The 67,181-nt window shown below is 41.1% G+C and overlaps 2 protein-coding genes across 2 annotated transcripts; both read right to left on the minus strand.

The window, feature by feature from the left end:
* Nucleotides 1-3,352: 3,352 nt before the first annotated feature.
* On the minus strand, nucleotides 3,353-29,461 carry LOC116911390 (putative dimethylaniline monooxygenase [N-oxide-forming] 6). Its single transcript, XM_032915343.1, has 8 exons — nucleotides 29,330-29,461; nucleotides 22,287-22,475; nucleotides 12,731-12,893; nucleotides 10,935-11,077; nucleotides 9,319-9,518; nucleotides 6,888-7,243; nucleotides 4,820-4,892; nucleotides 3,353-3,695 (listed from the first exon to the last, which is right to left on the minus strand). The coding sequence occupies exons 1-8, from the start codon at nucleotides 29,459-29,461 to the stop codon at nucleotides 3,353-3,355; spliced, it is 1,599 nt and encodes a 532-aa protein (XP_032771234.1).
* A 12,524-nt stretch (nucleotides 29,462-41,985) lies between these two features.
* On the minus strand, nucleotides 41,986-60,656 carry LOC116911135 (dimethylaniline monooxygenase [N-oxide-forming] 3). The gene is made up of 9 exons (XM_032914984.1): nucleotides 60,437-60,656; nucleotides 58,872-59,009; nucleotides 51,955-52,143; nucleotides 51,051-51,213; nucleotides 50,099-50,241; nucleotides 49,230-49,429; nucleotides 45,827-46,182; nucleotides 43,392-43,464; nucleotides 41,986-42,707 (listed from the first exon to the last, which is right to left on the minus strand). The coding sequence occupies exons 2-9, from the start codon at nucleotides 59,001-59,003 to the stop codon at nucleotides 42,368-42,370; spliced, it is 1,596 nt and encodes a 531-aa protein (XP_032770875.1). The 5' UTR covers nucleotides 59,004-59,009; nucleotides 60,437-60,656; the 3' UTR covers nucleotides 41,986-42,367.
* Nucleotides 60,657-67,181: the final 6,525 nt, after the last annotated feature.

A 67,181-nucleotide genomic window follows, 5' to 3' on the forward strand; every position in this document is an offset into this window, starting at 1 on the left:
AAAAAGTAAACAGAAATGAAAGTCTCAGTCCCTGTCTGTCCGTCATCTTCCCAGTCTCAATCCAGTCTTCAGACGAAACCACTGGTGGGAGTTGTCTGTCTGTGCATACCCAACATTTATATACTATAGATGCACATACGCACATTACACAAATGAGAAAATGTGCAGTTAGTCTCTTACTTACCTCATGTGCGGAAAATGTATGAGATATGTATTTACTGTATGTATGTGAACATCCTTTAGAGAGTTCTACGTCTGCATGTAGAAATGGGTCTACATTTTTGAAATATTTTGCTTTGGGTTATTTTACATCACGATGTGTATCTGGGACGTTTTCTGTCTTTCGGATTAGATGCATACTGTCATTCGCTCACTCATTTTGTGCATTCATGCATTTTAATACTCAAGTAACTAAAACGCAAGCCTGGAATCAATTCGCTACTTTATTCCTAGTTGTTGAGCAGGCAGCTGTGGCTCCTGTATCTAACCTTGGCGTTTACAGGGCTCTTTCTGTCTCTCAGGGCTAGGTTTTGTCTCTGTGAATGAGTGATCACCACCCTGAGCGAATGCTGGAGATCATCAAGTAGCTGAAGGCTCCTTAATGGGCGTGGATGCGTGGTGTGTCCAAAGACTGATTCAAGATTGGGAGGAAGATAGTGGAGTATAGATCAACTGCAGATTGGATCGGGAGAATTTAAACTACATCTATCATCCAAGACACAGATGTTTACATGCACTTGACTTGAGCATTGCTGGACACTGACTCCCTTCATATCTTTTTTTGAACTCTTGATCAAATTTCTACTGTTTACTGTATATAAATATACCCACACATATGGGACCCATGAGTGCATAAATGCACATGTAACATTCTTTATATATTAAGTAGGAAGCACCTCATAGAGATAAGATTCAACACATTTTATTTGTATTAATAGTGTATGTATAATGTATATACACATGCACTTATACACTGCGTGCATTATATATGTATATATATATTTATGTTTATCAAACATATATATTTATGTTTATCAATAAAACAGACACAAAGCATTTAATCATATTTACGAAGAATGCTACCCACTTCATAAATGGGAGGGGTTACATAAATGTTCCTTGGTTCTCTGTGTCTTAATGAGCTGCTTAGAGGAAGTGGTAATCAAATAGGTTTTGGAAAGAACGCGGGATTAAAGTGCAAGGGGAATAGCTTTACCTTTAATCCTTGGGCTGCCTCAGAGTTTTTATTTCCTCATTGTGAAATAGGTCAGGATCATGGTGACAACCAGGAACATGCCTGAAAGATTAGGGAAGAAATGTTTACAGGTGATTGAGACACTGCAGTGTACAGAGTAACAGAGGGGAGAGAAGCAACTGAATTCTATGATCTCGGTGATGCATATTTATTTTATCTTATTCTATTTAATATTCCATAGATTCATCTGTGCCAGGTTTGTAAACACCATGTGTAACATTAAAGTTGTGGCCTCTTCTGTGCCATCAGACACAGAACAGAGCGTTTTACCTGCTAGACTAACTTGATAAACTTTTCTTTCATTTTTTCTTTTGTTAATGACTTTGGTCCTTACATCAGATTTAATCATTGATAGAGCCTATCCAGAACCTACATTATACACAAATACAAATTTCAAATTGACTAGGCTAAGCTCCAAAGCCTAAGAATTAAATGTCTCTCTAGTCAATGTGTTCCCTGGCCCTTGGCTACTCCAGAGTGATCCTTGTGTTTTACCTGGTTACTAAAAAGGACAAAGGTCATGATTGTGTCTACTATTACCCCGGACCAAGTGAACAAGAGGTGTAAATAGCTTTACATTAAACTGAGCTTATTTAGAATCAACATTACCCATTTGACTAAATAAAATGTTTACTAAAGGACATTTCATTTTGCCATAAATGTAATTATGAAGAATTCCACTCTCTTTCTAAACACACACACACACACACACACACACACACACACACACACACACACACACACACACACACACACACACACACACACACACACACACACACACACATGTAACAACAGCAAACCAAAACATATACCCACTTGCACATGAACATAAGCATACACAAAACCACTTTGGACCTACTCCTTGTTTGAAACCATCTTGAGTCTTTGAATAAAATGTGTCTGCTCTACAACCAAACTGGGATAGACTGTTATGGACTTTTCTTCTTAAATCCAATTTTTCTTCTGTGTTCTCTTTCTCCAATTTGATAGTTTGTGATATTCATTTGCTTTTATTATATGCAAAATTAGTATAGATGCCAACGATATTTATGTACTTGCTATCTTCTCCAAGGGGATATTGGAATTATTCTCAATCTTTATGGAGTCCAGCTTATAATTTTTAGTGGAGTTTTTGCATTTGGCATTGCATCTAAGATGTTTTACTTTAGCTCAAATGGAGTTCCCACTTTTAGTTTAGTTTCGTTTATTAGTAAGGTTAGCATTCTTTTCCTGGAATGCCTTACTTGATGATAAGCTGTTCATTTTCTATACTGTTGAATTTTATTTTGCATTTTGAACAGTGCTTGAGTGTGTACATGTGTATGAGGGATATTGACCTAGATTCAATTTTTTGTGGTTTTGATTTAAGTTTCAGAGTAATGACAGTCCCATAAAATTAACCAGAGTTTAATATGTCTTTTGCCATTTCTGATTTTTTTTTAACATAATTTGTATCCTTGTTTTCTCAAATTTTTGATGGAGTTCATCAGGGAGGCCATCTTGGTTTAGAAGTTCACAGTCAAAATGGTTTCCCATTTTCTCTAGTCCTGGGATTAAATGCAGGGTCTTGTGTCTGCTGCCAGGCAGGCATGCTGCCACTGAGCCACACATGTAAGCTACATGGGCTGTACATGAACTACACATAAGATGTTGTATTGGCACAACTCTATTTCCTTATATTCATTTGTCATCAAATACTTCATTTAATATTGTGCAAAACACCTCGGTTGCTATACTCCAATATATGAGCTAACACTCCCCTTACAAAGTTCATTAAACTCTGTCTAGCCTGAAAGTCTATGTTTAAGCCTTTGCAACTTCCTTTCTATCCCACCCCCCCACCCCTTATCTCAAACATCCCAAACTTGAATTCAACACATGAAAAGTCTATTAAAGAAAAGATTCTCATCAGAAATGGACAGGCTGGGTATTTTCCATTTTATTTATCCTTTGAGTCAAATGATCCAGCATGCATTTCACATCTGTCGGAAGATAAGGTGGGCCCTTGGTGATTATGTGTGCCTACTGGTGTTTGTGTGTTATATTCAAGATTACACTTCTAGGCTGGACTCTGGCATCCGGCAGACTTTGTTATTAGTAAAAGGTGAGCAAAACAGCCAGAAGGAACACTGGGAAGAAAAGCATTTGTAGCAAGTCATAAAGGTGACATGGTCTCTGTGCTTCGCCAACAGCCCTTGTTCTGGTTGGCTTCACCGTCCGCTTCCATTGGGTTAGGATGGCGTTTCTAGCTCCATCCCATTTCCCTGGTCCCATCAGTCGAAACTGATATGGACTACAAGGGCCAAAGTACACCTCCAGGGCCAGCTGGGGGTCAGTCACGAAGAGCCAGGGTATGTTGGGCTTGGCTCCTATGAAGGAACTCAGCTCATCCATGTATGTGATGTAATCTGTCTGTAGAGTGTGGCTCTGGCCAAACCTGAGGACAGAAAAGCCAAATGATTATCACAGTTGGAAACAGAGTATCAACTCTATAACTTTTGTCTCTTGCATGTGGAACCCAGCCTGCCGATGTTAGATTCTTAGGCGGGTTTATCTGAAGTTTAGATTTTGCTTAGTTTCTAGGCTTCCAAGTGTAGTGAGATGAATCATGTCACCTTTTCAAATGGAGTGTGGCCTGGTATGACTTAAGGAACAGATTGTCATTGGCAATTGCACCTTTCTTGTCCCTTTTTAAAATTTGTATTTACTTCTAAAGGAATCGTTAGCACTAGGGGTGTTCATGTCTGAGTTCTGCCCTCTGATGTCGACGAGGTTAAGTGGGGACTGTGGTTTCATTTCTTTTCTACGCTGGTCCCCCGAGCTAATGTGGGACAGTCACTGAATATTATCTTGGAATCAGGAAAGAAGCAATAAACTTTCTACATAATCATATACTTATCAACAGTGATTTGGTAGTTAATTATACTTTCAACTGATTTTGGCAAGTAATTTAAGAAGATTTTTTTAAATGAGATAATTTAACCTGAAAAAACTACATTTAAATCTGGCCACATAAAGGCCATTCTTGAAAGCATGTATTGAACTTGGAGGTGAATACTTATACTCTTTGTTCCAGAACATACTAAGGTAGCTGAACTGAATATAAATTTTAATTCTGGTTTATCAACGGCACATTTAGATGCTGCCGCTTGATTTCCAGACATAGTTTTCTTTCCGAGCAGGTGCTTTTGGGAAAAGACCTGGGGTCATTTCTCAGCCTCATTACTATGGACATTTGAGTCAGACAATTTCATGGTTTCAATACTGTGCTTTGTGATACAGGATGGCTTCAGTGCCCAGGGGTTCTACTTATAGGAAACTTCTGACTTCCAATTTTACTTGTAGACCTCAATGTCACCTCATGGTCCCTGGAGGGCACAATCACTCTCTCTTAAGTTGACAGGGGAAGAAAGTGTTTTCCCACCTAATGTGGATCAGTTGTAATCCGAATTAAAAAAAATAATGAACTGTTACTACTGGCGACATTAAAGACCTTATTGATGTTTGTGACATATAAAGAAAACCTTAGAACTTATTGGATAAGCACGTGTAATTGATTACCACTTGAGTTTCTTGCCCATTTTCTCATCGATGTCATCCATCATTTCATTCGTGGTTGGCAGGACACATGCATCTGGAAAACGTGTGTAGAGAGAAACAACAACAACAAAAAACAACAACAAAAAAAAAAAAAGAAAGAAAGAAAGAAAAGAAAAGAAAAAGGCAACGGAATTAGTCCCGTACAACCACACAGAACGGAGTTCATCACTTATGAAATTGGTGCCTCTAAAGGCCTTTGAGTGGCTACCTTAAGTCAGCTGTGTGAAGGTGTTAGTTGTGAGTTCATTATAAAAAAGAGTGGTATTATTTAGTAAAAAGTTTTTCTTAAGAAAAACACTCTCCTGGGTGTCATATAGGCAAACGACAATTCACAAATACAGAGATCCGAGAGGTGAGAGCACGGGTGGGGATGGAAAGCTGGCCTGTGTGTGAGAACCACAGCAGAGAGGTTTGTAGCCTGAAGTCACCCAACCTTCATGATGCTGATGTAACATCAGGAAGAGCCTGGTCCTCAGCCTGCTTCTGCTGCACCGCATGCCGTGGAACGGGGGGATCGCGTTCACACTTCTTGTATGATATCCCTCAAGGATACCCCAAGTAACAAACTGGAACAACAGTTGATACTAAAGTCCATGGCAAGTTATGTAAAGAAGGAAAAGAGGCACAGGATTCCAGGGTCAGTGTTCTGCTGGGTGTTTAATAAGGAATGGGAGAAGAGCTTTGGCTTGTTTTGCAAACATCGTCACTTGGGACCATCTGTGATTTACTTACCTCTGTAGCAAGGGAAGAAAGCTACTAAGATACTTGCAGTGCATGAGCACCACCTTGGCAGCGTGAGCATCTGACTCTGCACGGTGGCACCCAGTAGCTATTACTGGCTGCGCAATTCACTAGCGGGAGAGGGACCAGGGTTCTTTTTGTCTGCTTTTGGAGCTGAGTCGTGACCTAAGTAAGCGATAAGGCTGATCTCCCCGAGCAGCAGATACTCTACGGATATTTGTCCGATGCGTAAGTGATGCCTTTTGTTTTATGTTAATATTCCAGGTTTATGAACTGTGTGCAACCTTCTCATAAAATTTCAGTCTCCAGGGTGCACTGTCGGGCTTTTAAAAATGAGAGACATCGGAGGCATTTTATAGGTGAGCACCCTTATTCAAGATCTGATGATGGAACATTTTTAAATTCTCCATGGCGTATTTGAAATAGAAGCGTTTCTATCCACAGCCTTTTTAAAGGAAGTTTAAACTCATTCTAGGATTTGAGTATTTTCTTCATTTTCCTATTTTCCCTGTTACAAATTTTTCTCAGCAGTATGTTAGGGAAATTATATTTATGTTGTTTAATTTTTTTTTAGACATTGCAGAAGAAGGTACTTTTCATAGCCATGATGATCAATAGTATTGGGGCAATCAAATCAGTCTATTTAAGTTGCTGTCTCTCTCCATGCAATCTATATGTTCCCCACATAAAGTTCTTGTAGCCCCCTGAGACCATGTGGTCCACAGTAGAGAAAGGGAAGGGAAGAAGTCTTTCAACAGTGGGAGAGGCACAAGAGATTGACACAGAGGTAACACTAGGTCTCCAGCACACCCATCATCGGGCCCCAGTGCCCCGGAAGTATTTGCACCTTATCCCTGCAGTTAACCAGCTATTCCCTTTATCTCACACAAAGCCTTGCAATGCCCTCCCAAATTCATTGTCAGAAGGTCAAGTTCTTTGATTCAGCTTAGGAAGTCCCTCCAGGCTTTTTGTTTCTCTCTTCATTTCTTGCCACTCCCTGACTTTTATATAGAAAAATATTTCTGGTTCTTCATACATTCAGAGTGATTCCTCATATTAGGACTTTATTTATGTTGTGGCTTTAGATGGAATAAATAAATCCCAGGCCAATTCTCCTCGTCACCACACCCTGAAGCGTCTCCTGCTGTAATGTCCTCTGCTCATTCCATTCCCTTCTATGAGGTCAAGTTGCACGTCTGCCTTGTTCCCCATGGATCCCTAGAATAGTCATCAGCTTAGAGTAGGCAATTATTGCCTTAGCAAAGGAAACATAAAATGACCCACATACTTGTAAACACCTTAGCAGCCCAGCGTGCCTGCAGGTCAGCTGTAGGGATGGCAGCACCCAGGGACTGGACAAGGCCAATCACTGCCATGGTTGGTTTCTCTAGTTGAGGAGGGAAGATGCCTTTGTACAAGGTGACCTCATTGTTTCTGCTTTTGATGATGGAGTCTTCCAGGAAGGGGTAGGCATAACCATAGCCTGTGGCGAAGATGACGCAGTCAATGGCCTCAAACACGGTCCCATCCTCGAACACAGCAGAGGTCTCTGTGAACTTGGTCACAATGGGCTTGATGGACACAGTGCCACACAGGATGCGGGCTGGAAGCTCATCATTGAACACAGGTTCTTTCCTGAGGGGGCTGTGCAGAGGTGAAAGGCAAAAATCATAAGCATGATAGTCATTTCCATGAAGTCCCCCAGACAACCCAGTCCATTGCATGTAAAATTGATCAGTTAAGCACCAACATAAGGGTCTGCCCGGGCTCTTCTAGGTGGAAATTCCTTTCCTGTTTCTGAATGTTTCTAAGAATTTATGTCTGAAATTCTCTTGTTGCCCTTTGAAACTTAAAATTAGATTATGTGTATTTTTGCTCTTTGGAGACTCACAAAATAGATGAGAACATAAACCAATTCTAGATAGAATAAACTAGTCAATAACATAGATTCTAAATCTAGATACCACGGGTTTATTCCTAGCTACATCTCTTACCAACTGGTGTTGTTTTACATGTGTTTCTCTATGTGTATAATTGGGACAATGGCAGAATTGTCCTCATGGAGATATTATCACTGGATGACGAGCCACAAAATAATAGGCCACACCTTCGAGAACATTGCTTGCTAACTATTATTATAGCTCGAAGGCCTTGCGTGGCAAAATCAGATTGGTAGTGTTCATGTCTTAGCACCATGCTTGGCTATCTTCCATCAAGTTCTTTGTGTTCACAAGGAAAGGAATCACCTTTGATGCTGTACTTTGCCAAAATTCCAGCAGTAAAAGTTTTCACGAAATGTACTTCGGATTGACTTAGGCTTCCTTCAGAGATTCTGGAATTTTCTCTAAGTATTTCACATACATAAAAACACTGGATTTTTTTTTTGTATTTCTGTTTGCATTGGTGTTTATTTTTGTATTTCTACAGTGTTATTCCCCTCTGTAACTCTGTCCCCTCTTTGCCTTATAAGGTAGCTAACGAGTGGATCACAGCATACCTGTTTTCTCTCCTTGTTCTCTTCTCAACCAAGGGAGGAATGAAAAGGTGTCAGATGCAATTTAAGGGCCCTGGAACCCTTTCCAGGAGGGAGCTTAGTTCTGAGAAGGAGTGGTTTTTCCAAAACAATTTTTTTTTCTAAATGATAAAGCCCCAGTATAATTTGTAGTTACTTTTGTAATATAAAACCATTTTTGATTGGATCAAAATTTGGAACTTTTATTATGTTAAACAAAACTCCAAGTGTATTAAACAACATCACTTTTTCTTGAGAGTCAGAGCAGTTCTTAAATCTGGGTCGGATAAGTGCTTTGGAAGGAGGCTGTAGCTCGTTAAACCTGGCGTTTGTATTCTGATTTACAGTTCCTCTTTACTTTTCCTTAGAAAGTTCCTCTAGACAAATGGAAGTTTTGGCTGGCATAGTCCAGAAAGAAAAGAAAATCTCATTATGAGACATTTCTTACCCACCAAATATAAACTGTACTGATTTTTCTATCTATAATGCTCCCCCAATTAGTGTGTATTAAGCCCCATCTGTAAAAAGAGTAAATAAATGAATTGTGCTAATTTTACAGGTCACATCAGGTCTGGTGAGCTCCATTGATTTACACATTCCCTGCCTCCTGGTGGCCTCTCAAAGCATGCGGGACATGGGAGGGAGTGTTCACTCGTGTTCTGAGTCTCCTACTTGCTGAGACAGATTGACTGACGGTACTTAGGTAGATAGTCCTTAAAAGCACAATAGGTGATCTTAGACTAAAAAGAGCACATATTTTTAAGTTTTTATAATTTACAAAGTAAGTTATAAATGTACCCTTACGTTTCTAAATAGTACTATCCTCAGAAGTGGGTGTTGTTATTGGGATCCTCACTTACCTATAAACATGATATATTTCAGAGAATCCAGTTCAAATTTGTTTAGTCCTTTAAATTCCGGGCAGTAGATTGTAGCTAAATGTATTCTGCTTCTCAGGATGATCCGTTTACCTAACCCATCCCTACTTTGCCTGTGCACAAACATTTCTCTACTAACCTCTAGCTTGCATGTGATCTGCCGTTTAAACTGTCACCTGCAAGATTCTTAATTCAATCCCATTAGATTTAATGAGATAACTAAAGGAAGAACCAGGTAAATAACCCAAACTAGCCCTAGATTGAATGGAAAATATGTATTATTAATCATACCCATTTAAAGGCATCATAGATTGAATTATTAATCATACCCATTTAAAGGCATCAGGCCGTAGTTCTCATGCTTAAACCATGTGTTCATCTTCTTGACGTATAACCAGTCAGAGACGAAAGAAGGAAGGATATTTCGGAGGAAGGATGCGAATCGGGTCACATACACCATATCCCAAGGGTACCCATCATTCCAAACCCGACTCATGACCCAGGAACCACTTCTGGTGCTGATAATGACCTGGTTGAGAGAGCGGCAATACAGACTTCAGCATTCTTCTGTGACAAACAAGGAAAGACGACAGAGTTCTTTAGTGGCATGGCTACATATTCCCTTCAGTATTCACTTAGGAACACTTTCTGAGAAATGAGTCTAGATGAGCATGCTACGTCTGCATCTAAGGGGAGGCAAGAGTCCTCTCTCACCACTCCGAAAGACTGCTGGAGAGCTGTTCAAAGAGTCAAAGCACAGTACCCGGCATAAGAAGCCTCTATAGCCAACTGCAGTTGTTTTAACTTTTACGTGCTCGTAGAGTAAGATGGCCAGTTAGGTAGAGACTAGTCAACACTGTTAGCTCTAGCAGCGCTGGATGATAGAAGAGGTTGGGCTGAATTGGGGAAATGGAGCTAAATTGGTAGCTGGAATGAAATTGAGGCGATGCCACAGATTTAATGCTGTTCTCTGTCCCTTCTGCCCTTTTCTAGTCTTCCTTGCACATGCGCACAGGACATCTGTTCATATGAAGCCACGGAAGCCGTCTCAACCTGCCAGGCCAATTGCTGATATATTTACTATCTTTCTGATAATGTAGAGCTATTCTTAGTTATAGAAAAAAAAAAACAAAAAACAAAAAACAAAAACAAAACCCAACAGCCAAAGCTTTCTTTATGTTTATTTAGGAGTTATCTTACTTAGTATCTGCTTGCTTAAAAATATGCCGAGCCTCGGCAGGCAGCAACTTGAGTCCTGTGGAAATTTTTCCTTGACTTTGCTCAGGTTAAGTCAGGACTCGGTTCTTGGAGGTGTTGCTGCCACACCTAATTCCACTGGAGGACTCAGCACTTCCGCTGTAGATGGTAACTGCGCCCGTTGCCTCATCCCCACCCACTGGTTGTTCATTCAGGTCATGATCTAGTCTAACCCATATCTATAATTTTAGCTTAACATGGATCTGACACACCATAGTGCCCAGCATTGGCTGAGTCCTTGCTTCTGAGTGAGTGAACGAATGAATGGTGGCAAAAAGCCAGATCACGTGATGCTCCCGAACTGTGGTGTTAAGTAAATCTCTTTTACCGGAAAAGTAGGGTCTTTCACACCGTAGGCGGGAAGAAATGCTGTTAAATAAATAAACATGGAGCCTGACTAGGAACTGAAATGATTTGAAAGTTATTAGAATATAAAATTAGAATGAAAAATAAATGTTTATGTGCTCACTTCTACACACATTCAGACATTTGCCTCCATTTTATCAGAGCAAACTTCTTCATAGCAAGGAAGATGCTGTCCTCCCTCTCTGGGCGAATGGCTTACTAAATTCCCATGATTGAAAGGTCCCATAAAGCAGGCAATATACTTGGAAACACAGCCTTGAGTGCTGACCCAATGGCATATTTCTATCCTAGTTTTACCTCGTAAACCCTGTATGTCACATACCTGTGTAGCCAGACGACTGACTTCAACAGCAATGTCGGATGCTGAGTTTCCCAGGCCAATCACAAGAACCTTTTTCCCCTGGAAGGCTCCTGGGCCCTTGTAATCCCGGCTGTGCATGCATTTGCCTTGAAAGTGCTCTAGGCCTAAGTTAAGTTTCAAAAATTTGAAGACTCAGTTTTTCACACATTAAGAAAACTTCCATAATTGAAATTCACTTATCCACTTAGTGAGTTTTGCCAAATAATTATTTCTGGGGAGCTTAAAATTTTTTAAAATGTTATGATTTTTATTTTAATAATAAATAATAATAACAAAATAATAATTTATTAAATACTATCTAAGGGTTATTGCATCTGATAAATGCTTAGTCTGTTTAACAATTTACTCACAATGGCAGACTGCTATAAGTGTTTGCCTTGTAAGAAAAGTGCTTACCTTGCAAGCATGGGGACCTACACTGATCCCACAAACCCACGTTTTTTAAAAAAGATAAAAAGAAATTGGGACAAAGAACTTAAGGACAATAAGGAGTTTGACCTGGTCATATTGACTCCGTATATCCACGGCCATAAAAGATTCTGCTCATTAACATTTTAACCTATTCTTCATGAACTAATACCACCTTTGGCAAAAAAAGGAAGGAAGGAAGGAGGGAGGGAGGGAGGGAGGGAGGGGGAGATGGAGGAATGGGACTAAAGGAAGGAAAAATAGAGGGCAGGAAGATTTTGTGTGTATTTAATTTCTTTGGATGGCAACTGTTATGGTTAGTCTTTCTTTCTTTCTTTCTTTCTTTCTTTCTTTCTTCTTCCTTTCTTTCCTTCCTTATTTTTCCTCCTCCTCCTCCTCCTCCTCCTCCTCCTCCTCCTCCTCCTCCTCCTCCTCCTCCTCCTTATATCAACTTAATTCAAGCTAGGTTCATATGGGAAGAGTGAGTTTCAGTTGAAAGAATGGCTCCCCCAGATTGAACTGTAGGCAAGCTTGTGGAACATTTTCTTGATCAATAATTGATTTGTGAGGGCCCAGCCCACAGTGGGCAGTGACACCTCAAGGCGGGTGGTTCTGGGTTGTATAAAAAAGCAAGCTGAGTGAGCTATGGGGAGGAAACCAATAAACAGCATTCCTCCATGATCTCTTCTTCAGTTCCTGCCTTCAGGTTCCTGCCTCGAGTTTCTGCCTTCATTTTGCTCCCCAGAGGACTCTAAACTGTATACTGAAGTAAACCCTTTATCTCTTGAGACTGTTTTGGTCAGTGTTTTATCATAGCAATGGAAAATTGAACTAAAACAACAACTGAACACATTACTACTGATGCTACAACCACAACCACCACAACAATTACTTTCTCACACACACACATGCTTATGCACACAATACACATTCATGTACATACACACGTCAGAACATACATTCTTTCATGCACATGCACACACACACACACACATGCATGCACATACACAACACTGAGATTCTTGAAACACACTTGTAAATTATAAATGAAAATGAAATAAGAACTGTACTTTACTTGTCTGGTAGAATCCCACAGTTTTGGATTTGAGTGTTCAGAGACCCCGCATGTGTTAGGACTTATGTCTGCATGACCCAGTGACATAGAACTGAGTGTAGTCTTTGAACTTCGGGCTTTAGGGAATAAGTTATTATATTTTTCATATCACCATACATAAATATATTTTCTTTTGACTTTTCTGGTAATTCAAACTCAATTATTGTGCAAATATATGCCTTGACACTAGGTATTTGCCCATAAGCTCCCCAATTTTAATATATTTTAAGCTTACCAGGAAAAGAGTCAGTTGGCATATTGGGGTACACATGATGTCCTGAACAAATCATCACAGCATCAAAGAGCACAGATTCTTGCTTGCCCTCCTTTTCGGTAACAACTACCCACTGGCCAGTGGTCAAGAAGCTGGGACATTTCCTTATACTGGAAACCAGGGTCTGGAAGAAAATGAGAACATGGACTTCCTTGTATTTGTGGAATTCTTTCTTCCTTCCTTGCAGTATTTTTCTATGGAGCAAATAATGATATAAGATAACCAGTCATTGAAAAACATATAAAAAGGCACCAATATGGGGGTCAGAGTACATCCTCAGGGAGTCTTCAAATCTCCCACAGAAACTACTCCTGAGGGTTTACTTACTATTGAACGTCAGGTAAGTTGATGTGGGGTAAGCAACACTTGGGCATTTTTATGAGTGGTGCCATGCAGCAAATCTATGTCATTTGCTTATATCTGCTCTACAGTAACCCCACTTTCTCCGCCTCTGACCTCACCTTCTACTCACTCAGTAAATACAGCTGTGTCTCAAGGCTTGACCCTAGGTCTCTTTTATGCTCTGTACAGATTCTCTTCAGAAACACAAGCAACTTCCACAGCACATATGCCTATATATTTTAAGCCCGTTCCTCCTCTGCTCTCTAGTCTAGATTTCCAACCACAAAACCACAGTGCTTCTTCTAATGAAGCACATTAACAATTGACCTACCTCTATTTTCTCCCTAGCTGTCCTTGACTTTCCCAGCTCTTAGAACAAGGACACAAACCACCCTGTTACCTAAGCGTCTTGTCTACATAAGCATTTATTTCAGAGACATAATATTGCTTCTGTTCATCCCATGAACTCAAATGCTGCATTGCTTCAAGGTCTTATAAAACCATGAAGACTACTTCAAGAGTCTATAGCCTGGCTGCCTCCAACATGGAATTGCCACATGGAATACCTCATCCTGCTTATAGGAGTGATCTTTTGACAGGACTGTGTTGATTCTGTGTTTCTGCCTCAAAGTTACTTCTGATACTGTAGAGGGCCGCAATAACATTCGCCACCACTAGATGGCGCTGGCTTCCACTGCGCCCCACGTGGAAGGCCAGGTCAGTCAAGATGGCGCTAGCCTTTACCGCGCAAGCCGGCTCCCTATGGGGAGGTTAACTGTGTGCGCATGTGCAAGAGTGCCTTCTTGCCAGGTCTTTGCCCATTTCAGGCGTACCTGATGAGGTCATGAGTAAGCAACCAATCAGGTGTGGAGTGCGTGCACGGGGGATAAATAAAGCGCGCCTGGCGGGCAGCAAGCGGGCTTCCACCATGAGAGAGGAATAGACAGGAATAAAAGTCACTCATAGTAAGAATTTCTATGTCTCGCGTGCTCCTTGCCGGCGGGAAGTCGTGCGTGGGACATCTGGTGCCAAGAAACCCTGGACAGAAACATCGCCGGTGCCACGGGAAGCCTCCATTTCGTGGGAGAAATTCAGAAGCTATGAGTGGGGTAAGACCCTGAGAGACCATGGCTAGCCTTGATCCGCTCCAACTCAGCCCCTTGCCGGACGCGGCAGGTGCCGCTGTGGTTGCTCTGGCAACCCTCGGGCTTTTTCTATTGACCTTTGAGTTTCTAGCTACCGCCAAAAGGCGTCAGAGGTTACATGGGAACTGCCTAGGTAAAACAACAAAGCGGAGAGTGTTGGGGCGAGGGCGGAAAAGATGGTCAGAAACAGGGGGTAGTGAAAAGTTGCAACGAGAAAAGGAAACTGATCGATCTCAAGTAGCAGTCCCCTCCAATTCGGAGGTGAGAAGTTGGGAAAAGAATGTCCCGGGAGAGAATAAAAGAGGAGGTAAAAGGAACACAGTATTTTGGGAGAAAAAATTTGTCTTGGTGCTTATAAAAGGTATAATTAAGCTCCGCGGCTCTCGGGGCCAAGGGCGTCCGTGCGCTTGATCGACAGCTTTACAGAGTCATGCTGATCAGATTTGATCGAGGCAGACCGCCTGAAAATTTATTCAGGAGAATCAAACAAAAGACATCTCAGTGCCCGTGCACAGCCTGATGGAGTTTATGTAATTGGGTTGTGAGTAAAATATTCAGGGCTGTGTTTCACTTCCATACCATTGGCAAATGTCGGTTGTGCCGCTCAGATAATATATCTTAGTATCTTACAGGAATTGGGTCTAAACACGTTGGTGGACTAGTCCAGGAATTGAGACGATCCATCGCCCATATCAACTCCACCCGAATGGATAGTCACCGTGAACACCATCTGGTTTTTTCCCTCTTTGTCTATTGTTTGTCTCTGGTGCACCAGGATGTCTCCCTGTCTGTCAGTGTATGTCTGTGATTTTTGTTTCTCGTTGTTTAAATGTTTTATGTTTCATGTTCAAAAAAAAAAATGGTAAAAACCTTTATCTGCCGCCGTACACACCTTGACTTGGTTTTTAACTCGGTTCAAAAGGGGACAAATGAATAGAAAAAGGTTTCAATCAGGTCTTTAAAGCCCTGTGCCTAGAGCCAGGTGTCTAGATTAGCTGGAGGAGCTGCTTAGAAGCTGGCTAAGCGTCTACACGGGCTGATCTTAAAGGTGCTAACAGCTTCTCAGCTTCTTTGGTACGAGAGTTGATAGCTGTTTCTCTTAGAAAAATCCCTGACTGGTTAATTGACTCAACAGGTGACAAGGTGCATCTCTTAAAATCATAGCTAAAAAGGTAAAAATGGTGTTTGATATGTAGCCACTTCAATTTTGTTTCTCATTGGTTTTAAATGTATAAATATGCTCTGCTTGCCTTTGTTGTGTTCTATTGGCTTTCAAGTTATTGGATATGGTGAATTTTATATAATATTGGTAACAGAAAGTTGGCTTAAAACTGTAATTTAGATGAAGTAATTCTAGATACACGTGACATTGGGCCACCCTAGTGAGACAGGTCTAAATTGAGGTAATATTTTTATGGAATTCTTATGCTAGAAACCAGGCTTCTAAAAGAATTTAGGACATTGTCTCGAAAGGTATTGGAGACCGCGCCATTGTGCGTTCAAATGTAGAATTGATAGTCAAACTTTACAACATAATAGACTTGGGTGCCTTGGTGACTAGATTGTTGTTGGGGGTTGAGTTTTGCTTTCCATAGGTGTGGCTTGCCCTGAAGTTATCTGTATTCTAATGCTAATTTCCACTGCCCGGAGAACAGCTGCCTAGTCACATACTAAGAGCTCAGGTGACCTTGTGGTGGTGGTCTGCTGTTACAAGGAGAATTTAAGATTGTGATTAAGGATTGCCAGTGTTACATTGACTAACTCAAACTTATTTTCAATTGAGGAAAAATCAAACAGGTAGAGATTGTATTGGATAGAGATTGTTACAGGATTTATAAAGGATTGATGAGGTTTTAGAACTTATGAGAACATTACAGCCAGTTTCCTTACTCCAACTGCCATTTCAAGATAGATTTAGAGGATTGTTTTTACGCAGTTTGTTTACATCCTGGCGATTGTGAGTTTTTATTTTGTGAGCTTGCTTATAATTTTAGAGAGCCCATAGAGTGATATCATTAAAAGTGGCTAACAGCCTTATATTATATAATTTTGTTGCTTCTTCAATGAAGTTAGAACATTAAATCTTTCAGTATATATAGAAATTTTTACTACAAACATTTGCTCTCAGTATGAGCTTTAATATTTGGGGAGTAGCTGTTGCACTACTCCAAAAAAAGAATATTTGAAGCTAATGTTAAGCTTCTAAGGATGTTAATTGGCTAAGTACCTCACCTTACCAGAGGACTTAGGTCTTTGTTATGCACATTGGAGATAAAGCTTCAGCTGTTTTAGTACAGAGTTGTGGACTGGAGTCATGAAAGTATTTTAATAAGAAACCTAATAAAACATATCTTGTTTCCAAACAACAGTTAATTTGGTTATTACAAAATACTGATATTTGGCCTATCACTTATACAAATTTTTCAGACAAAATTGATAATTTTACTCTTTACATGCTTTTGTACTTCCTACATATTTGTGCGTACTACCCATAGAAAATGCGCTTAGAGTATTTTTCATCTAATGAAAAGGCTACAGGTATGATTAGATCACTTGTTTATTCTCTTGAGTTTCCCCTGCTTCAATATAGACTATTAAATTACGTGCTGTAGCCACTGTTTTTAAATGTTAAAAATCAAGCTTTCAATTCATATACTGATAGCCAAAGGTGTGGCTTGTGGTTTTACAATTGATTAAAAAGTTTTCCTTTTTTAGATACTACTAGCCCTCAAGTTTTACAATTACTTAATGCTTTATTAGAGGCAGGTTTTCTACTTGAAATCAGTGAGTGATTCCAGTGTAAATTGTCTGACAACTCACTGTCCTTTCAGTGCTCTGGCTCAGAGAACTAAACAAAACCATAGACCCAGCTCTTTGAAAATGATAATGGAGTTGATAACACACCTCACGAAAAAGAGGAAGACTCCATTTGCTTACTTTCAACGCCCAGCCTCACCCTGCCAACTCAGATTTCTAAATAAGGCTAAATCTGGACCTTGTTTACAGGATTTGACATTTCTTATTAATGCTTATGTTTAGGTAAATAAAGTTTGTGAGGTGCTGGAGAGATGGCTTAGTGGTTAAGAGCACTAAATACTGTTCCTTTATAGGACATTTAAGAACTCAAACTGGATTGCCTAGACTCCTTAACTAGGGAGGACAGATACCAGACAGATTAGGCCTTACATAAGAAAAATTAGTGAAAAAATCTCATTCTTTATATATCCAAAACAATAATGCTAGAAACAATAATTTGGTATACAAGTCAAATTATAAATACAAGTGCTCAGTGTCCTCAATTTAATCCTCGAGGACTTATCTTAATAAACAATATTTTAACAATTTTAATAAATAAATAGGGGGAGTTATCACTTTATACTAAAATATGCTCCTTTTATTTCAATTTTAAAAAAATTGGATGCCGAAGGTTAATGCACCCTACCACGAGGCATACTTCTGCCTAGGGGAAATAGAGAGATCCACATATTGACATGATCCTGTCCAGATATTTTATATGGGGAAGAGGGAATGTTTGTGTTTTTTCTACAGGATGCTACAAGAGTGTGCCAGCTGCCTGGGTGGTTGCTGAGACTTGCTGATCCTGGTTACATGAAGATTCAGCTCTCGTGGTTCGGTCCCTAGAGTCATTCCTCTGCCCTGAAAGGAAGACGGAAGATCCCCCTTCACCTTTTGTCATCACAGAAATCTTGCCGTTGCTGCAGTCAGTGTTACCGCCATGCGTGTGTTCCCGTCCCCACTGTGGCCTACGCTCAGACTCTGTACACTGCTGCTTGCTGACTCCAGCTGTTACCCCTGTCCCTTCATTTCCTTGGTGACTCTTGCTGCCTTAACTGGTAACTGGTGTTGCCATTTTACAGACTGTAGCTTCACAGAAAGCCACCTGTGTAAAGCTACAGTGACTGAGAACTCTGTCCTGGTCATACAGATCTCAGAATTTGGTTCCATTGTTTGCTGGTTGTTCCAGAAAAAATGACTGATCCTGAACTGTCCTGGAAAAAGACCTTGACACTTTCGCTGCTATTGTAGCAGCCATTGCAGCTTCAGACATTGTGTCTGCAGTGTCTGGAGTTATCCTCCACCAATCTATTGTTAGACAAGTACAATGGGTGAACTTTCTGGAGTAGTTACTAACAATTGGAAATTCTAAATTTCATTATAGGAGTGGCTTGACCATGGCCCTTGGTGGCAACAGCTGAGGAGGACCAAATGAGGTGCCCACTACTTATCGGGAGTGGCTCTGTTTGATGCAGCCCTATGCTGTGGATCAGTATTCATACCATGGTTGGTTTGCAAACTCAGATCTCAACAGTAATGTGACAAGGCCGTTATTTCACTCAAGCACTTGTGGCCATTGTACAAAGGGCCTCCACTGAAATTTGGTTATCTTGCTCAGGACTTACTCTGTATCTGAGTTCCCTGCTCCTGCACCCCAAGGACCTGTGGATCATTGCACTGGGATTGAGAGAGACTCAGTGATTTCCTTTGATCAGCCCCTGCACATCGCTGAGGTTTCCTCATTGCACGCGATATGGGTGATCATGACTGCTATAAAATTTATAAATAAAAAGGGTGAGATGTAGAGGGCCGCAATAACATTCGCCACCACTAGATGGCGCTGGCTTCCACTGCGCCCCCACGTGGAAGGCCAGGTCAGTCAAGATGGCTAGCCTTTTTTCACACATAAGCCGGCTCCCTATGGGGAGGTTAACTGTGTCTTGCATGTGCAAGAGTGCCTTCTTGCCAGGTCTTTGCCCATTTCCAAAGCGCACCTGATGAGGTCATGAGTAAGCAACCAATCAGGTGTGGGTGCGTGCACGGGGATAAATAAGCGCGCCTGGCGGCATAAGCGGGCTTCCACCATGAGAGAGGAATAGACAGGAATAAAAGTCACTCATAGTAAGAATTTCTATGTCTCGCGTGCTCCTTGCCGGCGGGAAGTCGTGCGTGGGACATCTGGTGTGGGGCGCAGTGGAAGCCAGCGCCATCTAGTGGTGGCGAATGTTATTGCGGCCCTCTACATGATACATCCCAATCTCATTCCTGGGTGATTGAGCATAGGACCTCACATGTGCTAGGTAAGCACTCTACCACCGAGGCACACCCATATAATTCCTTATCTCTAATTCTAAGATCGAAAGTTGGAACAATTATGTCCTTGTTGGTTTTTACCTTCTGATGTTTCCACAGACTCCTCTGGGACAGAGACTGCTAATTTCCTTTCTGGTGTCTATTTCTTTCTTACTAACAGAACCTGATTTTGTTTGGAGCAACTATGTACCTAGCAATGAGACCTGCTCTCAGGCCTTCATGTAACAGCAGGGGCATATGAGATAGAAGCAGATAATGTTTCATAGGCTTTTCATCAGAATTTATGGAAGGGAGCTGATGCAGCAGGGAGAACATGCTTTGGTTCCTATTCATTCCCATTTTTCTCTCGCCTAGAAGTTCTAGAAATTGTTCTGAACTGGGAGGTGACCCTGATGGTGTAAGAAGCTTGAAGCTGACTTTTTTTTCTTTTTTCTTTTTTTTCGGAGCTGGGGACCGAACCCAGGGCCTTGCGCTTGCTAGGCAAGCGCTCTACCACTGAGCTAAATCCCCAACCCCATGAAGCTGACTTTTATGACTGTCTTCTAGCACCATCAGATCAGCTCCACTTTTATCCATCTCAGCCATTATTTATATGGTCGTACAATAATCCTCGAATTTTAAAGCTACAGAATATGCTGGCTTCTGGATCTCCATGGTTCACCTTAGTCATGGCAGGCATACCTCCTTCCTCATCACCTCTGTCTAGTGTTCTCCAGGTAGGCAGAGGGCTTTCCCCTAGTTTTCCTCATGGCATTGCCTGATGTAAAACATTCCCAAATGCATTTTCATCTCCTCCTTTCCCAACAGATTGACTTGCCTTACGATATTCATAGTATTATTTTTGATGATATAAAAATAAAATTTAGAACATGGTTAGACATTTTTAAAAGAGCCTCCTTTTTATTTACGTTCTATATGACTGTTATGCTTGTTACTCTCTGAATAGTAATTTTGATCTTCACTTAAATGATAGGCTTCTTGTGGAATATTAGGATTCTTTTTTTTTTCTTTGTAAAAGGATTTATTTTACAATTAGTTCTTGCCTGCCCTCCCTCCTTCTCTCCATTTCTCCACCCTGCTGTCCTGCCCTGTGTATGGTTTGGTATGTGTGGGTGTCTGTGGAGGTCAGAGGCATTGGATTCCCCTGTAGCTGGAGTTACAGGTGGTTGTAAGCTGACTGATAAAGTGGTGGAAACAGAACAGAGGTTTTCCATAAGAGCACTGGGCCATCCCTCCAGCCCCTTCCTACCTCTCTCTCCTCCCTCCTTTCCTCCCATCTATCTATCCATCCATTCTTCCTTCCTTTCTTTCCATACAACAATAGCATGATATAAGCATGTATCAGGAGCTTGATCAATGTTGGTAGGTATGATTGCCATAAATCAAGCCAATCTATGGCATTCGTAATTCCACAAATGAATGAATGGAACAAGTAGATAAGTGTAATGAAAGAATATCTGGGGGTGACTCTGTTGTGAGACCTTCCCCAGCTTCAGGAGCTGTTTCTGTGCTTCTCAGTAAACCTTGCTTGTTTTCCCATTAAAAAGTTTCAAAAATGATAGCTGGAAAATTTAATTTTAACTATATATTTGGAATTGCTTAAAGGAAAATAATTGTGTAAATACAGCCTCAAGTCATAATTTTTGTTGATTTTTCCTTTATTATATGTAGGTGTACACCTTTTATTTAATACTAATTAATTAAGATAGGGTTATCAAATAAATATAGATTACTGCCAGTTACAGAAATAATGACTTTACTTCCTAAGACTTCTTAGATTCATTAAGAAGAATATCATGACTGAAGCAGTAAGGGACAGGGGTCATTTAAGTTGTTACTCTTTTCATAATGTCATAATTTTCTAACTGTAGTGAAAAATTTGATTTCTTTAGAATCCCAGTTATGTGAATGTTTTTGTTTTAATCCCAGGTGTGGGACATGGGGCTGCTTCAGATTATCTACAGCTGCTAATTATGTTTGTCTTGTGCTCTAGGAGGGGTGTGAGTTTTGCCAGCTGGAGATTGTTTGCAGGGACTCTTGAGAGGGTTTAAATGTTAGATCCCCGAGAGGGCCTGAGGAGGCTGTTGTTTCCCTGGTTGTTCCCTTGGCTGCTTCTGGTTGCTGCTGTTGCAGTGTGTCAAGAGGTCATGAGCAAAGAGGAAGAGAATAAATTGGATATCCTGACCAAGAAGATTGGACTTGCCCCAAGGAACTCAATGCCCCTAATCATCAGGAAGTAGACCAAAGAGATCTACGCCCCCTTTCCCCTCTAACCTTTTGTCTCTCCTACCTAGTGTTGTAGAGGGAAAAGGATTGGGGTGGATAAGGGAGGTAGAGATATAAGAACCCAATGGAGCAGATCAAAATGTATGCCAAAATCTAACAAATGCTACATTTGCTTGGGTAATATATAACTCATAGATATTGAACTCACAGGACTCTAAATATAGACTAGAGAATTTTGGATTATTTTCCAAGCTTGAGACAATGAGGGTGGAAACTTGGCTGTGATAGGATATCTGTCTCCAGCATCTTCTAAAGCAGTGGTTCTCAACCCCCTTTGGGAGGAATCACATATCAGATATCCTGCAAGTCAGATATTTAAATTATGATTCATAACAGTAGCAAAATTAGAGTTATGAAGTAGCAACAAACATAATTTTATGATTGTGGATCACCATGACATGAGGGGCTGTATTAAAGGATCATAGCATTAGGAAGGTTGAGAACCACGGGACCTAAGAACTTTAGAATCTAATGTTTTTAAAAAGATTTCAGAGAATTGCAGGGAGTGGTGCTGTCAGTGCATAAATGTTTCTAACAGAACTGATGGTGAGGCTCAAAACACTTGGTGCACCGTTCTGTCCTTCCATCTTCTCTGACACCCATGGAATGCTAGTGGTACTGGGTACAGGACTTACCTCAAACTGTATATATCTCAAAAGACCCTTCTTCTGAGCAAACGACCTGATGTATTCCTGGAGCTTGCTGTGGTGCATGAAGTTAGGGAAGTCGTCGGGATAGGGGAAGTCTGGAAAACACATCATTTCTTTGGAAGAGTTGGTGAAGACCGACTGGTAAATGCTGGCCCTGCCTTCCTCCACGTGACTCTAGGAAAAATAACAAAACTGCAAAAGCAAGCCAAGAATGGTCCTCTTTCCTGAGAACATTCAACTCTTGGTTGATTAAAACATTCTTAATATTAACAATGAAGAATTCATTTTTAAAATTATTTTTCTTCAATGGCATCTCATTGGGTATACTAACTACACAATGTAATTCTTCCTGACAAGTAGTAGATGGCCAACACACACACACACACACACACACACACACACACACACACACACACAAACTCAAGGTTTTTTTTTTTTTTTTTGGTAGATCAATAAGTCAGTCTTTCTGTCTGTCGGCCTGTCTGCCTGTCTGCCTACCTACCTTTCTGGTCTTTTGCCTGTATTATGGTATCTGATTTTGTGTTTTTATGCATTTTGCATGTGTTTATGTGTTTGCTTTTTCTTTTTTTAACCTGATATTTTTGCCTGTTTGCTTTCTAAAGAGAAAGAACAAAAGAAAGGAAGGAAGGAAGGAAGACAGAAAGAAAGAGGTTGTGGAGTTGGATAGAGGAGGAGGTGCAAAGGATTTGAGGAGTTGGAGGGGAAGGAAACCATAATCAGAATGTACTGTCTGATATTTTTTCAATAAAAATTAATGAAACATATAGTTCTTTTTTTAGATATAGAATAGAAAGTCCTTTACATAGGAATGTGTAGAACTGATGATCCTTTCTAACCATCTTCACCTAATTACCCTAGCACTGTAGTCTCTCAGCAGTTTCTCCTCCTCCTCCTCCTCCTCCTCCTCCTCCTCCTCCTCCTCCCTCCTCCTCCTCCTCCTCCTGCTTCGTGTGTGTGTGTGTGTGTGTGTGTGTGTGTGTGTGTGTGTCACTGGTTTAGATATCATGCTTACCTTGGAAAACCAACAGTCCAAGCATTGTGTGGCTTTCTCTCATGTGGTTCCTACATGACATCAGCACCTTCTCTACTGGGGACAAAACCCACGCTTTTATCCAAAGTGGTTTATACCCTTTGATACAAGCAGGATCACCAGAAAATTTTCCCAACTGGAGATTCTTTAGCTTCATTTCCATGGATTCCTGCCTCTGATGTATGGTCTGAGAATCTACATTTCTAAGAATTTGCAGAAGGACCTAGTGTGGCTGATTTCACATTTGGGGAAACTGCTGTAAACGAACTATGTGCTTGAGGGGACGTTAACTCATCCACTATGGGATTCACTCTACACACACACACACACACAAACACACACACCCACACACGCACCATACATACATACACAAACACACCACACACATATCACACACGCACATACACCATACATATCACACACAGCCAGACATACCACACATATACCACACACACAAACACACCATATACATCACTCACTGCCCCATCCCTATCCTCACCTCTGCACACAGGAAAACGACAGGACTTAGAACATGGGTCACTTCTTGGCATTCAGTTTTAAAGCCCCTGTGTAATTGAAAAGTGGCTTCTTAGTGAGGAGCAGTCGGAAGCTAAATTGAAAATAAACACTTCCTCTCTCCTGTGTGGACAGGACAAAGGTGCACACAGGGTACAGCCTTGAAAACATAGTTCAAAGCTGGCAGCCTCTGTGTTCCCAAGGCTGAAGGAATTCTTATGTAACAGAGGAGAGGGACACTGTGTCATGTTGCGGGATTTAAGATACCCATCTTTCCCTCACCCTGGCTCGCCTCTGGGAGAGGAAGACAGAAAGATCTAGAAAGGATCTTGAGGTCTGTCTGTGGGAGGGAAGTTCAGTCTGAGGCCTCGGTGTCTCCTTTCAAGTTGAGAATGTTCCTTTCCTCTACCCGTGGTTGCCACGTTTCTCATAAATTTAGAGGTTTGAAATTTTAAAAATCTTTTAAAAAGACTTGCTTGTAAATATCTGTGGAGGTCAGAGAAAGCATGAAGGTCCCTGCCTGACAGGTTCTGGGGTCCAAGCCACTGCTGTTCACTCAAGAGTGCTGCCTGTTGCCAGTTGTGAGGTGAGGAGGGAAGGAGATTTCTCAGCTGCCCATTGAGAGGAGGGAGGGTTTAGTTGTGGACTAGGACCTGGTTAAAAATATAAGACTCTGTTCTGGAAGAAGAGGTGATATGGCCTGGTATTTTTTTTTTTTTCAGATTGAGTAAGTCCATGTGTTCTCCCACGCCCACCCCTTGATTCTAGCTAGTTTTCAAACATGAAAACTTGGAATTTTCTTCAGACACTGTTCTTCAAATAAGGGAAATATATAACAATAGATACTTGCTTCAAAAAGCATACCTTTTCATTATCTCGCTATGTGAGGTGATTTGAACCACCTCAGGAGGGAATTAGGCTCTAACTGTGCCTCTGACTGAGGGATCATGTCCTAAAACTTTGGTCCAAGAGCTGTGGGTGCATTATCAGCACATTGCTGCTCTGTCTAAAGCTTCAGTGCCTCCCTGTTTCCTTTAGGTATCAGTGTCTTAAGGACAAGGACAGAGGCAAATTCCAGAATGTTCTCTGTGTTTCTATACGTCTGCCTTTATTACCTCTTATATTTCATCTCTGCTTACCTGTTGAATGTCTGTTGGTGTAAATCAGTTCTCCAACATCAGTTCCAAAGTTGCTCCCTAAACTTGCTTTAACTTCCTCTCATCAACTGTCAATCATCCATACACTCATAACTTCTGTTGTCTTTATTGTTGTAAGTACACAGTTGCTTATATCATAGTTATTTTAATTTCTATGGCCACTGGCAGGTTCCTCACATTTCAGGGAATGGCCTCACACTGTTGTACATATTCTAACAGGGCCCCAGACCTTAGTAGGTCCCAAGACCTTAGCACAACTGACTCCATGATGGAAGTAACATTCAGATTATAAAACTCAGCATGTAGACATCACCATCTGCCAAAACTAAAACAAAGACCAAATCCATTGAAATCAATTTAGATTCTGGAAAAGTCTCAGAATGTATTAACCTTGCATTTTAGCTTCTGTAGTTCTGCTTCTGGCTAACTGTTTTTGTTGACTGAAAACCAGAACATGGTTTTTGTGCTTAAATGCTCACCTTGAGAAACATTCAGTACTACCCCAAACTCCCAGTGTAGTCGAAGGCTGATTGGTTGACAAAGACATTCTATTGGCTTAAACCCATGCCTGAGCAGTCTTTGGTGAATACCCCACCAACAATATGGGCAGTGCTAATGGCTTAGTGGGTGACTTCTTTAAAAAGGCATTAACTAGAGAGGGTATATAGGGGCACTGGAGGGGGAAATGGGAAGTAGATATGATCATATTTTGTTGTATACAAGTATAAAAGTCTTAAAGAAAACATTTAAAATGCTGGTTTCCTAGTGTTTATTACTTGACATTATACCTAACATGATACTCTATACACTCAGGATGTGTTTGTTGGGTAGATGCATGCATGAGTGACTGAAAAAAATAAGCTCAGATTATTCTGACATTTTTGTTTTCTTCTTTTAGCCAAACATGATGCTAATCTGGTTGCCTGTTTGTTGAGAAAATTTTTATTGCTGTGTTTGACCATGTTACCAAACTTGGGGTTGTAATCTGTATTCCAAAAATTCAAGTTCAGCCACCTCTTCTCAAGGAGCCAATTGAAACAGTCAAATTTATAATAAAAGGCAGAAAAAGGAGATTTGGTCAATGTAGCCATTGGGAAGAATGGCAATGAGATCTGGTCTCCTCCTCTAGCCCATCTTACAAGTCCTGAAGTGAGATTAAAATTTATAAATAGAGGACAGGAATATGCACACCTAAGCGGTTCAGAACAAAGTGGTGTTCTGCCCATCATCGACCCATCATTGTCTAAGCTCCAGTTTCATCACATAAAGGGGCCTAGCGAGTGTTAGAAGCAGTCAGCACTATTAATTCTCTCTTTGGAGAGACAAAGGCTTCCAGTATTTTCCTTCTCTCAGTATGAGATTTCTGGGAGAAATTTCCATTTTGGATGTCTAATCTTTCGATAGTCTGATAGACTGAGTGAGGTCACAAGTGTCTCTCTAGAATATCTTCATCCTTACCAGGCCAGTCACCGCCATACCACCCTGAATGCACCGAAGTTCAAGGTGCAAGGTCAAGGGTCAAGCCTGGTTAGTACTTAGATGGGGGAAATTTCTTACTGTCCAACTAACCAAATCTTTTGAGGACGTGATGTTCTATATGAGTGTGTGAAACTTGAAGCTTACTCGCATTTAGTCTGGTAGTCTTTAAATCCCATTTGGCTTCCATTCCTTAGAAAAAGCACATAGTGAAAAGTTCACAGTGATCAGGTTTCTGGCTTCTGCCACACCTTCTGCCCAGCAGGGACTCACAAGGTAAAAACTTATATAACATGTTCTTTTCAAAATTCCTGTCTGAGCATACATCATGCAAAAGCAACTTTTCTTAGAAAAGAAAGGATTGGGGATGAGTACAGGAAACCAAAGTTATTTGAATGTGTCACGCCCACACCCTACTCAGGGTATTCTGGGTAGAATTTTGCTTATATACATAACCTGATGGAAAAGAGACATTCTATCTCGTGGATAACCAGAGTCTCACATTTTGCTTCCTTACATAAACTTCCTGAGGTAGTAATAATGGCTAACGCACAGATTCTTTCTTGGATGCAGAAGATCCATTACCTCCTGTATACCTTTTGTGGATTGCTGATTTTTCTTATGGTGCTGGTATTGGCACACTGCCAGGGTATCTACATGACACTGGGCACCATTCACAGACCAGGAAGGGAATAGTACTCCGGAATTGCATTACATAAAGATCTACTTCCTTTGAGAAGTTCTCCTGACTTACGAAGATTTCAGTAGCTTTTATTCACTGAATTGACAAGAATCAAAGGCCATCTTTTTAACAACTTTTAGTCTGAGATACTTAGGGCCACATAGTTTATAGAATATGTACAGTATCAAACATAGTTTATAGAATATGTACAGTAGTCTCCTAATGAGGTCTGGGGTACTTAGCTATAACCAAACATGATAAAATTTCTTCAGGATAGACTAAAAGTGGGAATTAGCCATATGACAAGTTGGCTTACGTTTTTGATTTCACTGTTACTAGACTTCAGGTCATAGTTTGTGGTCCAAGAAGCCAGGTTTCTCCACTCATCCTCAGTAAGCCACTTAAGCCAGCCAAAATCATAAAAGGAGAATTTATTTAAATCTCCTTAGGAATTAATGAACAGAGATCCAGTTTCCCCTCCACTCCAGTTCATCTCCAGGGTCCTATATTGAGAATGATGTTTAAATCGAAGCCTGAGGATACACACATTTAGGGAGCCCAGGTCAAGGCATGGTTCCATCCACCACTGACTCATCATCATCTTCTCTGTGAGGCTGTAAACCTCTTTCTTCTAGAGAAGAAGTTTCTCCCTGAATGACCCAGGCATTTCTCATCTCAACTTGAGATCGTGGAGAAATCTCAATTTCTTAAGATTCACTGTTTTAATAGTCTGATAGTCTGATGGTGCTTCTTAGAATATACTCAGTTTCTCTAGACTGGTTTTATCATATACTTCATGGTCAGACTACTCTCATCATTACTTCTTGAAAAGTTTTGTTATCAAATGAGTTCTTGTTTATTTGATACCAAGGGGTTGTGGACTTAAGTTATGACACCCTTCATCAGTAGACTAGAAACCACTGATGTGTAATGGTTGTGCCATCCTACTTGCTGTCAAAAACCAGACACATTCAACATTCAGCTCTTATTGATAAGATGGTTTATGATTTAATTAAGCTGGTGACACTTCTCTGGGGAAATAGAAAGAGAATGGAATTCTCTAAAATTTCATTTCCAGAGTTGAAGATAAAAATCTATGATTACATATTTCATGTAACGCTTTGCATTTAACAGGACCAAAACTACAGAAAAATCTTGTGAGCTGAATACAGAGCCACCCTAAATTAGTACTAAATATTTTTTTTCAGGTGGGCAAAAACCGAGACCAAGATAGAAGACAATGGATATTAGACCAGTGTTGTGGATACACTATTTTTGATCTAAAAAATATCTATCACTTACATGAAGTCAGATTGACTGAAAAATTCAAGCTAGGAAAGCAAGAAGTACTCCCAAATCTGGCTTTTGAGATTTAAACTTTATATCAAACATTTCATGGCCATATTGTTTTTTTTAAAACTAGATAGCAAAGATCATAATTTTTCTCTTCAGATTTAGAATTGACAATCTAATAACCACACATATCATTATTAGGTGATTTATAACAATTCATAATTGCCCATATAGTCAAAGTTAGTCATTAAATTACATCCTTTTGCTTCGCAAGGCACATTAGAGGCCACCTAATTTCCAATCTCTGTATTTGACTGATGAGGTCTCGAGCTCCAGAGTACGATAGTCAACCACCTAAGATCTATCTGCCTAGAAAACCTGCGTTGGAAACAGGGCTCAGAATTTGACTCCAGTCCAGGTATTTTGAAATGGTTTTGTTGGTATTTCAGAGAAATAAAGGATAGACCTCTGCAAACAACCTTGAAAGAAGGTGGCTGCATATTATTTTTAGCTACTGGCATTAGTTCCTCATCAGCCTGGAGAATAGACTCCACCAGACAGGTCATGGTATGGTTGACAGGCTAGAGACTAGGACTACATCACAAAGCTATTGACTTTCTTTGAGTACCTCCTTTAAGGGTCACTAACCTCAGGCCTGTTGGTGTGAAGCAGTTTTGAGTGAATCAATATTACATGTTCGTAGAATTAATAAGATGTTAGTGTGATAGGAGAAACAGGACTTAACCTTTCCAGATCTGGGCTTTTGTAATATGGCTTTCAGGCGAAAGATCAGGTGTGGTTTGCAATGGAAACCATCTTTCTGCCTCTTGTGTCTGAGAGATGTACCACTTACTGAGAACTTCCACAGGCCTCCAACATCGTTGCTCCTTTCAAAGCAGATGGGCTCCAGGCCTTCCTCCAGACAGCACCGTATTGCGGCCAAGCCACTTACTCCAGCTCCCACAATGGCCACTTTCTTGCCCATGATAGGTGGTATGAAAAAAAGTCTTCAAAAGAATGTCCTTTGATGCTTGGGTTTTTCAGTTGAAATTATTAACTGAGTTTTATGTGTCAGGATCCTCACCTTAACACAAGAAGACGCAGGTACACATTAACAGTTTGTGTTTATTCTATACAATTCTGGTATAATAAGACACTAAACCTGTCCCTCTCTGATTACTCCATTATTCTCTAAGAAATGACCAAGTCAGAGACTGCCACTGCAGGCAGCACCGTGAAGATCACCGGACCAATGCTCAAAATTTCAAACAAAGCTTTAGTAGCTTGAAATTCAAAATTGACTTCTCTACCAGTTCAGAGATAAATACGGGACTAAGAATTAGAAAAGCACCTCCTACATGGACCCCCTTACATCAAATCACTTCTGTGAACACCTAGTGTCCGATTCTCAGGGAATTTTACTTTGTAACTACCCACCTTTGTTCCCCTTCCCAGAGAACCAGCAGTTCTCCAAATGTAGAAGAGAATGGCTTTTAATGCCTTTTGATGTAAAAATTGAGAAAGGGGGTGGGGCTATTTTTCTTAAAGCAAAAATTCCCTTTCCTTTGTACTTCTCATGGTGTTGAGCTCCGCTAACACCTGAAGAGAAGGGTTGCATGTGGTAGGAATAAGAGGACAGGAGGCGTGAGGGAACAAGTAAGAAAGGGGTGGAGGAAGGGTATGAATGGGGGCCCGGGCCCTTGGCTCTGAAAAAAATATTATAGCAATTGATCCGGTCATTGGGCTGTAAAGTGAAACTCTGGGAGATTAAATGGTCAATAATTCTTTTCTTTGTTCTTGCTTTGAAATTATAGAAAATGTAAACAAAACCTAAGCACCTGGGCTGTAAGAAAAGAGTTTGTTGGGCCAACAGTGGGGGTGAAAAAAAAAATCTCAAACTTCTCAAGACTTTAGGCAGCCTGATTTGGGATGTTGATCTAATTCTTGTGGTTTATGAAACTGACCAACGTGAAGAGCAGACTGTGAAGCCAGGAGTCTGCTCTCTGAGCCTCCCCTACTTCCCTATGTCCCGCAGCCCTAGCTCCTGCCCCCGCTCCCATCTTTAAAATTCAGGAGGGAGCCTAGAGTGGAAGCAATTAGCTTGCCTGCACATCTCCATCTTTGCTTATCCAAATGCTATCTGTACTAACGGGTTTCACAGTGGTCTTGATCCCCGTTTAACTTGCGTCATCTCGACACCCAGAGAAATGGCTTCTTCTTCTACTCAGAGACTCCATCATACTCAATCACTAATTTCTTCTGCCTGGAGCTAGCTAAGCAAGCTGGCAGGGACCCAGAGAGTGCGTTTTAATTTAAGTAGCTGTTTAGGAATTTAGGGATTTTTACAGTACTTTGAAATTATTGAGCTCCAGCTTTTATTAGGATGTTAGAGAACTGTAAAATCTCCAAGCTTCCTCTGGAGAGGTGATTAGGAGTTCGAGTTTGCATGGGAAGTGAGACCACAGAAACAACCTGGTGGGTCTTGGGATTTTAAATAGATTTTACATCTCTACTTTTCAAGCTCCAGAGGTGGCTTGCAGTGTGATGATGGCCAAAGAGAGCAGGGCCCTGTGAACAATCTGTTCTCTGGCCCGTTGACTAGCTTCTCTGGCCTGTGGATTAGGACTTTTTAGGGCGTCTGTGGAATTAGAGGATGGAAAGAGCTGGTGTTTGCCAGAGAAGCTGATTGTTGTAGAATTTGTGAGAGTTTGGGGAGATTCTCCAGATGGTTTTACATTATGTAATTCTTTCCTATTTTTGTATTTTGATGGACCTAAGGGAACCTTGGGGTACCCAGAACCGTAGCCAGAGGCCTTGATTTATTGTGACTTCAGGTCTCTGGGCTCCACTCCTTGTCTCTTGGACTGCTCACACTGCCTAGGCCCTCCTCCCTTGCTGGGGCTGTGCCTGGCTACCTCTGTTTTAGCTCAGGCATAGAAGAAAGGCAGGAAAGACACTTTAGCCTTATCTTCCGTGAAAGTTCCCTTCAGTTAGCAGACACCTAACATCTTAGCTTTTAGTGACACCTTCAGTTAGGTGAGAGGAGATCCCGGACCAAACAGCCCCATCAGAATGGCAGAACAGTAGAATCTTTTCCTTTCTCTCACCCTGTGTTCTTGGTACTGCCCTGCCCCAGCAGGTGAACTTTGGCTCAACTCTGTGATTTCTATGGAGTTCCTTCGTCTTTGGCAGTAAATTTCCAGCTTTCTGTCCTCAGGATCTATATATCATCTGGAAGTCCCAATGGCTTCAGGAAATTAATTTTCTTAAATGATAAATTTTATGGTGTTCCTCCCTAGAGATTAAGACACACACACCCTTCCCTGCTTCCTCATCTCTCCAGTTCTTGGCATGTACCCCTCTACCATGATAACCTGTCATCCAACCACATTCTTTCTCATCTCCCTGCAAGGAATCATGCTCCTTCCTGACACAGGCCTCTAAAGTGGCTCTTGGGGGACTCTCCCATGTTCATTTTATCTGTGCAAAATTCACTCTTCAATAGAAAGTCTCTTAGCTTTCCATGTTTTGTTTCTAGATTTCCAGAGACCAAATGCTATGCCTCACACTACCTAATGGCTGCATATTTTCAGAAAGTTTTGTTAATTGGCTCATAGGTGTAGATTATTATCCTGGTGGGCAGATTTCCTATCTGATCAGACAGCAACGTGTTTGCTCATTCTTAAATCTTCCTTAGCACCAAGTTGAGAGTTGAATATTCAGCAGAGGCTCAATATATACATGCTGATTTAACTTGCCAGTGCTTTCCAAACGTTTTGCTTAGTTTTTTGTAAGAGGATTTTATTATTACTACATAGATGGGCGCATCAAGGCCTTTGTTTTTTGAGGCATTATATTATCAATTATAGTATGCATATCAAATATATATTATATCAATTATATCTAAATTAAATGTATAAAATAGTATATATCAATTAATTATTATCAGTTTTTCTTACTGAGATATAACTGATAAATAAAATGCATATTTTAAGATATATAACATGATCTCTTGCTATAAAATGCAGCATGGAATGTTAGCAGGGAGGCTAATCAATCAAGGTGAGAACACCTAACATCTCCCATCTTAGAAAATTATAAGTATTTAATATTAATTATAGTTAGCATATTGTACATTACATCTTCAAGCCCGTTTATGCTCTTAACTGAGCCTTTACCTGTGATCAACATCATCCCTGCTCTCCAACTTCCAAGCTCCTGGCCATCACCTACCTGCTGTCTGCTGCTGCTGGAACCCCTTCTCCAGATTCCACATAAGACGGGGGCTAGGAGCATTTGTCCATCTGTTCTTGGCTATTCTACAGACAACAATATGCTTCTGATTCCTCTTTGTAATGCGGTCGACAATATCCTGTTGCAGACACACGCCACATTTTCTTCATGTGTCCATCAATGGAGATTTTGGCTGATTGTGTGTCCTGGCCTTTGTGAATGCAGCAGCAATAACTATAAAAATGCAGATACTCTTCAGTGTTTTATTTCAGTCCATTTGGCTATATACCCACAAGTGGGATCAATGTGTTAGATTTTTAATTTCCTTGAGGAATAGTCATTCATTCCATAGTGGCTTTGCATTTCACTGCACAATGGATCAGAGTTTCTCTTTTTCTTTCCACATCATTTTCAACTCTTGTGATTTATTTTGTCATTTGGAAGCAGCAATGATAACAGACATGAAGTAACATTGTATTTGGTTTTGATTTGTGTTTTCTTGATGATTAGGATGATTATTAAACTTATTTTTTGAGAATTCATACATGTATACTATGAATTATGATCATGTCTAACCCCCATTTCTCCATGTGACACTCCTCACATTTTCCCATCATTCTTCCTCCCAACTTCATATCTTTTTTTGATAACCTAACCATCCAATTAGTGATGTTCTGATGTGCCTGTGTGTGGGGCCACCTGCTGGACACAGAAAAAAATTGGTCAACTGTCATACACTAAATAAAGAATGATGCTCTTATATTGTTGGTTGTGAGCCTAGACCTGAACAGCTGAGCAATCTCTCCATCCCATGGGCAAGAACAAATCCATGACATTATTAATGATACTCTGTTGTGCTTGCAGACAAGAGCCTAGCATAACTGTCCTCTGAGAGGCTCCATCAAGAAGCTGACCAAAACAGATACAGAGACCCACAGCCAAACCTTAGATGGAACTTAGAGAGTCTTGTGGAAGAGCTGGGGGAAGAATCGAAGCATCTGCATGGGCTAGGGACTCCACAAGAAGACCACCAGAGTCAACTAAACTGGACCTTTGCGGGGCTTCCAGAAACTGAACCACCAACTAAAGACCATACACGGGCTGGAACTAGGCCTCTTACACATCTGTCACAGATGTGCAGATTGGTCTTCATGTGGGTCTTTAAACAACTGGAGTGGGTGCAGGGGCTGTCCCTGACTCTGTTGCTTGCCTGTGGATCTCATTCTCCTAACTGGATTGTTTTGTCTCAGTGGGAGAGGATGTACCTAGTCGTGCAGTGATTTGATGTGCCAGGGTGGGTTGGTACCAAGGGGGTTCCTCCCCTTCTCAGAGGAGAAGGGGAGAGGAGAGGGGTTGTGTGAAGTGGGAACTGGGAGGAGACAGGGGACTGTGATCAGGAGGTAAAGCAAATAAATAAATTAATTAATGAAAAAAAGTATTATTGTTCCTCTTTAGCAACTACCCACTTCTAGTAATGTCACTATAAATTGGATGGGGCCTAGAGATCATCTACCCATCTATGTTGGACTTTTCCTGGCTTGTTCTTGTGTTGCTGTGAGCTTATGATTTTGATAACTATGTAATGTCCAGAGACAGCATGTCACAGTACTCAGTCCTCTGTCTTTTATACTCTTTCTGTCTCCTCTTCTGGGATGCTTTTTGAGCCCTGGTTGTTGTTGTTGTGGTGGTGGTGGTGGTGGTGGTGGTGGTGGTAGTGGTGGTGGTGGTGGTGGTGGTGGTGGTGAAGATGGTGATGGTGGTGGTGATGTTGAGGTGGTGGTGGTGGTGGTGGTGGTGGTGGTGGTGGTGATGGTGGTGGTGATGGTCTTGGTGACGGTGGTGATGGTGGTGGTGGTGGTGATGGTGGTGGTAGTAGCAGTAGTGGGGATCAATATAGATATCCTGTTTTGAGCTGATCATTCAGTCTCGTATTCTCAGTTCTTTGAACAGTTATGCATCTCTCCATTGATTGCTGTCCAGTCACAACAAACCACAAATGACAAACAACAAAACCAGAACAAACAAACAAACAGACAAACAAACAATCAAACTTTTCTAAGCAAGGATGAGGGCAGCCCAGGTCTATAGGTGTAAACATAAATATTTAGAAGGCAATTTAACAGAGTGGTACTGATGATCAGTTTTTCCTGGTAGTGTGCACAGCACACTACAGTGAAAGGTAGCCAGAGATAAAGTTTCCAGTTGAGTACTAGCTTGGTTTCTCCATGTTTTATGATTCGAGTATGTATGTCTTTTTTCTTTAAAAAAATTTTTTAGACATTTTTGTTTCAGGTCCTTTGCCCAGTTTGAATTGCTTTGATAGTTTGCTATCAAGTTTTTCAGATTCCCTGTATAATATAGTTTGTTATTGTCCCACCCTTGCGTGCATGTTGCATCTCTTGATATCTAATTTACCTTAATATCCTGGCTATTACGAATAGGATAGTTTGCTAGCACCTTTCCGAGGACTTTTGTCTCTATGTATCAACAGCTCTTGCTGCCTTGCCTCATGACCCACGTTGGGTTCCTGGTTTCCATGTGATAGAAGGAGGGAACCGACTCCCAACTTCCACAATTATGCTGTAGCATGGCATCCCTGTCCACCACACAAGATAAATATATTAATGTGAAATAGCGTTTGTGGAGGGGGTAGCATTTGAGATGGGTTTATAGATGCTTGCAGGCTTACTTATTGTCTCAACTTCAGTCTGTTGTTTTATGTTCTGCTTTAAGAAGCCGGGCCATAATGCTTATTTTTTTATTTGCCAGCTCCCTGTCTGGGGGACTCTCAAAGGCTAGAAGAGAAGGAAGTTACTCCTTGCAATTTCTATTAGCATTTCTGCCATAAGTGTCGCTGTCTTTACTACCTTGCTGATGCTTTAGTTATAGTTCAATTATAGTCACAGTTGTTTCCCAACCCACAGGACCTGTCTCTTCATGTTGCCTCACAGACACTAGCCAAAACCACCTGGCACTCTCCTCAGAGTCGAGGCAGAGCTCTGCAATTTCCATCTAAGCCCTTTGGTTTTCAGTCTTTCCAATCTGTTTCCTTGTTGAGTGTGAGTCTTCCTCCCTCCCACCCTCTTCAGGTGCTCTCCTAGATAGACCTCTTAATGGTCTGGAACTCTTCCAGTCATGCAGGCTAGCTGGATAGCAAATTCAGGAGTTTCAGTTGTCTGCCTGTTTTTGCTTTTCCAGAGCTGGGATTACGAGCATGTGCTACCACTCCTGGCTCCTTTGTGTAGTTTCTGGGAGCTAAGCTTTACCAACTCAATTATCTGCTCAACCCAGAACCTCCTTCTTTTGTCTTCTTTGTCCTGGGAGTGGTAGTATGGTTCACAGCTCTGTGGTACTCTGGACTGTCTTTTCTCTGGTTCTCTGTTACTCTGTCAACAGTTTCCATACGATATTGTTATTTGCTTTTCTGACAGGATCATAATTCTGAAGTTGGTGTTAGGAATAGTCCAAGCAAACAGACTTGGTACGTGACCTTGGGGGAAGTGCTTGGTCATATCCTTTGCCTTGTATTCAGTGTTAAGTTCCTTAAGCATTGTGAACTCAGGAACAGAAACTCACATAAGGTCACCATCTGTTCTTGACTGTGAAGTATTCACTCAAGCAAAAGTGACCTCTTCACTCACTTTGTAGGCATTTAGAGCACAGCACTCACATGTCAGGCCTAGGGAATTCGTTTCTTGTAGTTTCATGACCAAGTTTGCCCAAAGTCAGAATTCTTTTTAACTTCTTCAGTCTTTAGAATTACAAGACAATAAAAATACCCAGCTCTCCCAAGTGTTTTGGTGGCTCTGACTCTTGAGCCTTTGGGTTAGTCAACTTGAGCTTTTCTTGCTGGTGACTGACAACTTTGTGGGAGCTCCACCTCGGAAGATGGTTACAAAGGGACAATGGTTTTCCTTGAGGTTTACTTCAGGTCCTTCAATATAAGGGGGACTCATAACAAGAGAGAGGGAGAGGGAGAGAGAGAAGGAGGGAGAGAGGAGGGAGGAAGGGAGGGAAGAAGAGAGAGAGAGAGAGAGAGAGAGAGAGAGAGAGAGAGAGAGAGAGAGAGTCCTGAGGAACAAGCTCAAAGTCTGATCTAGGAGGAAATGTAGCTGTAAAGCAGGTTTGAAAGATGCCTGGATTCCAGGCAGGTGTGTAATCATAAACATATACACCGAGGTGGATTTATCCATCGGCCAATCTGTAGACCGTATTGTTGATCTGGAACATGGTTACAAGAGAGACTGGAAAAGCAGGTTAAGCCCTATTGGGTGGCACATCACATAGGATTTAAATATGTAAAGGAGTAGCAGAGAATGATTCTGAACAGGAGTGATGTATTTAAAGGTTCAATTCAGAGAGGCAAATGTGGAAGGGTCCCTGCAAGCATCACTGGCAGGGAAGTGAACCTCCAGAGGCAAGAAGGAAAACTTATCTCATCCAGAGTCTGACACCAGGTGGTTTATTAAACATAATTTGGAAGAAAAAAGCTCCCTAGTGTGATACAATCCCTGGTGCAGAAGGAGATGTAATTACATCAAAACTCAACTCCAAGTGCATGTGACCATGAAGATGGGTTCTATAGTTTAAGGCTTTAGGATCTGGCATGATCTCTGACCAGGAAAACATAGAGGTCAGCAGGCTATGAAAAACACATAATATTTTCCCCAAGGATGGGTTCTATAGACTGAGAGATAAATGTATAGAGAGGGAGGGTCTAAAATAAACATTTGGGGGGGGGTTGTCTGAGGTCTTGCTCTACAGAAAGCTAAGGTCACCAAGTCTTTAACAACATCCATTCCCAACCTTGTGGTTGGAAAATGGGCATTTATTTCCTCCATTAAGGAGATGCTCCTGCATGATTAACATTTCTTGTTTCTTCAGTGTTTATCTGTAAGCATAAGGAACTTGTGCCCTCTACAGACAGGATAGACTGTGGCTGGGGATCTAGCTAACCAGTTAGACGATCATTTAATAAAGATAGCTAGATCTCTCATATATTCTATATCTTCATTTGAAAATTATGTGACACAGACATGATATTTTCTTCTCTATTCATTTATGTTTGCATAGAGATATTTTCCTCCAACAGACTATAACCTTACAGTTGGAATAATTTCTACCTTATTCACCCTCATGTTCCCTAGTCCTAGAATAGGTCCTGGCCTGCAATATGAACTTAAAGACGTTAGTGCAACTCACTCATGACTTCTATAACATTGTTTCTACAAACGTTTTAGACTGGGAAATATGATAATTTTAGAGTCAGGCACTGACATCAGAGAGTTGTGTGTAGCTGCAGAATGGAGGCCGAGGAATAGGCAGATTAAATCATCAACTGTTGTCTATAAAATGTCGAAGAGGATAAGACTGATGGAGAAGAGGTTGAGGGGACACCTGGATCTGACGTTTCTAGTTCAACCTCTCTCCATAGTTTACTCAAGCTTGAGAGCAATGACCATTATCGCTGATCATACCTTCATTCAGAGTAATTTTAATCTTTTACTTTTATTGCTCTTAAGTACTAATCTAGTATACTTCAAAGTAGAATGTGTGTACTCAGCAGAGGCGGGGTCCAGAAGGCGTCTTCTTTTGATAATTTGGTATCTGATGCAAATCTTGCATCTGAACCCTTATTAAGGCTTTGGTAGATGGGATTGTCCCCTTATGGTGACCTTGAGAGTGTATAGCTATTTGATCACAGTAAGTATCCAGGTATCAGGTACCCAAAGTTCCTGAAGCTTCTGAATTGAGGCCACATTTGTCCTGGGTGCAGCCAGACAACGGCTGAGTTTGTTAGGGTTGGTAAGCAAATCTATTCCTTGTACCCCAGGACTTCTCTAACATCTAGTTTTGGATCGAGGGGTTCCTTCTATAGCTTTGTCCAATCTTTCTTAGAATGGTTGGCAGTCTAGAATGTTTCCTGCCACTTTGTCTTTCATTTGGTATCAGACTGGCTTCTTCTGCCTGACAGCTCTCCCTGGTTTTCTCAGCTCACATTTACTGACAGATTTCCTCCTAGTAAAGCTCTAGTCCAGTGCATCTCAACATGTTTACAAGCGGATTCTATTCTTAGAGTAAAGTTATCTCTGACCTGACTTGGGCTTCATAGTAGAGCTTGAGCCCCACCCTGATGCCACTTCACTAGGACTCTGGATCCCTGGCACTATGTCTGGTCCTTAGCAGTGTTTCTGTCTCTGCACTCAGGTGCTAGGGCTTTTATTCAGGCTGTTTATGGCTAGAATTCTGTGACCTAGACACTTATAGCCTTATCCTCCACCAGTGTGTCTTCCTCTTTCATAATGTCTATGAGTACAACTGGCCATCTGTATGTAATATCAGCCTTGGAAGCAGCAAAAATGTTATATGTCCACAAAAGTTAGAGCACTAATCACCTGTATGAGATGTTGAAATTTACTCCTCTTTAGGGAAAGAGGCATTTACACTCTTATAAGTAATGATTAATGGCAATAAACTATAGATCCCTTGTTGAGATTAGAGTGAAAGCAGAGGGGATGTAAATGTAAGTGGACACTCAGTGACAGCAAACCATCCTAAAGATTGCACAAGCCAGAAGGGAAAGTAGTAACTTGTTAGTGTCAGGGAGAACATTGGACTCTCTACATACCTGTGTTTTGATTCAATACAGAGCTAAAGTTTTTATCTACCAAATACCAACATGATTACATAACAACCAGGAGGCTATTCATTTCCATGGAGCAAATAGTATTACAGCTTAGTTCTTTTCAAAGTCACAGATGGTTGAATGCCTGATCAACTTACCTTTCCACATAGGTCCTCATTCATAGCAAAACCTGGTAACTCAATCTGTGAAAGGGAGCTGTAAACACAGTTGCTACAGCAGTCTACAACAAATAGTTTGACTACTGAAGGGACAACTCAGAATTAGAATGGGTGGTCAGCATTTCCTCTCTTGCTGTTGGGACAACCCAAGGGGACTGTCAATGGGAACTGAATAGTCAGACCACTGGCCATTTGTCCTGTGTTGCTGAGAACAACAGCACACAGACTTAAAAGTGTCACACCTCATCACGACTCTAGAGTATAGCACTGTAATAGCATAAGCTCACAGCCTTGCACAATGCCCAGGAGCAGAGGCCCAACAGAAGAGATCTGTGAGGAGGGAAAAAGAATTATTAAGAATAAATATGTATCACCTGGAGGTATGTGGGCCATCTAAAAGAAATGAACGGAAGGACAAACTTCTGAATGTCTGGTCTCAGCTTCCTGGTGGCCAGCTGGAGAAGTGCAGGAAGCATCCTTCATTGAGTACAAGGGTCAGTTCATGAAAAGCTTCACAAATGTGTTTCATACATGCATTAAAAAGTTCATTACCTTTAAAGTGCATAGTGTGGCCCCAGGGGTTTCCTTCTGGCCCAGGAAGCAGCAATTGTAAAACCACAATCACTCAGAGAGCAGTACTCTGGAGCTGGTATGGAGTGTGGGGTGTGGGGTGTGAGGTGTGGAGTATGGGGTATGGGGATTGGGGTGTGGGGTGTGGGGTGCAGGGTATGGGTTATAGGGTGTAGGGTGTGGGGTAGGATACAGAGGATTTTTTTAATTTCTTGTTTTAGATGTTTTGGCTATTTCCAACATTTTGTTGCTAAAGACACTTTACAGTAGACAAAATTAGCGAGAAATAAATGATGCATTTGAAAACATTTAGAGAATGAGCAGGACTACACACACACACACACACACACACACACACACACACACACACACGCACGCACACAATCCATATAGATAATTACTTTTATGGATAAAGCACTTGAGTCCTCGTGGACTCGGTGCAAACATCACACACATGAGAGAGGGCAGAACAAGTAATTGTATTTAAGGTCAGACAAATTTGTACTGAGAATCTGGCTTGGCACAGCCAGTGCCCGAGGATCTGCACAGGCAGCTTCGGTTGCTGCCTGGCAGCCTCCACCCGAGGTTGGGTGCCCAGGAGCTTCGCTGCCTCGTCTTGACAATTGCCGTTCAGCTTCTCTTTCCTCTTGTAAGTCTGACTCCAGCCTCTCCACCCCATCCTACCCTGTAGGTGGTATATCTGGTTGTTGCATTAATCGCATGCTTTTATTTCCCTCCTTTGCTTGCTCCCTCTCTCCGTTCCTACCTGTCAATCACAATTGTCTGTCTACATTTGTGGGGCCAAGTGGCAATGGCTGGCTACACATATGTAATGTAACATGATCAAACTAATTGATACACCACTGTAGTTATGCACCTTTTGTGGTGAGGCATTTAAAATTTAATCTCTTGTTTTACCCATTTCATCACATCTTCTCCAAAACATTATTGTACCCCTTTTTAAAAAAAAAACAGGTATGAGGTGACACAATTTTTTACACACCTTCCTTTATAGTTAGTGATACTGGGATTCTTATTACTTTCCACCTACGATTCACGTTCATTGGCCATTTAAAAGTTTCATCTCAAGAAATGTCTGTGTGAGACTCTTTCCATCTTCAAATGGGTCATTTACTTTCTTGTCATTGAGCTGTGTTCTTTATGTAATTTGGGTGTTATTTCTTTATTGGATGGGTGGCTTGCAGTTTTTTTTCTTCTTTTTATTGTTCTTTAGGTTGACTCATAACTGTAATTGTTTCTTTTGTTTTGCAAAAGTTTCCTAGTTTGATACCCCAAAGCACTTAATTTCTTTTATGAACACTTTACTAGAACAGAGAGACCTGAACCTCCTAAGGCACTTCACAGTTTGACGCCTGAGTCACTGGCACTGGCTGAGCTCCTTGTTGTGTGTGGTAGATAGAACAGTGGGAGCACAGGGGAGAACTAGCAAACGTCACTGCATACTAAACCAGGGCCAGAGAGAAGAAACCAAGGGCCTGCTCCATCGAATAACCAGAGGACTGCCAACTGGAACCTACCTCTGGAAGGCATCGTCACCTCCAATAGTACATCTTGGGACCCCCTAGAGGACATTGCTCCCAGCACTAAGGAATCCCACTTTCTAAAATGCCTTCTGTAGCAACTCAAAGGCACATACGTTACTCATCACTGCCATTATGCATTTGCTCTGTGTTGGAGAGTTTCTTTTCTTGTTCTGCTGATTTTCTTGTCAGTGAAATGAGCCGATGTGTGCGAACTTTCAGTGTGGGTCAGATTTCTATACTGCGTTGCTAGGGAGCAAGCGATAATGGCTGGCACATTAGGAACAAAATAAAAATAGAATGGCATAGCTGAACTCTCTGCTCAGCCTCACAGATAGTTTATAAAAGCAGCCCGAGAAGATCATATTCTAAATGCTGTACTTTATTCTCTGTCTGGATCTGAAGTATATCTTTTAAGCATTGTTTAAAAGAGAAATGGAATCCTGTCCAACCCTTTCAGGAGATGATTCAAGTTGTCCATAAAAATACCATTCTTGTTACAAATTGTTGGTAGAACTTAAGGAGAAATGACTTATGCTCACTGCCGGTCAGCATGATTCTGGAAGGTGACTTATTTACAAGGCCAGAGCAAAACATTGTCTTGCTTACTAATAAATGTCTAGAGTTCTGGCAAATGATCTTGAACAGGAAAGGGAGAGGTGTGAAAAATCTTAATTTTTAAATAGCAAAGTTCTTGTCTGGTTATTGTCGGTGACTCGCAGACATTCTAGAGGGGATCTCAATCAGATCAACACAAGGAACAGAGCAATGAGCACTGGAATAGCCAGGAGCCTGAGAAAATGGGAATACAAGCAAGGTTTCTGAATACCACCGACAACACGGGTCTTCATAGGCTTCAGTGACCGGTCCCACTGGGTTAGGATGGCGTTCCTGGCTCCTGACCATTTCCCTGGGCCTACCAGCCGGAACTGGTAGGGGCTGCAAGGGCCAAAGAACACTTCTATGGCCAACCTGGGGTCCTTGAGAAACAGCCATAGGATATTGGGCTTTGCTCCGATGAAGGAGGCCAATTCATCCATATAAACAATGTAATCTGTCTGAATGGTGGTGCTGTTGCCAAACCTAGAGATGGGAGAGGAGAGACAGTCTGTGATAACCAGGATTTGTAGGAACAAGAACAGGAAAAGCAACTCCTGTCTTCCTATCAGGGGCAGTAGTTGTTATTCTCTTGTGTTATTGAAGAGAATATTTCATATCTCACTTGGAAATTCCCCAATATTACAGAGCAGTGGAGAACATTTTTGCCCCTGTCAGCAAATGGATAATTTTCTCTTGCTCAAGTGAAGTATTCGTTCAAGGTCCTTGAGTTGATTAGTGACAGATGGAGCCCAGGTTTTTAGGTTCCTTCTCCTGCTGAGTAGTCGTTTTAGTTGAAAGCTTCTACTTGGAGTATTATCTACTTCATGAAAGGTTTCTGGGCTAGAGACTAAAATTCTGCTTTGATATATTTCCCCAATTACTTTGGGTTCGTCTCGTTTGCAGTCCTTTCTGAGATGTACTGCAGAAGACAGGAATAAGGATGAGGACACAGGATTTTCACTCTGCACTTTGCACTTAGTAGGACATAATGCAATGGCAGGTGAGAAAACCTCAGCTAATGATTCTTGGCTGTCAGAATGTGACTCATAGCTTTGGCTATGTTGATATCATTAAGGATCATTTAAGACAAAATCAATTTTGAATATTGACAACTTCTGATTGTTTTCGATGAGAATCCTAGGTCTACATTATCCTGGGTAATCTTACCATTTGAGCTTCTTCCCCATTTTCTCGTCAATATCATCCATCATGTTGTTTACAGAAGGCAAAATGCAAGTTCCTGCAAAAGAAGGAAGGGCCTGGATATTTTCTTCTCAGTGAATTGTGCATCACATCACATTTTCATCCTAAGAAGTATTTATTATTTGTGTACATGTCTCAATAGATACAGAGACAGACAGACAGAGAGATAGAGATAGACAAGAGGAGAAGCACAGAGGTAGAGAAAGGAGACAGAGGATGAACAAAGGTCAGAGGTCAACCTCAAGTGTCCGTCTCTATAGTCCTCTAACTCAGGGTTTGAGATAGGGTCTGTCTTTGAACATGGAACTTACCAACTAGTTAGATAAGCTGGCCAGCAAGTCTCAGGAGTCCTCCTGTGTCTGCGCACTGACACTAGAACTAGGGTTACAGGCATGCTCTGACATACCTGTGACTTTTGCATGCTGGGGCTCGGAACTCAGGCTGTCATGCCTTCGTGATAAGTGCTTTACTGACTGAACCATCTCTCTGGTCTGATTTTTTTTTCAAGATTCAAGGGAACTTTTTTTCCCTAACAATTTAGTGGACCCTCAAATCTCTTGGCAGAGAAACAAGAGTTGTTGACTCAGTTGTTGACTGAGATTATGGACTATCCAAATCCACCAAGGATACAGGGAATGACTGGCGATGAGATGCAATTTCAATTACTTTTGAATGAGATTAAAATTTATCTAAAAAAGGGGGGGGGAGAGGTGTTGATCTTGCAGTTAAACAGCTCTTGTCAATATGGTCTCATTATAGCCCTTTGGATCTATCTGTCCAGGTATCAGTGAAGAGACTGGGAGCTGGAAACTGTGTTCATACAGCCACTCACTTCTGCCATTGGGCTGCTTGTAACTGGTCCCTTTGTCCTGGGGTTCTGATTTTACTTTTCTAGGGCCTGGGAGTCAAATCTATGGCAATGTGCTCATCAGCTATGTGTTCAACACTGAACTAAATCCCCAGCCCTTACCCATTGCTCAGACTCTCCCCAAGTAAGTTGGCTTCTCAATAGCCTATCTCTTGTAAGTCCACCAGTTTCCTGTCAAATGCCCACTTTGCGTTTCCACCTTCAAGGTTATTCTTACAAATTTATTATTTGCTTTCTATCTGTGTATGCACATGTGTGTCATGACATGTTTGTGGCGGCCAGAGGACAACTTGTAGGGATCAGTTTTTTTCCTTCAACCCCATGGGTCCCATGTATTTCCGTCTTGGCATCAAACGCCTGTGTCGACGAAGCCATTTTTCCACTTTCAACTTTCGAGTTTTTCCTTATTTTCTTTTCTCAGAGCTCAAGTTACAACTATTGTCCTGATGGAGGATTAGTGGCCTTCCTTTAGCTCCAGCCTCCCTGAGATGGAATTTGATGTCTGAGAGGCTGCCCCTGCTTTGCTGGAGCAACTTTTACTTCTGAGACCACTCCAATCTTTGTCTGAGCAGGCACTCAGGGGGGGTCACTACTGAGCTGGAACATACTGATATGGGAGACAGCCTGGTGGCCTGACTGGGGTATACAGTGGCATATTCTAAGGCTTTGACATGACAGGGTGTGCCTAAGTCCTGCAAGTCACAATAGTACTAGAAACCTCAACTATGGCTTCGAAAGGAGCCCCCTTTGCTAAAACTCCCTTGTCATGAAGTTTCATAGTTTAAGATTCAATTAAACTTTGCGCAATGTACTTTGGCATCTCTGTTAGTTTGGCTCTATTTAGTCTTATGATCTGTGGTTTCCCACAGCTGTGTCCTTCATTCAGACATTACTGTGGCTCTGATCCCAGCTCTGAGCTGCCTTCCTTGTCCGACCCCAAACAAGTATGTCCTTTGATTTTCCCTTTGAAAATGTGAATAACATGTACCCTCATATCTTAGGGATTAAACATTTCTCACACCCAGTACTTCCTGTCTGGAATCAACAACTGCTTGTCCTTAACCAACAGAACACACTGCAGAGAAGAAAAGAGCACAGGAAAACCACCACCTTCCCAGAAAGTGCACTTTCCATGGATGTAGATATCTGAGGTTGGCTGGATACTGGCCTGGGACTCTATTTCCCTATCCCCATTTCAAGTGAAGTCATTCTAGTAAGTTTGAAATCACAATTTAATAAAGTTGTCATGCAGTTAGGACCAAGAACTCTTGGAGTTCTTGTCTAATGAAGGGACTCAGGTAATTGTCAGCTCCTAGAAATCACAAGTAGCAAAAATCTCCTAATAATCTCTCATTATTGCATATGATAACCCAGTGACACAGATTTCAAATTGCATATAGAGTATAGCACCAATGGAATTAGAGTTACAGATCCTCAAAGCTTGATAGGTTCCTTGTAATTAGGATTATAGCTTAGACTCTGAAAAATATTCTCATTAGACTCCATCAATGAATATTTTTGGCCCACTTACCTCTTATTACTTGTGCCGCCCAGCGTGCCTGCAGGTCGGTTGTGGGGATGGCAGCCCCCAGGGACTGGACAAGGCCAATCACTGCCATGGTTGGTTTCTCTAGTTGAGGAGGGAAGATGCCTTTGTACAAGGTGACCTCATTATTTCTGCTTTTGATGATGCTGTCATCCAGGAAGGGGTAGGCATAACCATAGCCTGTGGCAAAGATGACACAGTCAATGGCCTCAAACACAGTCCCATCCTCGAACACAGCGGAGGTCTCTGTGAACTCCTTCACATTAGGCTTGATGGACACAGTGCCACACAGGATGCGGGCTGGAAGCTCATCATTGAACACAGGCTCCTTCCTGAGTGTTCTGTATGGAGAGCAGAGACTGGTCATTGTAACAGTAATATTTCCACATTGCCTTAGTCTCTATACAAGCTGTTAAAGAAGGAACAAAACCATCAAAGGGCTCTCCCAAAGGCATGGAATATCACTAATGCATGAGAGGAATAAAACGGACGTAAGAGAAGTTGCTTTTGGCTCATTCCTTTCATCCATTTGGCTTGTTCCAAATCTCAAAATGAATACCCATTCCCTGTTACTAGCAAAGTGTTTGTCTAGAGGAGTTCTAATGTAAGGTACCTGGTATCTAAAGTCTTCCCACTGCTTCTTATTACACATAAAAGTGTGGGGATTAAGTGCTCTTAAATGCCCTTTGCCTCGTTTTTTTCTCTCCTAGAATGTCACTATCATCTACCTTAGCTCACAGAGAGATCTAAATAATAGGATGAATGGTGTTATTTGTAGCACAGATAAAATGCTGACAACGTTAACTTCTATTCTTACTTTCCAAACTGGCCATGGTAAAATAAACTTGGGTGGGTGAAAGAAAAAAAAAATAAGAAGGCTACAGCAGGGTTTGTTTTCATAGAGCAGTGAGATGGGAGCCAGATGGAGGAACTGCGCAACTTGGGCCAAGGCAGGCACTCCTGGGACCTTAGATAAGGCTAGAAGAAGGGGAAACAGTATGAAGCCCTGGCCCTTGGAGATTCGAAAAGAGATCCTTATTTTAGGACAATAAAATCCTTATGCATGCAGATCATCCTGAACTTGAATGGCATGGAAGGAAACAGCTTTGTTATGGTATGGCTGAGATAGTTATGGGAAGAAACCCTCTGGAGTTATGGGAGAATTCCTCTGGAGAAGAAACTGAGACAGTGAGAGCAATTGGATGTTCTGGTTGGACTCAACTGCACTTCCTTCCTGCCACTTGTATTAAACTCATTAAAACGCCAGTCTCTAAGCATTCCAACCTCACTGACACTGCATTTTCCAAGGCCATCGGAATATAGCTGCTAAGTGCAATGGTCCATCTCACTTATCTTGCTGAACTGTAACTGTTGGCTTAGTTGGTCATATCTTTCCCCCTGAAATACTATATATCTTCAAAGACCATCATTTTCTCTTAGTTCCTTTCCTAAAACCACTCTGCGTCTCTGTCTCTGTCTCTGTCTCTGTCTCTGTCTCTGTCTCTCTCTCTCTCTGTGTGTGTGTGTGTGTGTGTGTGTGTGTGTGTGTGTGTGTGTGTCTTGCTGATGGTTCCTTTCCCACCTGACTAGTGAACGAATAGCATATACCCCAGAACTCAGCCCTTGGTCTTTTTGCCTAATGCACCTACATTCATCCTTCAAGAGAGGGCATGAGGGTTGAACCTCTTTTCCGTCTGTGTGTTTCACAGCCATTCAGCATATTTTTTCATGCATTGTGGCATCTAAGTTTTGATGTGGCTAAAGTTAAACCTCTCTTCGTCCCAGAGGCCTCTGTATCCCAGTAAACACCAACTCTGTTCTTTCTCCCATCAAAAGTTTTAAAGATACACTTGAAGCTCTTCTCTCTATCACGTCCTTTATCATGTCTAACAGGAATCTTATGTATGTTTCCTTTCAATGAACAGTGATGGTAGGTCCTACTCCTGGACACCAATCTCTGTCATATTGGTTTTTGACAAATAATTTTGAAACACAATTTTTGGTAGTTAGGATTGAAATGATGGCCACATACTCACTGGGTATGCACTGTACCCCATTTCTGACAAAAGTGTGTGAACTGGTCTTACTGAACTTCAGTCCACACGCTGCCTCTCACTGAATAATGATGACTAGTGCAGCTAAAGTATCCCCAGTGTTGGCCCTAATGTCTTAGATGTTTGGCTTGTTGTTGCCTTTGGTGTAAAAGCCAAGCTCTCACAAGGTCTATAAGATGCAACACCAACTGGATATTTCCATATCTCTGGTTTCCTTTCCATGCTCACCTCTTCCCTCCAAGAAAAGAAGCTCACACTGCTTGTTGATTATGCCATCCCGGCTCTGAAGGGAGGCCCTGACTGTATCCTCTATAACCCTCTTCCCTAGATAGCCTTGCAGTCCTTTCACGCATCTCTGTTAGAGATTTCCTTTAAAAGGTTCTCTTTCCTCTGAGGCCTAATTCAAGGACTTCATTGAAAACTGAACTGTACTGATGGCATTTTCCACCACCCTTTTGTCCATTGTGTTCTACCTAACACATCAACATACAGCCTTCTCCTAAGCATACTGCTGTTTACAACTACGGGAAGCGTATTCCACTAGGGCATGATTCTCTTTGTTTCAGACACTGATGTGTCCACAAAGACTTAACTTAGGATCTGATGTAGTAAATATTTCATCGACATTAGCTTAGTTAATTAATTTGGGATTTGTATCCAATGTGGGAATCATTTCTTATGGAGCAGGCTTAAGAGAGTTGTAGCAAAAAATTAAGGAGGAAACTGGGCATGCTAGACTTGTTTGTGGTGGGTCTTGTTCAGGGAGAGCATTCTTTGAAGGGGCTGAGAAGAGAGGACAGCACAGGGAAGTTATCTTGTGAGCATCAGCTTTGGCATTAAGCATGAGGCCACAGAGTAAGTGGATAAAGAATAGCAGACCTGGAATTAGATCTGGGTTTGTGCTGAAGGTTGTTTTCAGTTCCTGGGTCTGGGACTTTGGTAAGACTATTAATTCTGTTGTACTTCAGGGTTTTTTTTTTTCCTGAAAAGCAGGAGAACAAACAGAGCCCTCTTCATACTTGTGAGGGTACATGTCATAATATATGTCAGAGCCTAAAGGAGAAACCAGGTAAGGCTCTGGTAATAAATGAAGTTATAAAACAAGTTTATTTTTATAGCTGTTACTGTGGGAACTGGTTGCTTTAGTATTACCTAACATTCTAGATGTACAAATCTAGTAAGGAACGTGTGAGGAAATTGGCCTCAATATTTGCAGTTCTTTTTCCTTTGATACATGAGGTGTGATTACTTCACGAATATTTCTGAGTTGTTTTGAGATTACAACACATATCAAGGACTGTTGACATAGAAACCAAATTGGCAGTCCCCATTACCCATTTAAAGGCATCAACCCATAGTTTTCATGCTTGAATCTTGCATTCATCTGTTTCATATACCACCAGTCAGAGATGGCTGTGGGTAAGTTGTTCTTGAGAAATGTTTGAAATCGTGTGATCACCACCATGTCCCAAGGGTAGCCATCATTCCAGACCCGGCTCATCACCCAAGAACCACTTCTAGAGCTTATGATGACCTGAAACAACAAAACAACAAACAAACAGACTGGAAACCCAGAAGTATAGAACCACTTGTCTAAGAGTCTCAGTTATAACTTCAACCTTAACTCCACTATCTTTAGAGGAATTGATCAGACACACATGAGGTATCAAATGTCTCAAGAAGTTGGGTGGGAAGCATCACCAGTGATACCTATAAAGCCACTTCCAGCCCCACTTCTTTTTTTTTATTATTATTAACTTGAGTATTTCTTATATACATTTCGAGTGTTATTCCCTTTCCCCTTCCCTCCCCCCCCTTCTTATGGGTGTTCCCCTCCCCACCCTCCCCATTGCTGCCCTCCCCCCACAGTCTAGTTCACTGGGGTTCAGTCTTAGCACGGGACCAGGGCTTCCCCTTACACTGGTGCTCTTACTAGGATATTCATTGCTACCTATTAGGTCAGAGTCCAGGGTCAGTCCATGTATAGTCTTTAGGTAGTGGCTTAGTCCCTGGAAGCTCTGGTTGCTTGGCATTGTTGTACATATGGGGTCTCGAGCCCCTTCAAGCTCTTCCAGTTCTTTCTCTGATTCCTTGAGGTATACAAAGTATCACTTGGAGTTCACATGCCATCCCATTCCACAGCACAGCTTCCAAGTAACAGTTTCTGTTCCGCTAAGATTGTGGAGCGCCTGGGATACCGTACCTGCTGAGCCACGTGACTGAGTTCTGCAGCAATGTCACAGCCTGAGTTCCCCAGGCCAATCACCAGGACTCGTTTTCCTTTCCATGTTCCTGGTTCCTTATAGTCCCTGCTGTGGAAGCATTTGCCTTTAAAACGGTTCAGACCTGAGTGAAAAGCGGGAAGCATGTGAAACAATTTGACTTCCATTAAAATAAAGCAGCTTTAGTGGTCACCGAATAAGACAGTTCAATGATGATCCTAATATAGTGTTTTAGTTTGACCGTCTGTAGTCTAATTAAAAAGACATTACCATGGATAGGAGGTGGCTTAAGCCCAGAGGTACAGGTGCTGCCAGCTTGGTCCCTAACATAGTGGAACTGAGGTGTGTATATAAACCTGTAAGAGGCGAAGACAACTGGGGAGTGATTTGGTCATTTAGGACATCACTTAGGAAAGGATGATAGGGAGGGTTTAGTTACATGAGAGCGTAACTCTTTTGTTCTAAGTAAGAGCAAACCTTGGTGTTGAACCCCGCTAGCAGCCCATCTCACATAGTAATCCTCACCTGCTGGAGTCGACCTGTTCTTTTCCATTGCTTCATCACCTGGGGGTCAACTGTGTGTCAACTGTGTGTGTGTGTGTGTGTGTGTGTGTGTGTGTGTCTGTGTGTGAGTGTGTGTGTGTGTGTGTGTGTGTGTGTGTGTGTGTGTGTGTGTGGTGTGTCTGTGTGTGTGTGGTGTGTGTGTGTCTGTGTGTGTGTGTGTGTGTCTGTGTGTGTGTGTGTGTGTATTCTAGCACCATGCTGCTCAGACTTTCTAGTGGCTGTAATTCTGAGGCAAATAAACTTAGTTCCTTTACAGTGTCTTAATGCCAGGTATTCTGTTACTAGCAGCAGGAAACACACTAAAATGGGCACCTCTGGCAGGTTTATTCTTGACAGATGTGTAGGTGGCTTCCTAAGTCTCGGCCTTACCTGGAAAGGAGTCTTTTGGTAGATGGGGATATACATGGTGCCCGGAACAAATCATTACAGCATCAAAGACAGCTGTTTCCTTTTTACTGTTCTTTTCAGTGGTAACTTCCCATTTGCCAGTGGTTGAGAAATCAGGACATTTAGTGATACTGGTTACAAGTGTCTAAGGAATACAGAGAGAAAGCCTTCTTAAATATTGTAATTCTAGATTGGTCTTAATAAAATTACTTAATTAGTAAATTACCTCTTAAGGAAATTCAAAAGTCCCTTGGAAGAAATGAAAACATTAGATTATATATGTATGTATACATTAATATAGTGTGTGTATTCTTTTTTGCCTTGTTTTAAAATAATTTTTATTGTTTACTGCAAGTGGTTAAGTTTATGGTCTCACAAAAGTATGGCTTTCTACGCCTTGCCCAAAAAGTCTCACTAATATCCAGTTCTAAGTAGTTTATATTTTTTCATTAAATTTCTTTTGGACACATGATTATTTAGAAAATGGAGCCAATAAATTTACAAACCCATGGATACCTTGTATCTATTTCTTTGTTACTGAGTTGGTGCTATTTTGATCTAAGAACTGCACATGATCATGTTTTGCATATTTCTGATAGATTCCTGAGAAAAAGATAGTGTTCACAAATCTACAATTAGAGAAAGTTAAAGGGGCTGGGCATAGTGGCCCACACCCTTAATTCCAGCACTCAAGAGGCAGAAGGATCTCTGTGTGTTCAAGACCAGTGTGGTCTATGAAGTGAGTTCCAGGATAAATAAATAAATAAACAAACAGACAAATATACAAATTATATAAATGTATAATATATATAAACGTGTGAGTAGAGCAGTAGTCTCAGACTTCCTCATCACAACGTCTGAAGCTACTTTTCTGATGACATCTTACCTCAAACTGTATGTATTTTAGAAGGTTCTTTTCTGTGGCAAACGAAGTGATATATTCTTGGAGCTTGCTGTTATGCATGAAGTTAGGAAAGTCATCGGGATAGGGGAAATCTGGAAAACACATCATTTCTTTGGAAGAGTTGGTGAAGACCGACTGGTAAATGCTGGCCCTGCCCTCTTCTGTATGGTCCTGTGAATGGCAGTTCAGATGGAAGAAAGTCGGTAAATCAGGGGATGGGCCTGGTCCATATTCAGTTCCAAGTCACTGTAGTAAGTTGAGTTGATCTTTAACCATGGATTGGCTCTGATAAGCTGATGAATAAATAATGGGTGCTGACCACAGCACTTTCTCAAGGTCATTTAAGGTATGGGAGCATATACTCAACGTGGTTTGTTTTCTAAGGGGAACTTCTTTGTTTCCTTTTAGAAAAATGCAGCTATCACTCTTATTTCTATAACATATGGTGATAGAGGTTTTCATAGTTCAACTTTACAGGATTTCATTGTGTTACCAACTAACCTGCCTCAGCCAGTACTAGTCGACTTGATTTGTAAAGACAGAGACAGGTGATTGACACTATTTACAAGACTTGCAAATGTGAGCATTTAAAAACCTAATCTTCTAAAATTAATTGTACACTTTCTACTACCTTTTCTGAACCAAGCATATTGAATTTATGGGCATTGCCTGCCCACATTTATGCAGGTAATGGAGTTTTAACTTTTAGAAATCTAGAAAACCAACCAGTCATGCAAACAAACTTCCCAACTGCAATTCAGAGTTAGATGCTAGTCCTGCAGAATTTGGTTTAGTTGGCCTGGAGTTTCAAATGTCTCTCAAGTAACAGTAAGTATAGAATGGTGTGTGTGTGTGTGTGTGTGTGTGTGTGTGTGTGTGTGTGTGTGTTTAGACCAATCTCAAATGTGTGCTCCTTAAGTGCCATCTATTCACTGAGAAGGCTAAGCTAGCTAGCAAGAGAGCTCCCAGAATCCTTCACTTCTGCTTCCCAGTGCTGGGACTACAAACCACTTTACTGACTGAACCATCTTCTCAGCCCAAGACATTAAACTAAGAGAAAAATACTGTAAAGACCATTAATAAAAGAGATGAAACTTGACCCTCTGAAATCTTCAAGGCACGCTTTGAGTGCTCTATAGGTCTAGATGAAATATCCATCTTTTTCAGCAGCCCTGTAAACAATAAATCAGTGTGCCATCTAGATTTGACCTTAAATTTTGTGACAAAAGATTAAACTACAGATCTCCATGGATGGTTGCAAGTGGAGAAACATGTAGACCATTAGAAAGTTCTCATTAGATTTCGTGTACTCAAAGCTGATGGGTGCCTGGATTATGACCTTTCAGTAAACTGGGACATTACATCACACCAATCGGTATCACTAGTAAGACTGATATTTGCTTATTGTCAAGTGACCGATTAGCTGTTGCTTTTTCATCAAAAAGAGTACGTGACCTTGAAAAGGGATCCAAGCTTTCTGTTGTTCACGTGACTCATGCACCTGGCTAGTCTGAATGACCATTTGAGCAAGTGAAGGGATTTGCAGCTTCTAACGAGTTTAGGAAGCTTGGTAGAAATGATATAGCAAGGAAAGAGGAAGGGATTAAGGAAAAATTAATTGGCATAGAACCTCTGAACTTGAAAAATCACATATCTGAAATGTTTTAAGCACTAACATGGACGTGCAAGTAGAAATATGTGGCTGTAGGTGGGACAGACTCGGGGACCATTGTAAAAGAAAAGGGCAGAAAGAATATAAGGACTAGAGTATGCAGAAGGGCGCTGAGGGAAGATGTCCTCTGGACCTGGCTGCTGCACACATTAACTCAGAGTAGCTGTGGTCACCTGCATAGGGCAGGCCCAAGATCAAGCCAGTTAAAAATTTAAACATGGACCAGGGAGGGGCCTCCTGAGGTCTCACTCCAAGTTGAGAAAATAGTGGCTGTTAATCAGTTAACAGTTGCTGGGGGAGGAAGACTTCTCTCTCTCTCTCTCTCTCTCTCTCTCTCTCTCTCTCTCTCTCTCTCTCTCTCTCTCTCCTTCCTTCCTTTCTCCGTACAACCCAACCCTCCCTCACCATTTCAAGGACCCTTCCACCTGTGTACCACCCCTCTTCCTCAGATCCATGCATCCTCCATTTTCCTTCAGAAAAAACCAGGCCTCCAAGGGGTATCAACTGAACATCACATAACAAGATATAATAAGACTGGACACAAACCCTCATAGCAAGGCTGGGTAAAGCAACTCAGCAGGAGGAAAAGGGTCACAGGAGCAGATGAAAAAGTCAGAGATACACTCACTCCCACTGATAGGAGCCCCACAAAATACCAAGCTAACAACCATAACACATGGACAGAGGACTGAGCGCAGAGCCATACAGGCTAGACTTACTTTTCTTATGGAATGTGGCTACTGGTACATTTCCCAAGCTCCAGTGGATGACTCACACCCATAAGCACATAGGCAGCACTAAGTGAACTCAGTTCAGTAAAAAGATACATATATATCACTTATATAAGGCACAAGGTAGAGAAGGCAATGTGTCTGGGGCTGGGGAGAGGGGAATTGGAGTGAGAAATTGAAGTGGGACATCGAGATACACTGAATACATGTATACCTTTCTCAAATCATAAAAATTAATAAAAACAGTTGTGTGTAGAAAAAGAGCCTATAGTTATTAAACTTCCTGTAAATCAATGCAATTTACTGATTAATTGTTGAGTGGGGCACTTCCGGGAAACAAAAACTTTAGCTGAATCTGGGTCCTGGTCAGTAGGTTACTTTCTCTGTGGGCAAGCAGTAGGGGACAGCAGTACATCACTTTGGCCTTGGAATAAGAACCCAACAGGCATAGAGTTGTGTAGAACAAAAGTTACAAACCAGCAAGCTCTTTGAACATATAGTTTCTAACACTTGAGTAATGTTTAGATTCCTATGAAAGGTAAACAAATGTTGAGAATGTAAAATGCTGATGTTAAAAGCCAAAAGCAACAAAAATGTAAAATTAATATACGTTTATTATTAGCCTCAAGTGAGTACTTGTCTGTGGCTGCCAACTCCCAGTGGCTTGAGTGACATCTATTCTTGTCCTCATTTGTAATCTTAACCCATCTCATGTTGGTAAAAGAGTTGGAAACGCTGAATAGCCAATTATGTTTTTCTTGTGGCTCCTGTAATGGATTGCTACAAATGTGATCAAGTAAAGAAATATGTTCTCTTCCAGTTCCGTAGGGCAGCAACGGAAGCCCGGACAAGCTGTTAGCAGGGTATGCTCACGCCAGAGTCTATGGAGAGAACCCACTCCTTGCCTATTTCAGTGCACACCAGCTTTTCAGTGTCAAACGTATCTGCCTTCATTGACCGGTGGATTCTACATCCATTTTCAAGATCATAAACAAAATGTAGCACTGTTTCTCTTTTGTCTCTTGTTCATCTCCCTTCCCTTCATAGGAGGGAACTCAACATGGCATTTCCAGACAGTCCACATACTCCAAGAAAATCTCTCCACTTCAAGATTTTTAATTTAACCTTAGCCCCAAACGCTTTCCCTTAGACAGTAAGAACCCTAGATCCCAGGAACTAAGGAATGACGTAATGAGCACATACATGCACATCTGATAAGAAGACAAATGACATCAAGGAACTTTAAAGTGTGCCCTATGCTGTCCTTTACTGCCCTCTTGGTAGTTTGGGGTATTGTAAGAAGAAAGTTCCATACTCAAATCTTGTAAACTGCTTTTTAAAATTTCCCTCCCCTCCCCATCCCTTCTTTGCCCTAATCTCTCCTCTCTTAGCTCCTTCTCTTGACAGGACCTCAAACTGGCCTGAAACTGTGTAACTGAACTTCCAGATCCTCTTGCTTCCACCCCCTGAATGTTGAGATAGATGTGTGAGCCACTATGACCAGTTTTATGGTGCCAGGAATCAAACCTAAGGCTTCTGAATATACTCTGATTTGTACCAATTTGTAAACTCTATCAAATGACCCATGTTCCAAGATTAGCATTTTTTAAAGATATCTTATTATATGAGTACACCATAGCTGTCTTCAAACCAGAAGAGGGTTTCAGATCCCATTACAGATGGTTGTGAGCCACCATGTGGTTGCTGGGATTTGAACTCAGGACCTCTGGAAGAGCAGTCAGTGCTCTTAACCACTGAGCCATCTCTCCAGCCCCAGATTAGCATTTTTGATATTGTTAGTATTATTACTATTATTTAGTACATATTTTTTCTCATTAGTAAATGGTAAACTTGTATAAATACCAAAGAAGTATTTTAAAATAAAAATACTTAAAGACCAAAAGCATTATAATGAGTAGGTTAACAACCAATCAAAAAAAGAAAAAGATCAAGGAGGGGAAGATGGGGAGGGAGGAAAGAGAGGGGAAAGTATGTAATTATATTTTAATCTCAAAAATAAAATAAATTAAAACAAACAAACAAAAACAATGGCTACCCAATACTTGTTAATGCATACACAATATAGAAAAAATAAATATTGTATCAGTAATGCAAAATGTGTTTGTTGGAGGAAGCAAGATGGAGAGATTTTATGAGTGGTTTACATTGTTATCAATTTAAAATACATATAAGTACTTTCTGCATATGTTAATACACCAAATGTGTTTTGTGTTCTAGACATAACTATTTTTTGTTGTATTAATCACTACTTTAATTATACTAACTTGTAGGCTATCACATAGAAATTATATACATGGATGTATTGTGCAATGCTTAAACCAGAGCACTTAGAAATCATATGTTAACACAGAATAATTGTGAGTATTTTGAGTATTTATGATGCTTTAGTGCATAGGCACAATATGTATTGATCGGACTAAGAAACTAGGTTTCCGTATCCCTCGTCATCACGTTGTGTTTGCAGTGCTTGGGTGAATCTCTTGTAGTTATTTGAAATACATAATTGGTTATGATAAACTATAGTATAGGTCCTATGACTTCGATCCGCTTGTATTTGGGTGCCTGCTATCTAAACTCCTATCTTCTCCATTTCTCATCTTTCCTAGCCTTTGGTACTCCTACACAGTTAGTTGCTTAAGAACACATTTTGTTTTGCTTAACGCAATGACTTCCATTTCCATCTGTTTCACTGAAAATAATGGGATGTTATTCTTTTGAAGGTGGGGCACTCTTCCATTCAGTTTGTTCACCTGCCGTCTCCTGTACTGCTGAGGTCATATCTATCGTCTTTTCTGCCTATATTATTATCTTGAAGTGCTTTCCCCATTTTCTTCTAGTTTTGTAGTTCTAGATATTAAAGTTAGGTCTTTCATCCAATTTTGCTTTATCTTTGTGTACGTATGTGTGGGAGAGATGAGGGTCAAGTTTTAATCTTCTATTTTTTAATATCCATTTTTTTCAGTGCCATTTACCAAAGAGGTTATCTTTCCCCCTCTATAACTAATGGAATTAAAGACAAAGATATAAAAGGAACCCAATTCACAATTAGTACAAAAGTACAAAGGATCTGGGCATGGTGTATGCTTCAAATCCCAGCACTTGGGAGGCAGAGGCAGGCAAAGCTCTATGAGTTTGAGTTCAGCCTGTTCTACATAGGGAGTTTCAGGTCAGCCAGGACCAGGGCTATGTAGAGAGCCCCAGTTTCAAACAAATAAACAAATAAACAAACAAAAAAACAAAACAACACCTCTCGAAAAAAAAACTAGAAAGGATTAAATTCAACTAAAGAAGTGAAAGACTTCTCCATGAAGATTGTAAACTCTGCTGAAAGATAATAAAGAAGATGTCAGCAAATGGAGAAGCCTCTGACGTTTATAGATAGGAAGAATGAACGTTACTGTGACCGCACTACCCTTGGTGTTTACAGGTTTAATGCACGTTATTATTCAATCCACCAACATGCCAATTATATTCTTCAAAGAATGAGAGGGAAAGTCCTGAAATTCCTCCAGAAGTAAAGAAGACTACAAATATACATGGTTTGAGCCAAACCAAACCAAACCAAACCAAACCAAACCAAACCAAACCAACCAAACCAAACCAACCACAAATAAACAAACAGGAAACCAAAGTTGGAAGAGATCACATTACCTAACTCCAAAGTATACTACAAAGCTATAGAAACCGAAACAGCCCAGCACTGGAACAAAAACAGACACACGGACCAGTGGAACAGAATACAGAACCCAGAATTACCCATTTGTAGACGATTGATTCATGCCAAAGCTGTTTTCCAAATTCACCTGAGAAATTGAAGTTTGTGGTCTAAATTGCTAGCACGACCTTTTGCAAGCTCACACTTAAGACACTGATTATTTTTGCACGACAAATGTGCATATGTTGAAGCCAGAGGTTGATATCCTAGATGCTTTCTTCACTCCCACCTTATTGGGTGAGGTAGGATTTCTCATGGAACATGAGCTCAGTGGCTAGACCGGCCAGCCAGATGGTAATCTGGCTTTGCCTCGCCACATAGTATCATAAGTGTGCATCCAATTTTTATGTGTTGTTGTTGTTGTTGTGGCACTCAAACTCAGATCCTCATGCTTATGGGGCTAAGCACTTTGCTCACTGAGCCATGTCCCAGCCCTACCTGGCTGCTTTTAAATAAGGAAGACACATATCTGTATTACATAAACTTACCTAGTACTTGACTATGGATTTTTATCTCCAAGTGATCTTATTCATGATTTATCAGATTTTCTGCTCACTCCCAAGAACATTATTTCTGATTTGTTTCCACACTGAAGTTTGTGGGATCCAATCCAGACAGGAATCACAACCACCACTTAGGCAGGCCTGAGCACCCCACCCGTTGTACAGATGCCCAGCCCCTTCCCTGCCAAGATGCCCCGCCCCTTCCCTGCCAAGATGCCCTGCCCCTTCCCTGCCTGTTGCACAGATGCCCCACTCACTGAAAATTTCCACAGGCCCCCAACGTCATCACTCCTCTCAAAGCACGTGGGCTCCAGCCCCTCCTCCAGACAGCTCCTGATGGCAGCCAGACCACTGACACCAGCCCCAATGACGGCCACTTTCCTCTTCATGGTGGCCTGCGGAGAGGTGCAGAAATCGCTTCCAGGGTCATTTCTGAGAACTTGTTTTGGTATTGATTTTTGGTTTAATGAGAAATTTTACTTCAGCATGCAAGAACACATTTACAGAGTAGTTCGGAACACCCATTAGTCATCAAAGCACATTTTGTACTTTTCTGATTCTTAGCAAAAAAGCATCTGAACAAAGTCACCCGGAATCTTGAGATTTGTGATCTGAATTACAAACGCTACCTTTCACAAATTCATGTTTTAAAATTGTGTGTGTGTGTGTGTGTGTGTGTGTGTGTGTGTGTGTAAGGGGGGGCATGTTCACCCATGGACAGGAGCATGTGAAAGCAAAGTATTTTATTTTAGTTTCAGTCAGCTCCCCAAATTAACAGAGTCACAACTAAGCTATGCAAATACTCATCCACAGTGCATATCCACAGCTAAATTATGCACACACACACACAGGCACACACACACACACTCACACACACACATCACCACCACCGCCACCACCACCACCACACAAATGTTTATATGTGGATAAAGCAAACCAACATATAGATGTGTGATGGCCTCTCTCTGTGAGAGGGTTGGTTTCATGATCATCTGCAGGTGCTCAAGTCCCTTCTATAAATGGTCTAGTAGTTTTGTCTAATGCATGCAATCTTCCTGTATCCTTCCACTCGTCTCTGCATTATTTAGAATTCCTTACTTATAATATTATCAATTCTGTCAAATTACTTCTTTTGCTGTATCACTTAAAGAATAGTATCAAAGGAGGGAAAAAGAGAAGCCTGTGTGTAGTCAATATAGATGCAGCCCTCATAGGCCTAACTACACCATTGGTTCTTTGGTGCTTGAATCTTCATAGGTAACACACACACACACACACACACACACACACACACACACACATGTACATACATGCACATACATAACTGCATGCACACATATACATATGGCATACGTGCATGCTTATATCTATTTTACTTGACATAAGACTGGTAATGCCTATAGCTCAGTATTTCAGGAGGCTACTTTTTTTCCTTCTTGAACAAAAGTCAAATAATTGCTTTAAAGCAAATCCTTGCCACTCTTACTCATTCTCCACCTCATCCTCTTCTGAGAGAATCATGTTCCCAATCTTACCCTATCCTTTCGATTTACCACTACTTTTCTACCCTTCTTTTTAGGCAAAATTTCCTAGCTCTGCAAACAAAATACTTAGATGTTGAGAATCACGTTGGATGATTCCCAGTAGAAAGAAAAACCTGACGACTTCCTGAAGGACATGATCTGTTCACTGTAGCCACACTGAATGTAGAGCCACTCAACTCCGTTCACCCACCTGGCCCTCTTCCATGTAACTTTCTCGTTCATGCACAAGACTATCCCCCCTCATCCCTTTGTAATAGATTTTTTTTTTAAATTTTTACCTTTTATTTGTCTTCCTTTCTTCTCTGTGTCTAAACCCCTAGTCTTCTGGAAAGTCTGAAAGAGAAAATGCTGGGCACTTTGTATGTTTCTGTGTGCAGAAGTGTCATTGGAACAGGGAGGAGCTTCTCTTAAAGGGGTAATCCTTCATCCTGTAGCAAGAGAGCACAAACTTCAGCTGCAGTGAAGTGCTTGTCTTTGGGCCACCTCTCTGGTCATTCAGATCTGCTTTCCTATTATAGGAATTAGTAACCTCCAGTTTCACTCCTTGGTCCCTGCTTCAGTGGTGGCAGCCTTTCCAGGTTGCTAAGGTTCATATTCTAGTTCTTTATGTGTAATCCTAAAGTTTACCTTATTTTTTTTATTTGTAGGCCTTTTGTGGTAGCTCATGGTGAACCTTCCAAATCCTATTGAAAATTAATCGCAATTTGAGATAGGCCAGTAACAAAGATGGTATTTCTGTTCTATAAAAAACAAAACAAAACAAAACAAAACAAAAAAACAAAAACCAAACAAAACCAATCAACCAAACAACAAAACAACAAAACAAAACAAAAGAAGAATCCTAGGTTTGCTAATCCCAGATATAACAAGTAGGTTAGATCTGGTCGTGGACTTAGCCCTCATTTAGAAAAACTGTATTATTCAGATGAATTGAACTGAGGGTATTGCGGGTCTCCTGCGAGACTTTGTTCTGCAGCTTTAAAGTTATAGTTCACAACTGTATGTTAAAGGAATTCCACAGGGAAGACTTTGGTGTCTCTTGCTAACACAATTCACCCTCCTAATGGCCCTCCAGGGGAAGAGATGTCCACTGAATTCTTGCCAGACAGGCAGGAGACTATCATGGAACTTTCATCTCTGTCTTGGTCAATCTCTCTGTCTACTTACAGACATAGGTCTCAGCATCTAAAACTGTCTGGCACTTGGTTAAAGTGGGATAGGGACATGGTGAGTGAGTGTTCTACCTAAGGAGTTAAGAAGCCAACAGAGCAAAGCTCAACTCTTCAGAAACCATTGAAGGACAAACCAGCACTTAAAAAGTATTTAACCAAAGGTGCCTTCTTAAACGTAACTTTATACGCTTTGTTTTTCCATTTGTAATATAACGTATACACCACTGTCTGGTTTATTCAACTATTTATATCTCTGAAAAATCGAGACATAGTTTGTTGAGTATGTACTTTCCAAAAGAGCCATCCCGGTGTGAGCATGGTCACGGACGGCTTCACAGTCCAAACTAGGAGAAAGCACCTGTACTTTGAGCAGAGAATTTATACAGTGATTGGCCTGGGTAGAAAAAAATGGACATACTGGCAGTGTTGAGTCATGTTAAAAAAATTAGCTGAAGGCAGAATAATGATCATCTGTGAATGTGCTTGATTTTTAGAGAAAGCACGTGCTCCAGGGGGAGATCAATTGCATGGGAAGGTAGAGAGATACACACCTCATTTCCATGGAAATAGTTTATCAAAATGTGTTTTAAAATGTGCACCATGTCTGTGACTAGAAAGTTAGCTGTACCACATCATTGTTGCTTTTCTACCAAGCCATGCCAAATGCTGTGCTGCTGTGTGGATGATGGTGACACAGTGTCTTGATCGAAGACAAATTGGTTTGTATTCATGCAACAACATGTGAATCTGGACACTGGAAAAAAATGTAGGTGAGACGTCTGGTTCATCTTGGATTCTCCTGCAGGCCATCAGTAATCGTCAGGAATCCTGAGAGCAGTGCCCATAACTAGAAATGGACTAGAAACATTGTGGAGTTGGTCTCTGTTAATAGGTCAAGATGGTGCAATATCCAGTCCCGTCAATCTCTTTAAACCTCCTAAGAGATAAGCACAGTCTTCAAACTTTATTGATACCTCAATAGCTAATATTGCACATCTTTAAAACTCATTTGTGCATGCACAAATCTATATGAAAATAATCCAAGCATGGTGCTAATCTTCTAATTTCAACACTGGGGTAACGGAGACAGGAAGATGCTTGGTGCTCGCAGGCCACTGAAAGACCCTTCCTCAAAAAGAGATGTATGCATGCGCGTGTGTGTGTGAGTGTGTGTGTGTGTGTGTGTGTGTGTGTGTGTGTGGTGTGTACACATGTCTGTGCCAAGGGGACCCTCTTGGGTGTCATCCTTAGAAATACTGCCCATCTCTTTTTGAGGAAAGGTCTTTCAGTGGCCTGAAGCTCAATGAATAAGCTGTGCTGTAGCCAGTGAGCCCCAAGCATCTCCCTATCTCTATTATCCCAGTTTTGGGATTAGAAAGGTATAGCAACATGCTTGGGTTATTTCCACACAGATTCTAGGGATTCTCAGGTTCTCAGGCTCCCAAGCAAGCATTTTACCAACTGAGATGCCTCGCAAGCCATGTTTTAAATTTTATACTAGAATTAGAAGACACCTGTCTACTGTTCCATTATTAGGGTGCCCTGTTTTTCTGCTTACTCATATTTAACAGCAAGTTTTATAATTCTGTACTGTTTCTGAGCCTTTAATTTCAACTTGAACTTGAAACTTCATTTTTTTTAATTAGATAGGCTTAGTAATTAGCTTTCTCAGATTTTGTTAGTTTTAAAAATCAACAGAACCAAAAGTTGGTTCTTTGAGAAAATCAACAAGATAGATAAACCCTTAGCCAGACAAACAAGAGGACACAGAGAGTGTGTCCAAATTAACAAAATCAGAAATGAAAAGGGAGACATACCTACAGAATCAGAGGAAATTCAAAAAATCATCAGATCCTACTACAAAAACCTATATTCAACAAAACTTGAAAATCTGCAGGAAATGGACAATTTCCTAGACAGATACCAGGTACCGAAGTTAAATCAGGAACAGATAAATCATTTAAACAACCCCATAACTCCTAACGAAATAGAAGCAGTCATTAAAGTTCTCCCAACCAAAAAAAGCCCAGGTCAAGATGGGTTTAGTGCAGAATTCTATCAGACCTTCATAGAAGACCTCATACCAATACTATCCAAACTATTCCACAAAATTGAAACAGATGGAGCACTACCGAATTCCTTCTATGAAGCCACAATTACTCTTATACCTAAACCACACAAAAGACCCAACAAAGAAAGAAACTTCAGACCAATTTCCCTTATGAATATCAATGCAAAAATACTCAATAAAATTCTGGCAAACCGAATCCGAGAGCACATCAAAACAATCATCCACCATGATCAAGTAGGCTTCATCCCAGGCATGCAGGGATGGTTTAATATACGGAAAACCATCAACGTGACCCATTATATAAACAAACTGAAAGAACAAAACCACATGATCATTTCATTAGATGCTGAGAAAGCATTTGATAAAATTCAACACCCCTTCATGATAAAAGTCCTGGAAAGAATAGGAATTCAAGGCCAATACCTAAACATAGTAAAAGCCATATACAGCAAACCAGTTGCTAACATTAAACTAAATGGAGAGAAACTTGAAGCAATCCCACTAAAATCAGGGACTAGACAAGGTTGCCCACTCTCTCCCTACTTATTCAATATAGTTCTTGAAGTTCTAGCCAGAGCAATCAGACAACAAAAGGAGATCAAGGGGATACAGATTGGAAAAAGAAGAAAGTCAAAATATCACTATTTGCAGATGATATGATAGTATATTAAAAAGTGATCCCAAAAGTTCCACCAGAGAACTACTAAAGCTGATAAACAACTTCAGCAAAGTGGCTGGGTATAAAATTAACTCAAATAAATCAGTAGCCTTCCTCTACACAAAAGAAAACAAGCGAGAAAGAAATTAGGGAAAACGACACCCTTCATAATAGACCCAAATAATATAAAGTACCTCGGTGTGACGTTAACCAAGCAAGTAAAAGATCTGTACAATAAGAACTTCAAGCCTCTGAAGAAAGAAATTGAAGAAGACCTCAGGAGATGGAAAGATCTCCCATGCTCATGGATTGGCAGGATTAATATAGTAAAAATGGCCATTTTACCAGAAGCGACCTACAGATTCAATGCAATCCCCATCAAAATACCAATCCAATTCTTCAAAGAGTTAGACAGAACAATTTGCAAATTCATCTGGAATAACAAAAAACCCAGGATAGCTAAAACTATCCTCAACAATAAAAGGACTTCTGGGGGAATCACTATTCATGAACTCAAGCAGTATTACAGAGCAATAGTGATAAAAACTGCATGGTATTGGTACAGAGACAGACAGATAGACCAACGGAATAGAATTGAAGACCCAGAAATGAACCCACACACCTGTGGTCACTTGATTTTTGACAAAGGAGCCAAAACCATCAAATGGAAAAAAGAGCATTTTCAGCAAATGGTGCTGGTTCAACTGGAGGTCAACATGTAGAAGAATGCAGATCGATCCATTCTTATCACCCTGTACAAAGCTTAAGTCCAAGTGGATCAAGGACCTCCACATCAAACCAGATACACTCAAACTAATGGAAGAAAAAGTGGGGAAGCATCTCGAACACATGGGCACTGGAGAAGATTTCCTGAACAAAACACCAATGGCTTATGCTCTAAGATCAAGAATCGACAAATGGGATCTCATAAAACTGCAAAGCTTCTGTAAGGCAAAGAACACTGTGGTTAGGACAAAACGGCAACCAACAGATTGGGAAAAGATCTTTACCAATCCTACAACAGATAGAGAGCTTATATCCAAAATATACAAAGAACTCAAGAAGTTAGATCACAGGGAGACAAATAACCCTATTAAAAATGTGGTTCAGAGCTAAACAAAGAATTCACAGCTGAGGAATGCCGAATGGCTGAGAAACACCTAAAGAAATGCTCAACATCTTTAGTCATAAGGGAAATGCAAATCAAAATAACCCTGAGATTTCACCTCACAACAGTGAGAATGGCTAAGATCAAAAACTCAGGTGACAGCAAATGCTGGTGAGGATGTGGAGAAAGAGGAACACTCCTCCATTGTTGTTGGGATCGCAGACTGGTACAACCATTCTGGAAATCAGTCTGGAGGTTCCTCAGAAAATTGGACATTGAACTGCCTGAGGATCCAGCTATACCTCTCTTGGGCATATACCCAAAAGATGCCCCAACATATAAAAAAGACACGTGCTCCGCTATGTTCATAGCAGCCTTATTTATAATAGCCAGAAGCTGGAAAGAACCCAGATGCCCTTCAACAGAGGAATGGATACAGAAAATGTGGTACATCTACACAACGGAATATTACTCAGCTATCAAAAACAATGACTTTGTGAAATCCATAGGCAAATGGAGGGAACTGGAAAATATCATCCTGAGTGAGCTAACCCAATCACAGAAAGACATACATGGTATGCACTCATTGATAAGTGGCTATTAGCCCAAATGCTTGAATTACCCTAGATGCCTAGAACAAATGAAACTCAAGACGGATGATCAAAATGTGAATGCTTCACTCCTTCTTTAAAAGGGGAACAGGAATACCCTTGGCAGGGAATAGGGAGGCAAAGTTTAGAACAGAGGCAGAAGGAACTCCCATTCAGAGTCTGCCCCACATGTGGCCCATACATATACAGCCACCAAACTAGACAAGATGGATGAAGCAAAGTAGTGCAGGCCAACAGGAACCGGATGTAGATCTCTCCTCAGAGACACAGCCAGAATACAGCAAATACATAGGCTAATGCCAGCAGCAAGCCACTGAACTGAGAATGGGATCCCAGTTGAAGGAATCAGAGAAAGGACTGGAAGAGCTTGAAGGGGCTCGAGACCCCATATGAACAACAATGCCAACCAACCAGAGCTTCCAGGGACTAAGCCACTACCTAAAGACTATACATGGACTGACCCTGGGCTCCAACCTCATAGGTAGCAATGAATAGCCTAGTAAGAGCACCAGTGGAAGGGGAAGCCCTTGGTCCTGCTAAGACTGAACCCCCAGTGAAGGTGATTGTTGGGGGGAGGGTGGTAATGGGGGGGAGGATGGGAAGGGGAACACCCAGGTAGAAGGGGAGGGGGAGGGGTTAGGGGGATGTTGGCCAGGAAACCGGGAAAGGGAATAACAATCTAAATGTAAATAAGAAATACTCAAGTTAATAAGGAAAAAAAGAACAAAAAGTCTTTATTTCTGTGTCTTTGGGACGGTTGTGGCACTTTTAGTGTTGTTGTTGTTGTTTTCCTGGCAGCTGTCCCCCTTTGAGCATCTTGAAAAGTGCCACCCTGTGGTTCCTGCGATAAAGTCACTGAAACCTTATGGTGGTCGCACCTCATGTAATGAGCCTCATCTATGCTGATGTTTTTGAAACCACACCTCTGTCTTTGGTAAATGCTTATTTTTGGAGAAATGAGTAAATTATTTAATTCCCTGAGAGAAAGTCTGTGGGCATTGAAAAGCAATGCTGTATAATGTATTACAGCTGAAATCGAAGGCTCAGAAAGATTTTTATAGCATGAAAAGCAGACACAGCCATTACAGTTTAATTAGAAAAATAAATAATGATTAGAATATTCTTCCGAATGTGTAAACAAGCACATAGAGGCACACTTATAGAGTGTATAATAAACTCTTATGAAGGAGAAAAATTGGGATGCGCGTATTCATCAACTCGTCAATGTGCTTTCCCCTGTTGAGTAAGGGACCAGTATGTGGAGGAATGAACGAGCCCAGAAGGAATAACGGTCAAACAAACAAATAAACAGAGCATAAACACAAAAAACATTCTTACCAGGAAAAGGAAAACGGAATGTTCTAGAACTTAGATGATAAGATTAATGGAATGGGAGCATTTCG

The sequence above is a fragment of the Rattus rattus genome, chromosome 10, assembly GCF_011064425.1.
Source record: "Rattus rattus isolate New Zealand chromosome 10, Rrattus_CSIRO_v1, whole genome shotgun sequence".
NCBI classification, from domain to species: domain Eukaryota; kingdom Metazoa; phylum Chordata; class Mammalia; order Rodentia; family Muridae; genus Rattus; species Rattus rattus.

Coding starts and splice junctions, on each gene's coding strand:
- LOC116911135 (XM_032914984.1), bottom strand. CDS start 59,003: ATGAAGAGGAAAGTGGCCGTCATTGGGGCTGGTGTCAGTGGTCTGGCT. Junction 50,242..51,050: donor ACCAAAAGACTCCTTTCCAG/GTAAGGCCGAGA, acceptor CTTTTCACTCAG/GTCTGAACCGTTTTAAAGGC. Junction 49,430..50,098: donor TCAGTCACGTGGCTCAGCAG/GTACGGTATCCC, acceptor TTGTTGTTTCAG/GTCATCATAAGCTCTAGAAG.
- LOC116911390 (XM_032915343.1), bottom strand. CDS start 29,461: ATGGGCAAGAAAGTGGCCATTGTGGGAGCTGGAGTAAGTGGCTTGGCC. Junction 12,894..22,286: donor TGAGATATATACAGTTTGAG/GTAAGTCCTGTA, acceptor ATTTTCTTCCAG/ACCCTGGTTTCCAGTATAAG. Junction 4,893..6,887: donor GGCTGCTAAGGTGTTTACAA/GTATGTGGGTCA, acceptor CACGTTTTCCAG/ATGCATGTGTCCTGCCAACC.